Here is a 70,918-nt window from a genome sequence, read left to right on the forward strand (position 1 = left end):
TGGGCTGTGCAGCGCACTGGGCATGGATCAGCCCCTGCTCTGCTGCTCCTTCCCGTCTGCCCCAGGGCCCTTGCAGAGCCCCAGCCATGCTGTTTGCCCCCAGCCTGCCCACGGCCAGCCTGGGGCTGCTGACGGGGGTTTCTGTGCTGCTGAGCATTGGCCTGGCCGTGTTCTTGAGAGAGCCTGGGCAAGGAGCCTGGAGCCCCCAGGGCCTGGCCTGAGGCGTCAGCGCTGCCCCAGCAGTGCCCATGGCCTGTCCCTGCTGCAGCCCCGGCACTGCCACCCCCAGGGCTGTGCCCGGCCCCGAGAGCACTCAGGCCCTGCAGCAACACCAGCGCCACCAGGGCAGCAGGGCAGGGCCACGGCAGCAGCACTGGCAACACCAAGTGCTGCTGCTGCTGCTGCTGGGCACAGCTGCTGGGCCAGCACTGATCTGCCCCAGCTCTGCACACAGACATTGCTGCTGCAGCTCCAGAGAAGGCAATAAAAGGGCATCTCTGCAGAAAACTCTGCTGGGAGATCCTTTAGTTCCTTTGAAGCCACGAAGAGCAGAGCCCCTCACTGACAAAGTCTGTGGCCACAGGGAAGGTGGAGAGAAACAAAATTACCAAAGACACAAACAATGACATTTCTTTGTGGACGATAAGAAAAAAGTAAAGCAAAGGTAAAGAAACTCTAAAATGAAACCAACAAGAAGTATCAAATACAACTTTTATTACGAATGATTTGCAAACACTGGCCAGCAATTTAATGCTTCTGAAATTTTCCAGTCATCAGTGTCCACACTGCAGCCTTGAGCTCCTGGTTCCTCAGGCTGTAGTTGAGGGGGTTCAGGGCTGGAGGCACCACCGAGTACAGAACTGACAGGGCCAGATCCAGGGATGGGGAGGAGATGGAGGGGGGCTTCAGGTGAGCAAATGTGCCAGTGCTGATATACAAGAACACCACAGCCAGGTGAGGGAGGCAGGTGAAAAAGGCTTTGTTCCGTCCCTGCTCAGAGGGGATCCTCAGCACAGCCCTGAAGATCTGCACATAGGAGAAAACAATGAACACAAAACATCCGAGTCCTAAACAAAGACTACCCACAATGAGACCAAGTTCCCTGAGGTACAAGTTTGAGCAGGAGAGCTTGAGGATCTGTGGGATTTCACAGAAGAACTGGCCCAGAACATTGCCATGGCACAGGGGCAGGGAAAATGTATTGGCCGTGTGCATGAGAGCATTGAGAAAGGCACTGGCCCAGGCAGCTGCTGCCATGTGGGCACAAGCTCTGCTGCCCAGGAGGGTCCCGTAGTGCAGGGGTTTGCAGATGGACACGTAGCGGTCGTAGCACATGATGGTCAGGAGGAAATACTCTGCTGAGATGAAAAAGGCAAAAAAAAATAGCTGTGCAGCACATCCAGTGTAGGAGATGTTGCTGGTGTCCCAGAGGGAATTGTGCATGGCTTTGGGGACAGTGGTGCAGATGGAGCCCAGGTCAGCGAGGGCCAGGTTGAGCAGGAAGAAGAACATGGGCGTGTGCAGGTGGTGGCCGCAGGCTACGGCGCTGATGATGAGGCCGTTGCCCAGGAGGGCAGCCAGGGAGATGCCCAGCAAGAGGCAGAAGTGCAGGAGCTGCAGCTGCTGCGTGTCTGCCAATGCCAGCAGGAGGAAGTGCCTGATGGAGCTGCTGTTGGACATTTGCTGGGGCTGCACATGGGCACCTGTTCATGGAGAAAGGACAGTGACAAGTCAGCAGAGGCTGCTTTGAACCAAACCTGGGCCATTCCCTGCAGACTGCCCCAGTGGGACTCACCCAGCCTTGTTCCTGCTCTGGGAAAACCTTCATCCAGGTCCCTGCCTGAGCTCCAGTTGTGCTGGCTGAGTGTGCCAGGAGCAGCCAGGCCTGTTCATGAGGACACCCAGGAGGGCAGCTCAGAGCCTGGCAGGGCACAGCAAGGAGACCCCTGGCTGTGCCCATGATGGGATCTCAGGGAGGGGGCTCAGCTCATTCCCCTTTGCCATGGACTGCTTTGCCCACAGCCCCACAGGTGCCAGGGAAGCTTGGACACCCCATTGCCATGGACAGCCCTGCCTGGCAGGAATGCCAAGGGCAGTGCCTGACTCAGCTGCTGCAGATGCCAGAGCCTCCCTGAGAGCAGCAGATAACAGTGCCAATGTCAGGGCAGGGCAGAAGCAAGAGCAGATGTTGTGGTGCTGTGCCTGAGAGGGCAGGGCAGAGACAGCCGGGCACTCAGGACAGTGTTCCCGTGCCCAGCTGTGCCCGGCACCTCCCACACACCAACAGTGCCCTCCTGCCCCAGCCCTGCTCTCTTCAGCCCCCTCTCCTTCCCTGAGCATCTCCCTGGGCCTGGACATTCCCTCCTGAGAGGAGCCTTGTCCCTGCCAGCGCTCACAGAGCCCATCCCAGCCTGTGTGCCCTGGCTGGGGCCCTACAGAAACCTGCCTGTGTGCAGGGCCCTGGCTGGGGCAGGCTCTGTGTGCAGCTGGGCAAGGGCAGCTCAGGAGAGCCCTGCTGGGCCCTGCAAAGGTGCTGCTGCTGCTGTGCAGGGCTGAGGAGTGGCTGAGGGCCCTTTGGGAGGCTCCCAGCAGAGAGACTGACCACCCAAAGTTACAGTTCTGGAATCTCTGTAAATGTTCAAACATTCCTTTGGTGATCCTGTGTGTCCCTTTCAATTTAGAATGTTCTGGGATTCTGGGATAACAATTCCTGTTCTGCTTCTCTTATCCCCCTGCTGTCTATAATCCAAAGAGAAAAAAACCCCTTGCAACAGTGTTAGAACAGTAAAGTAAAAACCAGACATTAATTGGAAGCTTCCAGGTGTCCCAATGGGGATGGGGCACACTCGGTCCCTGATTTCAACAATTTATTAAGGTTGATTAATTAGGATATTTAACAGGAACATCCAATAGCAGATTCAGTTGCCCTGGTTACAGGGCCATTGTGTTACACACCCCCTGCTCAACCTGTTGGAATAGGTCCAAAGGCTTCTTTGCCAAAAATTTTTGTTATGACTGCTCACATTCTGGTCAATTAAAAAAATGGTTTTGTAGGTTCTCTTCCTGATAATAAGACAGTATTTCAGGAAGGTATTTAGACAGTGAGCTTATTGTTCTAAAATCTAAGAGAAAGGTTAGGAAACGTACTAGAGTTAATTATTATAATTATATAAGTATGTAATATTAGTTTATTATAGTTAATTAGGAATTTAGTAGTGTTAAGTAAGGATTGTAGATTTATAACTATATAATAGTAAGTTACAGAGCTATGAATATATGAAAAATGTGTAAAATGCAAAAATCTTTTCGTCATCACCCCAACTTTCCCATCCTTCTCCAAGAACGAAATTGAAAACACTCTCAGGAAAGCTCCTGATCTTTCCAGCAATCCCAGGCTCACCTTCTTTGGGAAGTGCCCTCCGGAGCAGTGCCCAGGCTGGTCTGGAGCTGGGAGCAGCCCTGCCCCACCCAGCCCCTCTCAGCAGCAGCCCCTGCCCTGCTCAGGGCGGCTCCTTCCCCCCAGAGCTTCTCCCCAGTGCTGGGAGCAGCTGCCAGGGCTGGCTGAGAGCTGTCCCTGGCAGGCAGCAGAGTCCCTGCCCCAGCACAGCGCCCTGGGCTGCAGGACCCTGCTCTGCAGGACAGCCCTGGGCACCCCTGGCTGCAGCCCCGGCTGCTCAGCCCTGCAGCAGAGCCTGGCAACAGGAGCTGCCTTGGGCTGTGCCTGGGCTGGGGCAGCAGGGAAAGCCAGCCCTGCCCTAGGGCCACAGCCCTGCCCTGGAGCAGCCCTGAGAGTCCTCCTGAAAGGTCCTAAAAGCTCTGGGCTGTGCCAGCTCCAGGAGATCCCTGCAGGAACTGCAGCTTCTCTTCCCACAGCCAGGGAATGACTGCATCAAACCTGGGCTGATTTCTGCTCTAGTGAGCCCTGAGTGAGCTCTGCCCTGTGCTCCCAGCCCAGGCTGAGTTTAACCCCTCTGTGCCTCTGTGCTGTGCCCGGGCTGGCTGCAGGCAGTGCCCCAGCCCTGCTGGGCTGTGCACAGGAGCTGCTCCTGCCCAGAGCTGTCTCTCTGCAGCGCTGCCCTTGCCAGGAGCCGCCTCTGTGCCAGCAGCCTCTCTGCAGGTTTTTCAAAGGATTTCAGGTTTTTCTTTTGCCTTGGAGTCTCTGAGAGGTTTGTGCAATCATGGCCCCAATTATCTGCTTTAACGAGTCCCTTGAGAGCTTTGTACTGACACTCAGTGGGGCTCATTAATGCCTTGAGATACTCAAGGTTTTTAAGGTACTTTGGATTTTTCTTTCCACACCGAGTCTCTGAGAGGTTTTGGGTCATCCTGGCCTCCAATTCTCTCCTCCAAGGAGTCCAGAGGAGCCTGTGTTGGGGATGGACCTCAGTGGGACCCATTCATGCCTTGAGATACTTTGGGTTTTGTCGTGGTGAGGGAAACTTGGACACTCAATATGAGTGTTTAGCAAGCTTCGTTTATTGAAGAGAGCATCAGACTTTTATGCACAACAAGCAATAAGCTCATACATATTCTGCAAGCTAAGCAATCTATTGGCTATAATACGATATCAGCTCATCCTCATACCTTAGGGGTTACATCTTTCTTTTCTCATGTCTCTCTCACTGCTTGTTACTGTACTACAGCCATGCTCAAGGACACAGTGTTTTGCAGGTGCAGGGACCCAGATTAGCTGCATCCTCCCGATTCTTGGTCCAGAACGTGGCCCCTGTCACGTAGCCATTCCTCCACACCTTATTCTCTTCCCCTCTGATTTTCCCACACCCTCCCCAGGCCCTGCTCTGGAGTAGCGTTGGCCATGCCACCCTGGACCCTCCTTTCCAAGATGGTGATGGCCGCGCCACTTGGAACCTGTTCTCCTGCTCTTCACCTTCTCTTCCCGGCCCTGATCTCGCCTCTGGCTCCACCTCTGGAGGCTGTGACCACTCCATCACAGGACACGTCTGTTCCAGGGAAGATGGAACCAGAAACCCCACTGCAGAAACCTTCTTTTGTTTACTCCCCCAAAATGGTGATGCCCATAACCCTCCTAGCAGAGCCCCAGACAACTTGCTACAGTGACCCAGCACAAACATCAGGGCTTCCACGCCTTCTCTTGAGAGGATCTCCCACTTCATTGCCTCTGCCGGCACCATAGGGCCCCTCCAAAGCCAGGCCAGTCCATCAAACAGTTTGGGACCTGTGTTTCAGCATCGAGAGCCTCCTTTGAATGCGGCCACTGCCATCCGGACTCCCCAGAGAAACTTTGTGTTCAACCAAATTGTGCCTGTGCCAGTGCCCACCGCCATGGATTGCAGCAGCAGGCACCTCCAGCACGCCATGGCAAACTGCACTCAACAAAGTTTGACACCCAGAGCTCCCAAGCACAGCTGGTGGAGAAGGAGAAATCATCGCCAAGCCTGCTCCAGACAGCAAATTAATGTAACTGCGCAAGTTTTCTGTAGAAACCCTAACACTTCCCTTTTTATTCCCCCTTCCTGGTAAATATATTTTCAGTTGTATTTAGATCATTTTAATTTTAAGCGAGTTCTAGATCATGTTTATATCACAAAAGATATGTTTGTTTGATTAACCTTTTCCAACCCCCCAGTCTTCATTAAAAAGGAGTAGCTTGATTTAATAGTACTAATTTAACTCATGTAAGCTATTAAATACCAGAATTATTATTTCATTTGTTAATGTTAATTTCGTTTTTACAGACTATTATTATCTCTTTTCATTTTAATATATACATAAATGTAAATAGTTCTCAACTAATATTACAAGAAGTTAATATGACACGAACAGTCCTAACTCCCATTACTCATGTTAAGTTTTTAAATCCCTTTATTTTAGTTAATTGGAAAAATCAAGTTTCCAGAATAGACTCTTTATACCCTATTATCCTTTATGCAAGGAACCCCCAGAAAAACAATATCTCATGATAAATGTGTAAGTCTAATTGATGCTTGATTTTTCACTGGTTTAAAAAGTTTTTTTACAAATGATGAGTTTCATTTTGTGTTTTTATAAATTATGTGTTTTACTTTCGTACTTGATGTTGCAAATTACAATTTTTGTTAGCAGAAAAGTAACAGAAGTTTTAATTAGAGTGAAAAGCAAGTGAAAAGAAGGTGTGCGTAAGCTGTTTGATTGTAAGTCAAGAAGTGATAGTATAGAATACTTGAAAGATGTTTAAAGGGAAGAGAAAAAGGGGAAAGAGGAAAAAAGGAAAAAGAGAAAGTAAGAGAGTGAGCAAAAAAGAGAAGGACTAATTTACTAAGAATAAGGGTATTAAGTTGAGAGCAAAGAAATGAAAGAAAAGGCTTTAGTTAAGTGTTACTTTAATTATTACATTAAACTTACTTTCTTACCTATACCTTTTAATCTTCTCATGTATACCCCCTTCATGTTTAGTCTTTTAGTCTTTTCATTAAGATTGTTTATTGTCTCAAGTTTAGCTAAAATTATCAGTTTTATAATTGTTATTGTCATGTTAATAGTGTTTTACTGTTCATTATTATGTCCCTGGGAATGCCTTTATGAGTTGTCATAATCCCTCTGTAAGTTACCCCATAAGTATTAACTAATTTAAGGGCCATAACTTAAATTATTCCCCTGTTTCTAAAAGAAAGGAAAAGGGGGAGGTATGGGGTTCCCCCGCCCCAGGAGGTGGGGATTCTACCCAGACAGAGAGCATCAGGCGAGGGGTGTGATTTAAAGAAGATTCCACCCCTCCATCCTGTGGGCTGTGACCCCGGAAGCCCAGGAAGAAACACTCCACTCCATTTTGTCAAATAAGGAATGGCCCCAGAATGTTCTTCTTTTCCTGTACTCCCATTAGTTCAAATTCTACTGCAATGTCCCCGCCTTAGTTTTTTCCATTGATTTTTTTTCCTTAGTTTTTTCTTTGATCCACCCCTTTGCAGTCCCCTGCTCCTCCTGCTATTAGACCCCAACCCTAAACTCCACCCCTACCCTGTCATGTAAAATCCATGACCCTCCGCCCCTCGTTTCTTGTCTTGGTCCCTGGCACAATAAAGGATCCTGGGTTTTGCTAAACCCAGACCCGTCCTGTTGCCTTCCTGTCCCTGTTGGTCACCAGTGGCTGCCTGAGGTCTGAGACTCCGGGGCCTGGGGGAGTTGTTACACCACAGGCCCCTGGACCCGAATGCCAGCTCTTTGCCATGGGAAACAAAACTCACGGCCCCAGTTTCCTGATGTCAGTTTGCAGGAGGCGCTTGGCACTGCCAGGGCAGCCTGAATTGGAGGTGGTGGCAGGTTGGATCTGGGAGACATCCTTTGCTGTTCGGGATTTCAGGAGGCAGCACCCACTCGGGGTCACAGGCCCCTGGACATGAACACTGGTGGAGGAAAGATCCAATGTTAAAAGCATCACCCAGGCAATGCTCTTTTGACAAGTTCTGCCCTGAGCTTTCCTTAAGAAGATCTGAAACATTCAATGTCACCAGCAAAGGCTCCTGCAATGGCTGCTGGCCAGCAGAGCAGGGCTGTCAGCTGTGAAACAAGTGCTGCCACAAGCAGCAGCTCCCCCAGGGCAGCAAATCAAGAGCTGGGAAGGAGCTGATCTGATGGCCAAACCTCCTTAGCTCCTTCTGAAAGAGCAGGAACAGTTCCTCATTCCAATGTGGTGGAATGCTGGGCAGCACAGCTCCAGGTGAGGACTGGACACAAGTTTGCTTCCACTGAGTGCTGTGATGGTTTCTGCAGGAGCTCTGGGCCCCTGTGCTTGACAGGCACAATGAGGAGAGAAGGAGCCGAGTGCACTGATGTGGAAAAAGGATATGTAAAAAGTTTTTAGAGCCTAATAGAAGGCCCACACAGTATGAATCTGTACATAAATCTTGAGACAAGAAATGCTGACTTAAAAATGCCCTGGAATAGGACAGATACTGTTGAGAGAGAAATGGAGCTAGAAAAAAATTTCAAAAGATGGCCTTGCAAATAAGACTTTGGAAAAATAAAGCTATGAAAGATGCATTGTAGTGGGACCCACAAGGGGTAGTTTGAAATAATTGGCTTTAAGGCATCTACAACATGGTGTGGAAAAAAAGCAGATAGACCAAGAAACACTTAAAAGGTATTATAATTAGGAAATAGTCAGCTTCTGATTGTGATGGTGTGAATTATAACATCTGTATTGTCTCACCCTTCTCATGAGACTGAAAATGGAATAAAAGTTTTTAAAACACCTCTCAGTTGTCCCATTTCTAGGTCCTGAAAAGAGTATTATCCAACACACTGACACACCTTTGCCTCGAGCATAACCCAGCCTGCACCAAACACACTGAAAGTTTTCCCCTTTGGCCCGTGCCTTGAAACATCAGGTCTGGTGTTTGACAGCTCAGGTTGGTTTGGTGTCAAGGAGTTTCCCTCAGAAATACTGGGTTTGTCTTCCTCTGTGCCTTTCCCTCAGCAGCCTTGGGCATGCTCCTATGTGAAGCCATCTGTCTCACACAGTTTGAAACAATTTAAAACAGGATATTGTGCAATAAGTCATCTCCTCTATAGTGTTCCAACAATCCCTTTCCAGCAATATGAAGTTATTACTAATAGATGAAAGTGGAAAAACCCCAACAGTTTATTAACAAACAGAATCCCCCCATGACACGCGTTCCAAGAAGGCGCCGGGTTCTCTCTCGGGAAGAACAGGAGCTGTCACGGAGCAGTTCCAGCAGCTGATGGAAGCTCGGTGGCTCGTGCGGCGTCGGCTTTCTCCCGTGGCAGAGCTCCCTGGAACGGTCAGGGCAGGGGAAGCAGCTGGGCTGGAGCCCCTCGCTGTCTTTCCTCCCTGGCATGGCTCTGCTCACAGACTCTCGGGCTGGGAGCGGGGCCGCTCCGCTTCTGCCGGCACCATGTCCCTGGGCTTGGACAAACAGTTTTCTGCCAGGAGAGCCCTGCACACTGCTCCACAGATCTCCCAGAAAGGCCCAAACCAACTCCAAACACTCTGTCTGCAGCAGCTTTTCACAAAGGGCTGCAGAAATCCAGGACAGCTGCAAGTGAGTGTCGGAAGGCTTTTGTCTTGCTGCTGACAGCAGAATTCTTGATGATCTTATGCAATTTTATTCAGATGTAACATGAGAGCTGAGGTTTTTTGTTAAAATATTTCATGATGAGTAACAAGCCTTGGGAGCATGAGGTACAGGACTTACATGTGAAAGCATGAGCATATCCTCCAAAGTGGCCAGTTTAATTGTCCATTTTATTATTCTTCTATTTACTCCACACTAATAAGGAAAACCAAGCTTTGCTTGGAGGCAAAACAGGCATGGGATACACTACAGTCCCTCGCAGGCTCCCAGGGCTGAGAGTGACAAAGCAGGCAATCTGCTTCATTGTGAACCATTACAGAGCTACATCCCAATCTGGTTTAAGCAGCGTGGTATTATTAAGAGCTCCTTTTCTGCATGAGATACACAAAGGAGATCCCAAAGGATTTTCATGCAAGCATGCAGTAAAGAACTGGTCCTGCTATCCTAATGAAGGATGGCTTTGGCAATTACACTCTTCCCATTCATCTTTTGATGCAGACACTTCAGGTTTTCCCCCACACCCCTGCAGGGCTGGCAGTCACTGTTTCCCATTTCCTGTTCTTCCCTAGAGATGGTGCAGTGGCTGCTTTGAAACAGAAAGCCCTGAGATCTGGACAGCTTGAGGAGCATGAAATGCTAATTAAGTGCTCATATTGGTAATACCCAGGTCTGCACTTCCCAGTCCTCTGAAGCAGCAGCAGGAGGACCATGCATCATTCCTGTTGGTGGATGGTCATGTTTCTGATGTGCAAGAGCAATGGCTTTGAGGAGGGACAAAAATGCCCCTCTTCAAACAGTGGGTGTGCAAGGAGATGTGAAGTTTCACAGCCTTTTCTAGGATATTTCAGAAAGATCTAAGAGAATATTGTGGCATGGAGTAGGTCCCTAATTTTGTCTCCAGAGAAATCCCCAAAGGGCACATTCACTCTGCTGGTGATGGCAACCCCATAAGCTCATGGACCCGTTTTCCCTGCAACATGCCACCCTGCCTGGGCTTTATTAGGCCAGGACTAGACCCAGAGCAAAGCAAACACATGCAGCCAGGTGACACTGTGTAACATCAGAAGCTGGCAACCAAGAGTACAGTTTGCACCGGGGCCAGAAGTGTTTTTCCCTAAGACAAAGCAAATTGAAATGTGAAGTTTAATACTTCAAATGATTATGAAAGGAAACTGCAGAATAATTTCTGGAAGGGCAGCATTGTCAATGATCATGCAGCCCACCAAGAGCTGGAGCTGAATCCAGAATTGCTTCTTCCAGCTGTGCAGGAATTCATTACACTGGCAAGCACTGGTCCATGGGAACAAATGATGCCCTAGCTCTGGGCTGAATGGCAGCCAGGCTGCAGTACAGATTGGAGGAACCCTTGTCACTTGTTATTGGCCTTCCAGTGCACTCATCCTTCAGCAAACAAGGTGCAAACAACACAGCTGGACTGCTGTCCCGGGTAAATATACATACAGGTGACTTTTCTAAAGCAGTGCATCATTTCCCAGTGAAATACATGACCTCTTCTTACCTATGGAATTGTGATTGAAGACACCTGTGAGCCAGATCTGTGGGAGATTGCAAAGGAGCAAAGCTTTGGGATTTGGGCACACTTCTCTTTGTTTCTTTGCTCAGGCCTTTGGTGAGCACAGAACACACCTAGGTAGAAAACCTTTGACTAGACAGAATCTTTTGGATCCATTGTCCCCAAACAGGTCAATGGTGGCCCCATTGTAATGCCAAGTAACAAAGAGCAGCACAAATGACACAAAGAAAACATGGCCAAAGAGGAGAGGAGAGGCCCAATGAGGAAAGGATGTGGTGAGACACTGGCACATTGAGTGAGCTGCACTCCCATAATCTCTAGGCTAGCAGGTCCTGGTATCACGTTCTCCTCTTGGTTTATTTAAGTTTTATTTGTTTATTTACTTTTTTCATCATCAAAAATACATATAGTTAAAAATATGTCAAAAATTTTAAAGATACAATCAAAACACATTAATTCAAAACTACATCTAAAGATCAGAACATATGTACAGCTGTAACTATGAAGCCTAAGGCATCAATCCTATTCTTCAAACACTCTTCATGCAGGCAGCAGCTTCTTCCTGAGCTTGGAGGAAAGAGAGCTCTTCTGGACGGGAGGCGAGGACTTTGTGGGTGAGGGAACATCGGAAGTGTCTGGAGAAAACTTCTTGGTAAGACTGTAACCAGCCAGATCTGCAAAATGGAGACACAAAGTTTAACAGAGGCCACCATGCAAACCTAAAGCATCTGAAGCTCCATATTTCATGGGACACATTTCCTGCAAACTTCTAAACAGCTGCACAGGGAAACATGCTCCTGCTGGCAGACACTTGAGGCAGGCCAGGGCAAAACCCTGAGCCACTTGCCCAGAGCTAGCACAGGCACAGCCTGGCCTCTGGGCTGCCCTGAGACAGCGGGGAGCCCAGAGCCCTGTGCTCTCCAGGAATGGCTCAGCTGCACCTGCACCCTCCTGCTCCTCTGCCTGCCCCACAGCTCAGCAGCCCTGCAGCTCCAGGGGCACTGGCAGCAGCACAGCTCCTTGCAGGGGCACCTGCAGGGCACAGCTGTTCCCTGGCAATGTGCACAGCCTCTCTGCGCTGCCACAAGACCCTTCCTCCCAACAGAGAGTGGCCCAGCTCCCCCCTCACCTCTGTGTGAGGCTGAGCCATGATTCCCTTCACCTTGTCCTCCACCTGGAGCTGCTTCAGGCCCCCCATGCCATGACTAGGAAAAGCAATGGAGAGAGCGGGGGCAGATGCAAAACCTTCCTTTGGATTTCATCTTTCTTGGCACAGCTAAAAAGGCAAATCCGGAGGTGTCCAACTCAGTGCTTCCTCAGCCTTCTGGAGAACATCTCGCCTTCACCAGCCCAGCATTTTGGAGAGGTTTTCCCGCACGTGTGGAGGCTTGCTGGCAGCACATTTCTTCAGCTGGGTGCCCATCACCTTGTAGAGGGCAGAGGCGAGCTTGGTGGCCACGGTGCGGACACTGGCGCTCCGCACGGGCAGCGCCTTGTTCTCCAGGAAGGACCAGAGCACGGGCAGGGCGTCGCGCTGGACGACTGCAGGGCTCCTGGCATGGACCCACTGCACAAGCACTGCCGGGACAGAGACACAGCTCCTTAGCCACAACCTCAATGCAAACAAGGATCTACCTCTGCTTTTGCTTCTGGCAAGCCTCTCTGGCCAAGATCAGCAAAATGGCACACAGAGCCCCTTGATCCAGAAACGGGCAAAGCAGCTGATCATCCTGGAAACAGAACCACCAACCCCTCAGGACTAATTGCTCCAACCAGAGCCTTGTCCCTGTGGCAGACTTTGCACATTTATTAAATTATTTCACAATCTCTTTCTGCATGAACAATGAACGAAATGTCCAACTGTCTTTTATTTCCATTAAGAACTTGTCTAAACCCACACTGAATATTTGGAAATGCACCATAGAGAGGAAATGGAGAGATTTCTAATAAAGGGATGATTCCATTTTTGTAACTTTGATGTCAAGTTCCAAATGTCTAATCTGGCTCTTCCCTGTGCTCAGTGGCACACAGCAAAGGGCAGGATTAGAACACACCTCAAAACTCCAGCCCAGCAGAGATGGCTGCTCCTTGACAGCTGGATTAGAAACATCAGTGACCAGCTGGTGTCTTTGGCAGAATGCTTTTGGGGCTTCCAAGAAACAGCTGTTTCAAACCTCAGGGTGTCTTAGAGAATTACCCAGATCCCATTGCTGTGGCATTTGAGCATCTCCACATTTTATTGCCACTTCCCCTCCCAATGTTAATGGCATTTTTTCTTTTAATGTCCACTGAAATAGGGGCATAGAGAAAGAAAAATGCTACACAGGGGACTGAAATGCAACCAAAACACGAATGTTTTCTCATATTGTCTCTGAAATGTGCTCTCTGCCCATTTTCTGAACTGAACTATATCAAACACAGACAAAAATTTACTACCAACAGGCTTCTTGAATGGCAGATTTGGCTGAGAGACCAAAACCTGATTGGCTCTGGAGACCATTCTTATTTTCTGATCAGACAAAATGTTATCTAGCAGCCATTTAATATTCTGTGGTGGAAGAGACTTCATTTTCTCTATGCTGTTAATCCACCACCAGTCATCAACATTGAAAGAGCTCCTGCAAGTACCCAAAACCAATTCTGCTAAGCAGGAAAGGATTATGGTACCCTTTATGGTACCCATTTTAAAATGAGAATTCATTTGAGTTTAAATGCAATTAAAGACATTGGTGACTACTGAACGTGAGGAACAGCTCTGTTCCTACTAAATCTCAGAGACAACATCTGCTCTTTCTAAAGTACTCCTAATTTATGGTTAATTCCTTTATTTGAAAAAGAGATCAAAAGAACTGCTAAACTAAATTCCCTATTGCTGGAGATCTACTTTATTCAATTGCTCTCTAAAGGGCCTTTGACATTCCCAATCGCCGAACGTGCCCTTTTGAGATTCCTAATGGAGACACAAAGTGTATTAAACCTTGCATTTAAAGATGCTGGCATAATTAGCAGTGGATTTAGCCCCAGGTAAAGCCAGGTGATCAATTCTCCTCTCTACAATATTGAGATTATCCTTTTTCCATTCCTTGGCTATTACTGACATAGCAAGCTCCTCTGAGGAATCAATTATCAGCTGCATTTGTAGCATTTTGGACAGCGCTGGCACAGGCAGACACTGTTTGCACACCCTGAAAGGCTCAGTCCAAGCCACTTGGACAGCACAGGCAGGGAGCCTCAGCACTCTGCTTCTGTCCCTGTGCCCCAGAGGCTGCCTTGCACTAAACCCCTGCCTCTGATGCCTCTGTTGAGTTTTGACCTGAGCTGTGACCCCCAGGCTCTGCACGGTTCAGCCTCAAAACTTTCCAACAGAAAAACAAGAATTTTGTGAGGACAGAACAAACTGATGCCCTGAAAGAGCATTTGCCACCATTTCCCCTCAAAGATCACAGATGTCCCTGAGCTTCCCAGAGAGGAGCCAGCTGGGGTATTTTCAGCCCCTCCCTTTGCTGGAGGTGGTTCTGAGATGCCCCAGTGAGAGCTCAGCCCCCAGGCCGAGCGCTGCCCCCATCTCAGATCTGCCCAGCTCTGCAGCAGCCAGGGAAATCCTGCCAAATCCACCTGCCTGGGCTATTGGGCAGCAGGGACAAGCTCAGCACCTCCTGATGTGGAGGAACTGCTCTGCTGTCTGTTCACAGGCATTCCCTGCAAATACTCCCTGGGCAGAGCTCTTGGCTTAGAAGGGGAGGCCATACCTGTGATACACTCGGTGACATCCAGCAGAGCTTGGCCACTCAAGTGATTCCATTGGTAGCTGAACTCTTTCAGCAGTGACACTTGATCTACAAGGGAAACACATGGTTCTGCTCACTTTTCTCAGGTCATAGGAGAAAGGACAGTGAGGAGGGAAAGGGCAGGGCCAACCCCATTTTATAAAATAAAGTACATTTCTGTGGATTTTTGAATCCTTTTCTTCTTTCCTTCCAGCCTGCTTGGCAGGGTTTAAAATTCCAAAAGAAAAGCTCTCCTTTCACATTTGTAAATCCAAAGTTGTCTGCTGTAGCAGGAGCTATGTTAAAACATTTCACATCAGGGACCTCAAGAGTTCACTCACATGGAAGCAGTGAAAAGGTTTTGCATCCCAGAGCAAAAAGGAAGAAGCCCATACTTGGGTCACAGAAAGGCACTGAGTCAGGCAGTTCCTGAGTTCACAGAACAGCTGGGGAGGAGAAAGTGGAAACTCCTCTTGAAGACCTGCCTCTTCAACACTCCTTTTTCCAGGCATATTTCCCCAGTGAGCATTCTCAGAGCTGACATAAATCTGTGTGGCAGAGGAATTTAGAGCAGCCCTTGCCTATGTAGTTAATTGCTGTGGCCATCTTGCCCCATGCAAAACAACCTGTGGAACAAGGCATCATTGACAGCTGGGTTTATACCTGTTTGTTCTAAAGAAATGAACTTGGTGAATCATAAGTTCCCCTTTGAACATGGAAGACAAAGAATAAAAGTGGAAAATAGGCAGCTGATGCCTCTAATGTAGAGCCTCCCAGGTGGCTGCTCTGCAGAAGCTCTGATGGGCCAGTGTCCCTTCATGCCAACAGCAAAGCTGTTCATTTGGGAAGTCAGACAGGGCCCAAGCACACTCCAAACCCCCTTTGCCTCTGAACTGTAGCAAAGCTGTAGCCCAGGACTTGCTCTTCAGACAAGCGGCACAGAACCAAGGGCTCCTGGGACTGTTGGGAAATGCTGCTGCACATTCCAGCCTGTTGGGGATGGTGCATAAGGACTGCAGCTGCACAGCTTCTGGTGGGTGTCAGCTGGAGTGTTCCACAGACAAGAGCAGCTGTCAAGGCACTCAGCGCTCTCTTGTGCAGGAGAGACAGAGAAGCAGTTGAGGAGAGTCCCTGCCAGGGCTCAGCCTTACCCAAATGAGCAATGGATTCTTCCAGTGCTTTCACAGCTGCCCCACGAACCCTGGGATCCTTTGAGTTCAGGTTCTTTGTTATTCCTTCCACCAAACCAATGATCACTGGGTTCAAGGCATCTTTCAGGACTCCTGTGATTTCAGCCAGCACGTCCAGCGCCCTCTGCTTCACTTTCTTGTGGCTGTCAGATATTCTCAGGATAAAATAATCAAAAATCTGTGAAGAGAACAAGCAACATGAAAGCTGGATTCAAATGTCCTTGTCTGAAGAGTGGCTGTCGCAGTCAGCAATGTCAAAGATGAAAGTGATCCTTTCTGTCAGGTCAGCACTCGCTTGCACAATTTCACTGTTTTCCTGTGGGCCACTCACTGGAATAGTGGCGCAACCTCATGCTGGTTGAAAGATTTTCTTCTGTTTTTAAGAGGTTGGGCTGGGGACAGAGTAGCCCCTATGGTATTTCTCTCCATCTATAAATCATTAAATCAATTCCATTTATTAATGCTAAAGAGTACCTTTGCTTTGAATGGAAGCAGATGTTTACAATGCCTGGTTTTCTATACAGTTGCCTCAAGTACTGAGGACAGTTATGATTTTGCCAAAACCATGGCTGGAGAAGATCTAAGTTTTATTTTGTTTGTCTCAGAGCCAGTGTCTGGAGAAGTGCAGGGCTCTGATCAACTCTTCCAGGATCCAGACCATTTCTCTAAGTAACAGGTGGACTTCTGAAATGGAATGTGCTGTACAGCTCTCATTAGAGCAGGTTCAGTCCCTTGACAGCCACATTATCAGGCACCTTTTCCTGGAAAAAGGGAAAAAGCAGCTACTGGGAGGAGAAGGCAGAGATGAGTCCTTAGCTGTTTCCATCCTTTTCCAAAGAGAAAAAAAGACCCCCCAAGAAGGGTGAGCACTGTCTTTACCAAGAGGAATAGGAACAAGGATGGAAATGAGAAGCCAGAGTTGTGCCTGTGTAAGACAAGATGGAGTATATAGAATTGTTGTTTTTGAAAAACCAAATGGGTTTAAACCAACCCAGCCTGATACTTCTCTTCCCTATGCAAACCCATTTTTGGTCTAGAGAACAATTGCCATGCTTTCAGGGGCTGGATTTCCTTCACTTAACCCAACTGGGAGTAGGAGACAGCAGCAGTTACACCAGCAGAAAATTCTGCCATCATCTGATGAACAGCATCAATAGGCACCTGCCAGGCAAATACAGCTGGACTGAAATAACTTGTCCTGAAGACTGGACCTGAATTACATTTGTCTGGGTAAGAGGGACCAGCGTGTCCCAAACAGCCAGGATGGAGTGCCAAGACACACTGAATTAACTTTGCTGCTACAGGCTTAGGAAAGGAGCTAAAGGAAAGGAGCAGTGAAGATACCCTACGTACTTGGACAATGTTAGTGGAGATGAGCTGGGGTCTGGTTTTGCACAGGTCTTGGAGGAGCTCCACTCCTTCCATCCTTGTCTGAAACCCCTTGGCTTCCAGGAGATGGTAAAGCTTCTGGAGCAGCTCCGTTTCTTCCACAGCTGGAGGTGACATGACCTGGGCTTTTGCACGGTGTAGGAGGTGTCCATCCTACAGAGGGAGATTTCACCCTGGAAAATAAAACCAAATGAGGACCTGTTGGTGATAATTATTGTAGCATGGCATCCCCGTCGTGGAAATAATTAGCATTGACTCCATGATTCCAGAGGGCTGATCAATCACTTTATTACACTATACTATACTATACTATACTATACTATACTATACTATACTATACAGAAACTCATCACCCTTACAGACAGTCAGACACAGACAGACCAGATTAGTCAATTGAATCCAAAACACCATCACCAGTAGCCAATTAAGAAATTACCCTTTAGTAAACAAATCTCTATAACACATTCCACATGTTCACAACAACAGGCGCAGCAAGGGCAGATAAGAATTGTTTCTGATTCTTTTCTCTGATCTTCTCACAGCCTTCCCCAGGACAATGCCTGGGAAAGTTGTGCCTGCTGCTCTCTATGGAGAGAGCTGCAGCCACAGACAATACCTTCAGTTAATTGTGAGCAAAACATCTTGAGCAGCTTTCCTATTATGTGATTTCAAGCTGGAAAGTCATGAGGGTCTGAAGAACAATGTGGACCTCATGACAATGATTACCGGAGACAATCTGCAAGTAACATTCTTGCTGGAGCTCACTGAGGAAAACCAAGGATGAGATGCATCTGATCTATCTTCAGATGGCTGCCAGGGCACACAGGTCACATTGCTTTGTGGAGAAAGAGAGACACTGCTTCCAAGTCTAAATGCTTCCTCATAAGGGACATGTGTGTCTTAGAATAAGGAAACTCATCACTCTGGAGAAGTGCCTCTACACCAGGCATGACAATCTGGAAAAGTAGCTCAGATGCATCTGAACCGATAAACAGGGCTATATTTGAAGGATTCAGAAAATCAGTAAGAGAGATAAAAACGGAAGCCAGACATCCCAGAACTACACTCCACTCACATTTCATTTGCTTCCCTAGAGCCTAGATGCACAGGTTAACAAACCCACTGGGAGCAATTCTCCTGATCAACCTGTCTCTTCCATGAGCACGGGAAGATGCTAGCTGTGCTACTGAGGCATGTGGTCACTTTCCTGCCACTGCTGAGCAGGACAGAGCTAAATTCTGTTATCAGAGGAGAAGAGGTACAAGCAGCTCTGCAACTGCCATGAAAGAGACAGCAAGGAGCAATTCCTGTCTTAAATGCTGATTGCAGCACAGGGGGAAATAAACCAAACATGCTGTCCATCAAGCAAATTACATGAAGGACAGGAATATCAAGACAAAAAGTCCACATTGAGACACCTGTTGACTGAAGTTGTTCAGGAATTGCCTTGCTCCTTACTACTCAAACTTGATACTATTTGAGTGTAAGAAAACCATGATTCAGCCAGGCCAAACCACATGGATGAGAACTGCATCTTTGTGGAATGGCATCTTGCTTCCAGACTGAGATTTCTCATCAAAACACTCATCTGAAAAAGACTCCACTCAGATGAAAACAAAGCCCTGTTTGAATTTACTTGTCCCAAGTCAGGCAGCAGAAACTTGGCCCTCTCCCAGCCTCCACAACACTGCCCTTGCCACTGCACTGCATCGTCTGAGCTGCAACCAATGGGTGTCTTTTTGTCTCTCCATTTTTGTGGAAACCCCTCCAGAGAAGTTGTGTTCAGCACAATGCAGAAGTAGATATTTTTTATCCTAGAGCATTTGTAGGGAAAGGAAACAATCTGTGGCACTGGTCATCTCTGCCAGAAAGTTTTTCCTGAGGAAGAGACATGTAAAGCTTGTCATGTGCTTTGTCTCATCTAACAAAAGTGCTCAGTACCATTTGCTAGAAGACAACGTGGCCTGGGGCTTCTTTGGGCCACCGTTCCTCTCCTTCACCGGCTCCTTGACAGATGGGCCTTCAGCCTTCTGGTTTGCCATCCCCTACAAAGACATAGAGAAACCCCATCAATCTTTGGAGTATAAAATTGGAAATTCCCTGTTGAAAACACAAATTAGAACCAGGATCACTGCTACCAAGGCTTAGGGAAACATTTCCTAACTTACAGATGGAAACAGACCAGAGATTCAGTGATGCCAACTCTTTGTTTTCAGTAGCCCAAGGCAGGTTATGGGTGCTACCAGACTGAGCAGCAATATAAAATCCCAAATTCCTTAGTCTTGAGCATAAATGGGAATAATGCAAACTGGCAGGCAATGAGTGTTTGTGAAGGAAGCAGCAGAACAAACTGGACTCTTTGGGGGTTGGCCCATTGTGTTGGAAGTCGATTTGGTTCAACACTCATTCTCCCTGTGCCTGCACAAAGGCAGGCTCCCTTCTATAATGTTGATAGAAAAATAAAATCCCCCCCCCCCCCCAAGCAAACAAAGGATTTTCCACTGGATGCTGCTGAATTCACACCAAGCTTCTTCCAGCTCCACAGGGCTTGACAGCAGGGCAGTATTCCCAAAAGACAGACAGTCATTGTAGTAACTAGGATTGACTTGAACATCTTTTGTGTATTTGCAAATTTTCTTGGTGCTACTACTTCCAGTGTCCTTTGCAAAGACTCTGTTATGTTCAGGAGCACAATTCTCACTTAATTCCTTTACAGGGGCAGAGTAGGGAGAGCATGGTGGAGGCTTACGCTTAAATGTAAACCCATTTTCTCCTCTTTCCCTTTCCTCTTTGTGACCGATATTGAAAATATTCAAACCTCACTTTTTCCCTAATAATATCAATTCCTTTGTGATCTGCAGATGAACAGGCTGAGGATTAACAGCTCATTCCCAGGAGCAAAATGATTCAGCAGAAAAGGAATGAGCTAAAGACAGATTGGGTATGTTTGATCTCATATTAGCAGTGGCAATACTTGCACAAAGGAGACATTTCTCCTGCCAAGCACTTACTTTCTTCTTGATTCTTGTCAGAATATCTTCCAGGTCACGGGTGGAAAGAGATTGTTCCAAAAGCTTTTTAAATTGTTGATGATTGAGCAACATCTTCACCATCTCCTGTCCATAATGCCTAAGGAAGGAAGGAAGGACAGAAGAAAGGAAGGAAGGAGGCAAAAAGGAAGGCAGGAAGGCATGAAGGAAGAAAGGAAACAAAAGAAAAGTGAACAAACACAGGAAGAGTGTTAACAGAAAAGGCTGATACCTTAAACTCATCAGGTGCAATCCTTGCACAAGAAGGCATTACCTGCTCAGCAAAGAGGGAGATTTACCTCACTTGACACTGCACAGTGCTGTCAGCTGAACACAAGAGGCAAGAGGAGAATGTGGGGCAACAGAAAAATACCATTTCACTCTGAAACTGTGGGTGTGCTTCTGTGGCATCAAAGGATCTCAGGGAACAAGCAAAACACATCTGCTTTGTTGTCAGAGCCTATTAGCAGTGTCTTGCTGCCATTGCACAATATTTTGCCTTTCTTTAACTGGCAGGGAAGCCAGAACAAAACACCTCATGCATCCTATTGATTATTCTATACTATGTGTTTGCACAGGGGCAGCTAGTTGCTCTAGTGTTCTTGGCAGCTATTCATGGGAATTTCATCATCAAAGGAAGGGGATTTTGGTGGTTTGGGTTGATTTTGCCACAGTTTTCTTCAAGAAGAAATGTGGAGTTCACTGAGCCACAGATAACAGCATTCTAGAAATCTGCAGAACAGGTTTAGAAAGACTGAATATGTTGGCTGAAGACCTCTGAAATATTTCTAGGAAAGTCTGAAGTTAATGAGAAATGGATGTTTGGGATCCTTCAGTGATGAACATTAGCCAACACTTTGGCTTTGTGTTGTGCACCTAAGGCCAAACAAAACTGTTGGACTGGCTGATCTGAGCTCTTTTGATCTCAGTAAAGAATCCTTCAAGCCACAGGAAAAAGTTGGCAATGCTCCTTTTTGCTGGTCAACCTCAGGTTTCCCAGTACAGCCATTTGCCCAGGCAACACAGAGCAGTGGTCACAGTGCCAAGGCTGACAGAGCTCAAGAAGTGTTTGGACAATGCTCTCAAGCACATGGAGTGACTCTTGGGGTCACTGCACATGGCCAGGGGATGGACTCCATGACCCTGATGGGTCCCTTCCAACTCAGCATATTCCATGATTCACACCATGAGGTAACTTCATATTCCCTTTAGTTTCCACTCTTTTGTGGTTTCACCTTTATAGCCAGACACAAAACAGTTTTGCTGTTTTAGGAGGTGAAATGAAGATCATTACCTTGTGTCCTTGTGACAGTCCTGAGCAAGCTTCCCTGCCACGTGTGCCAGCCTCTCAGCCCTGGCTGTGCCTGCGAGCTTGGTGGCTCCAATTCTCTGCATCAGGGACAGGAGGAGTTCGGCCGCACGCTTCCGCACCGGGGCGTGGCGGCTGCTGGGGAGGAGAGAGCAAACCCTGGGCCACAGGGACCAGGAGCAGCAGCAGCACAGGCCTTGGCCAGAGCCTGCTCCCTGCCCGTGCTGGGGGAAGGAGCCTGGGCTCTCCCTGCACCTTCAGACACCTGCAGAAGGTTCTGTCCTCAGGTAAACACAAAGTTAGCATGGTACACAAGGCCTGCCTGCACGGAAGAGGGAGGAATTCAGTCTCCCTGCACTGTCTGATACTCAATTCTTTCTCAGTTTTTATTCTGAGAAAGATTAAAGAAATAGGTGACATATGAATAATTTAGAAATTAAGGACAATTGATGCTGACCCATCAGAGGGCACCCAGTACACAGAGCTGCAGCAGGATTGAGGCTCTTTCCACCCATTTATCCCCAAATCTGCAGAACTTTGGAAAACAACAAATGCAGGGAAAACACATTGTGGGCCATGAAGTTGCAGAATATCCAGCAATGCAGCCTGTTTCTTCTGTGAGGCTTGGCAATGGATCCATCTGAATGTTTTTCCCTATTCCAAAGCTGGGGAAAGGGTGGCAGGCAGTTTAGCCAGGTTGTCCTGTTCTAGAGAGTGTCTCTTGGGAACTATCAGGCCCAGCACCAACATTTAAGGCAGCATTTGCTTCAACTGTCCCATGGCACTCAGCCTGTGAAGGTGCCTTTAGAGTGATTCATCATCTCAAGGCTAACATGAAACATCAGTTTGAATAGAAAGTAGAGCTCTAAGGCCAGGACAGTCATACAAGACTCCTTTGGCAGGAGCTGCCCCTGCTGTGCAGGCTGTGCCACACCCAGCAGATTGTCCCCCATGTGCTCCATGCCCCAGCAAGGACCCTCCTCATTTCTCAAGTTAATGGCATCATGAAGATAGGTGGTTTTCCCCAGGGCCTCTGTGGTTAGTGCTGTGAAATACCAAACACTGCCCACAGCTGCAATTGCAATTGTCCCTCTTCCCACAAAAGCACAAGGCTCTATCCTTGGCCCTTGCAGGCACTTTCCCTTCCCCACCAGTCACCATATCTAGGAAAATCTGACAGACTGGGAGAACTCCAGGAAGCAGCAGGAAGCTGAGTCAGAGGAGCTTTAGTTTGGATATCAGGAAAAAGGGTTTTTCACCCAGAGGGTGGCTGGGCACTGGAACAGGCTCCCCAGGGCAGTGGTCACAGTGGTGACAGGGTTGAAGAAGCATTTGGACAACAATCTCAGGCACTTGGTGTGACCCTTGGGCTGTTCTGTGCAAGGCCAGGAGCTGGACTTGATGGTCCTGATGGGCCCCTTCCGACTCCCCATATTCTACAGTTCTGTGATTCTGAGAACTAATAGGCTGCAGGAGGGCAGAAATAGGTGACAAGAGGAAAGAAGTGAGGGTGGTCGGAGAATCAAGTCACTGAGTCCACAGAAGATGCAGGATACAGGACCCTTCCCTCCCACCATTCCCATTCTCTGTCTCATCCCTTCTCCCTCCCACACACACGAAGGTGAAGAACATCACTAAAAGAAGAAGAACCTACTTGACTCCCATGTCCATGAGAGCAGCCATTGCTCGTGCAGGAGTCACATTCTCCACCATGATCCCCAGGGTCTGACTGGCTGCTTTCTGCACAAATTCTGGCGAGTTGGACACCATCTGGAGAAGGACCCGAGCAACCTCATCCACCTCAGAGTCCATGTCCTTCTTCAAGGTCACAAAGAGCTCTCCCAGAGTGACAATGGCAGAGTAGGACACCTTGGAACGGAGATTGGTCACCTGGGGAAGTCATGAGGGGAAGTATAAGAATCACCTTGAAAAGAAAACCAGTTGCCTTCAACAGAAGTCCCAGGAAATGACAACACATCTCACTGTGTCCAGAGGAACATACAAGTACAAGAAGAGCAGGAGAGCACAAGCACAGAAAGGCACTTACTCTGGCACCAATTTCTGGCCTCAGACCTGCTTACTGCAGGCATAAAAAAAAAATTTCACCAAAGTGTTCTACTTAACCCTTCTAAAATGTCCACAGCTTTGATTTTAGGCCCTTTTACTAGAAAATTAAAGCAAGAGCTGCTTTCAAATCATAAAGGCACAAGTCATAAAGATAAAAGACTCAGGTGCTCCTGTTCAAAAAAGCAACACCAGCAGCTGAAGCACTCAGATAGGAAACAGAAAACACAGGCTCTGGTCTACAGAATAATTTGCAGTGTCAAATTACGGCTTAGGCAGAGATTGGGACTCTGGAAAATAATGTTATTAGTGTCTCAGTTTCTGCCTTTGCACATTGCATTATAAAGGCACCACAATCAAAGATGAGTGTCAGATACCCGACCTACGAGTAAATACAGCTGCATGTGCCCACAGATCCTACAGATAGCTGACAGACATTAGAAATATCAGGTCTAAAACCAGAAATGAAGGCAGACCTTGAGCACACATGGAGATGAGCAAGCACATACCTACTCTACACACTGTGTATGAAGTATGGGGGACAATTCAGAACAATGTTCTCACCTCGCTGGTAAGTGCCAAGCAAATGTCACGAAGTCTACAAAGCAGGACCTCTGAATGGGACCCAGCCAGGTGTTTGATGGTGAAGAGTCCCTTCTCCTTCAGCTCCCTGAAAGGCAGAAGATTGATTTTTCTCTCCACCAAGGCAGCACCCTCTGAAATGACCAGGCTGGCAGCTCAGTTGAACAATGGGAGGTGCTTTTCAAGGAGTGCTTATTGAAATCGTGGAACGCGTTGCCCCAGGATGCTGTGGCTGTCAAAAGCATTCACAAACCCAAGAGGCAAAGAGAGGGGTTTTAGAGTGGCCGTTTAAGAAGACAGCCTTTCTGAAATCTCTGGCACATGAGGCTCCTCTGTCACTGCTTCCTGGAAGCTGTGAGACCGGGCCATGCTGCTGTTTCTTGTCACCTCCCTGTACCTGTCCCTGAGGCACAGTGCCACCGGGCTGTTATTGGGGCATTTTCCTTCTTTGTCAGCCCCAGCAGGCATTCAGCAGGGAGAGTCTGCACTGCCACTCTGGAGCTGAGTTTCCACTCTACAATCTCAGCCTCTCTGTCACCCCCTCCACTCCACCTCACACATTCCCCAAAAAAGCAGCAGGATGACCCAGGAGATTCCACCCCTGGGCAAACTCTGGGCAAACTCTGGCTTTTCCCAAAACCCCCTACCTAAAACAACCCCCACAACAGCAACAAGTTATTTAAAAGGTGCAAACAACTCTGTCTCTGAGCACTTGCTTTTTGCAAGCCCTCAGCTACAGGAAGGTCTGTGAGGCATCAGGGCTGCAGCCCAGGGCTGGTGACCGATCCCACAGGCACCCCTGAGTGCCATCCAGACCCCCCACACCTGCAGAAGCTCTCTGCACCTCACAGGGCACCAAAGAGAAATGGGGAAGAGAAAGCAGAAGTGAAAGGGCAAAACAAAGGTGATTCCACAAGGAGATGCATCATGGCAGATTTTTCATGCTTATCCCGGTGTGAATGGAGTCCTTACCCCTGTGTGAATGAAGCATCCACCAGGGAGTGATAAAAAAAGACATCAAAAAGAAAACCAGTATCAGCTAAAATTTGTAGGGTTATCACCTCTGGGCCTCCTTCTGCCTGTGTATAATTTTGGGACACATTGGGAGTATTGGCAAAACATCTCAGGTCCATATGAAGCAGTGAGAGGTAAAAAGTTGAATTCCAAAAGTGCAAGATTCCTAGAGGGTTTTCTTTCTTTTTCCTTCTCTTCTGCCATGAGCCCTTCAGGAGTAATGGCAGGCTGAGGGACTTGAAAGCACAACTCAGTCCATTTCTCAGAAAAAGGAACTCCCTGGAGCTGCTTCTGGGACTCCCATGCAGGAGGTCACAGGGAGACCCTGTCACCTGCCATTGCTGTCAGCAGTGGGAGCAGAGAGGAATCTTACTCAGTCCCACTGGGCCAGTGGCCCAAGGCACCCAAATCTCTACACTCAAAACTGCTGCCATCCTGCTTCTGCCTTCAGCCAGCAAATCATCTCCTTCCAGAGCTTTCTCTCTTCCCTCAAGGTTTCCTTTGCAGCTCCATGGAGCAGCAGGCAAAGCGAGGAAACAGCACGGACCTGAGGCAGCTGCAGCACTGCTGCAGAGCAAGGCCAAGAAAAGGCTGCTCCCCAATCTTCATCCTCTCCCTGCTCTGCAGGGGTTTCACCAGTGCCCTTTGGCCCTCTGGGCTCTCGGGGCTCCGAGGCACGAGCAAGACACGCTTCTGACCGACCTTAACGCCGAGAGGGACACAGAGGGAACGGGGCCTTTCTTACCAGTCATCGCTGCCCAGCAAGGAGAGCGCCTCCTGCAAGGACTGCTGTGGGTCTGAAGAGGCTCTGTCCTTCTGCCCACGCCCACGGAGCGGCTCCTCTCGGCGCTTGGCACCAGGGGCCGTCTGCGAGGTCACTGTGAGGAGAGGGTCGGCCATGGGCACTGCAGCCCCGGGCAAGGCCCCGCCATGGAGCGGCCTCAGCCCCATCTCCCAGCCAGGGCTCCGTGTGCTACAAACTGGCACTGGCTCAGAGGCCTCCCTGCTGTCTGGCTCCTGGGGCTCCTTGCTTGCTCCCAGCCTCCCCCAGCTGGGCCCAGCTCCGGGCTGAAGCTGACAATTGCCCCCGCAGCGCCAGCTCCCAAGTGCCACAGGTGCCCAGATGGTGAGTGAACAACTGATCGTGGTGGTTCTCATACGAGCACAGTGAGCACAGCCTGGCAGACTGCCCTGCAGCTCATCCCTGCAGTCCCAGCTGCCTCCTGGCACCAGTGCTGTAGTTTGGACGATCAGGATGGGCAAAAGCCAGAGATTAGGCCTTTACCACTACTTTATTCAGCTCAACTTTCCAATGGATCTCTAAGAACCAACTGCTCCAGTACTTCCAAGCTGGAGTCACTCAAAAGTAGATTTGCTGTTCACTCTCAGGACAGACTATGGAGCCAAGATCCCAGCAGTGCTGGCTGAGGCAGGAGGCAGTTTGTGCTCCTTGTGCAAGGACAAACTCGTGTGGAAAAAGCTGCCACGGAGCAGGCTTACCTGAGGAGCTGTGCAGGAAGCTGCCATCCCCATGGATGATGGGTGTATTGGGCAGTAAGGGAACGTTGTCCTGCTTCCTCACGACCTCCTTCTTCAAGGCACCACCAGGGTGTGTTCTCTGCACTCTAGAAGCTGTGCCATCAACAGGTGGTAGGCTAAAGGCTGCAGGGACCAAAGAGGAGCTTGTAAGGGGAGAATGCTGGACAGGGCGATGATGGAAAGGGCCAGAAAACTTGCTGGAGCTGCGTAACATCTCTTTGTTATCCCAAAGAACTTCAAGTATAACAATGAAATACCACTTTATACCAAGTATAACACTAACATGGGACAATGAGCACAGAGTCCTAGAAGATTTTGGGTTGGAAGGCACCTTTAAGCACTATCTAGTCCAACTCCTGTGAGCAGGGACATCTTCATCCTGATCAGGTTCCTCAGAGCCCCATGTAAGATGGCCTTGAACACCTTCAAGGATGGACCAACAACAGCTTCTCTGGGAAAACCCTTCCAGCTTTTCATTCCCTTCATTATAAAAAAAATTCTCCCTTATGTCTAATCTAAATCTACCCTATTCTAGCGTAAAGCCAAACTGCAGTGATGCTTTCCCTAAGAAACAATGAAACCCAGCATTGCTTTGCCTTTGTTCTCCTGTTGCAGAGGCTGGCAGGGGCAGTTGCCAAAGGAAAGTGCAGATAACCTTGGGTGCTGGCCTCGGGCTGAGTGCTGCCTCCTCAGGGCCCCGCTGCCGCCCTCGGGCAGTGCTCACAGCCCTGCAGGCAGAGCCCCTCAGCCGGGATTCAGTCGGGAACGCTGCTGCCTCCTGGGGCTACAGCAGAAGCCCTGGCTGGGGCTTCAGCACAGCTCTACAGCACCAGCTCCTCAGCAGGCAGTGGCAGGAGAAGGATCTCTGGTGTCTTCATTACAAGGAGCGGCATTTTGTTTCTTCCAGGCTGCACCCCGGTTGAAAAGCATTCTTTTGGACTCCCCTTCCCTGGAGGCTGCTCTCCAGGAGAGAGTCTAAGCCCCAGTGTACTTTGCAAGACAGAGTTTTCTACTCTAAAAGACTTTAGAGGTCAAGGGAGGAAGCTGATATTCTGTTACTGACTCAGTGAGGTCATGGGCAAGACACTTCATGCCTCTGTATTTTCCTTTGAGAAACAGAATTCAATCCCAAGCAAGCTTCCACTCAGATGCAAGCAGAACAGCTCCCCAGTCTGATTGCAACGCTGTGCAAAGGGCAAGCAAGTGGTCAAAAAGGACCACCACAAGTGTAGCCACCACTTACTTGCTTCAGCTGCATCCCCAGGCTCGACTGTCTCAGGAATAGGCTGCAAGGATGTTTTCCTTTGTCTCCTATTCTTCATCTCTCTCTTGAAAAGCTCTGCGTCCTTCTGCTCCAAGTTCTTTTGAGCCAACATGCACAAAGCAGCACGGATCTGGGTGCAATGGAAATACATCATAGGCTGCAAGCAGAGACACACAAACCACACACAACATCTCATCAGGAGCACAGAGTCCACACAGTGCCATAGGCTTCAATGCAGCTCCAGCCACATTCCAATAGTTTCAGAGGAACATCTCCTGTCCTCACCTTGGCAATTACACACAGTGAGGGGGAACATTTCAGTGCCACAACCTTCCACTGCTGCAAATGCAACCTATGTCAGGAAGCCCTGCTTGAAGCATCAAAGTCATAGGAGTGCTCCAAGACACAGGAAGAGCTGACATGGCCAGTGAGCAGGCAGTTCAGTTCCTACAGGCCATGGCAGGAGAATAAAAACCATGTGCAATACCCAGCAAGGAGGGCTAATGAGCTGTTGCTTAACACTCATGGCCAGGAATTGCAGCTGTTTCTCACTTCCTGGCTTCTGAAGGACTCAGTTCTGAAGGGCTCTGAAGGACTTGGTCTCTCAGACCAGGAGACCAAAAGGAGAATTCATGTGAAAACAAGTTGCAGAAACACTGATGATAATGAGCAGAAAACTTGAGAATGAGAGGGCTGTGAGATACAGCCACAAAGGTAACCAGGAAAAATCAACCTCTCCCATTTTCTTTTGCAGCCTTGCTTACACCCAACATTAGAATCTTTGCTTCTTTGCTTCCAAGGGTGCACTTTGCCCACGTGCACTGATGTGTAGCTTGCTCTGTCATTCAGAACTTCTCTAAAACAGCCTTTGCACATAAAGAATGCTTCTGGCATGACCTTAGCACCATCTCCAAACCAGGGACCTTGGCACCACTGGAAATAGCCAAGCAATGGTTCTGTAGCTGTCCAATATATTCCCAAGGGAATCCCCATCCCCCAAGAGTGGCAGATGATGATTTTCAGTGACATTTTGGGCCAAGCACCAAACAGCCACTGGAAAGGAAGTCTGCTCATCCCTGTCCTTATCCCTTACCTTTCCAAAGCCGTCCCTCAGCTCTCTGTCCCTCGTTAGACCAGGACTGGTGGGATGATCTGTCTCCTTGGCCTGGCTCAGTGGGCGGCCTGGGAATGGAAGCAAGCTTTGTGTCAATCTCTGGCAGACTTCAAGCCCCCAAAAATGCAATGCTGGGCAACAGGCAAGACAGGTTCCAGAGTGCAGAGCTCTCAAGACACAGAGATTGTGACTGAGAGCAGCAAGGTACAATGCCTGGACCCTCTCCCAAGGGAAGGGCTACTGGCAGCAGACACGACATGGCTCTGTTGGCCAGCAGACTGAAACCTGCTGCATGGTGAAGGCCTCAGCCCCTGCAGGCTGGAGAGCCTCTGTGTCTGACAGAGAAGGGCAGAGACAGAGATTGCTCTTGACAGAGATTCTTTTCTGCCATTTTTCACGCTGATTTTAGTAAACATCATCTTTCCAGTTCCTGAAAGAAGCCCCAGGTTCTAATACCTGGATGCACTTAGATCAACATTGTCTTCTTTTTGTTGGAATATTTTAGAAGACATTCAAAGAAAATCTGAGCATTGCAGGAATATTACCCAAATGTGAACTGTGTTCTTGACACTAGATATTTCATTTTCCCCAAGGATTTTCATTCTAAACTGTATGAGCTTGGGCCACTTTTAGACCAGCCTGACTAAAGGCTGATTTTCTGTCACAGACATCTTTTATGAAAAAGCCTTTCCTTAGGATTTTTCCTCCTGAGAAGCTGAGAGGCCTCAGGAACAAAATGTAAACAATGGTTATCTGCTGCTGTGGAATGCAACAGGTGGATCTGTGATTGGTCCATGTTGGTTGTTTCTAATTAATGGCCAATCACAGTCAGCTGGCTCGGACACAGAGGAAATCCTTCTGAGGAAATCCTTTCTTCTATTCTTTTAGTATAGTTTTAATGTAATATATATCATGAAATAATAAAACAAGCCTTCTGAAATATGAAGTCAAATCCTCGTCTCTTCCCTCAACCTGAGTCCCCTGTGAACACTGTCATAATTTTCTAGTTGCAATTCTATACAACAGCTTCACAGAGGATAAATTAAGTGGCAACGCAGTAGAAAAAAAGCATTGTCTTAAATCAGGACTTTTTGCCCCTGCAGAATGGTCAGCATAACAAAAAAAAAGGAGACTTAGATAGCAGCTCTTTAAAAGGAGGGCCTTGGAAGGTAAAAGCATTTGGGATATTGGCAGGGAAACTACAGATCCCAAGGTCACCTCCTTGGGACCACTGCTGTCAGTCAGGCCAGCAAAATGGACACACAAAATATAACAGAGGCGACAATGCAATCTAAAGCATCTGAAGCTCCATATTTCATGGGACACATTTCCTGCAAACTTCTAAACAGCTGCACAGGGAAACATTCTCCTGCTGGCAGACACTTGAGGCAGGCCAGGGCAAAACCCTGAGCCACTTGCCCAGAGCTAGCACAGGCACAGCCTGGCCTCTGGGCTGCCCTGGGACAGCAGGGAGCCCGGAGCCCTGTGCTCTCCAGGAATGGCTCAGCTGCACCTGCACCCTCCTGCTCCTCTGCCTGCCCCACAGCTCAGCAGCCCTGCAGCTCCAGGGGCACTGGCAGCAGCACAGCTCCTTGCAGGGGCACACGCAGGGCACAGCTGTTCCCTGGCAATGTGCACAGCCTCTCTGCGCTGCCACAGGACCCTTCCTGCTGCCAGCAAGCAGCCCAGCGCCCCCCTCCCCTCTGTCCTTGTCCTCCCTGGCAATGCCCCTGGGGCCTGTGCGGCTCCGCGGCCTCTGCCGGGGCTCCTGGGCCCAGGCCCCTGAGCCACCCCAGAGCCCCAACCTCCATTCCCAATGCCGGGCTCCGGCACAGGAGGCTCCAAGCCCAACAGGTCAGCCAGTTCCCTTGGGAACAGAGCCATCCCAGCTCCTATCTTGCACCAAGAGCTCTTTCCCTTCTTCCTCTGGGTGTGTGCTGTAGGCTCAGAAGAAGCTGACATTCAGGTACAAGAGAAGAAGTGAGTTAATTGAACTCATGCCTTTACAATCAATCCATCTAATGGGTGAGGAATTCAAAGCATATTTTAGTTACTGAAAAGATTGCTTGTTTTTTTTATTTTTCATGAAATGAGCATCAGTTTAATTTCTCTGAACAATATGGAGCTGGCAAGCCAAGAGAGAAGGGCTCTACTAGTTCATGTGGTGCCCATTGCCTCCCCACTACTACAGGACCCCTTTCCTTCCAAACAGTTGGAAATTCACAGTGCTCTCTAGAATCTGACACTGGCAAGGAAGTAATTGTTTTCAAAAGTAATTTTCAAGGCCTTTGTTTCTGTGTGTCCCACTGAATTCCAGGTCAGGTTTTGCATTTTTGGGATTTTATATTACTCTTTACAACAAAAGAAGTGCTGGGACACAAACAATGGCACCACGTTTTAGATGCAAAAGAAGCTTTGCTTTCTCCATTAGATGTGCCCAGTATTCTGTGAGCCTGGCTTTGTAGGGAACAAAGTGCTCATCCCAAAGTTCCATTTTTGCTCTACTTACTTGTTCCAGGGGTTTATTATCCCCTGCTGTCTTTTCAGCAGAGACACTCAAACACAACATAAACATGACCTGCCTCAAAACATTTCTGATCTTGGCTAATACTGTCAACTCAAAATATTCCTAATGGAAATAGCAGAGGGTAGGTCATTTTGAAATACTCTCCAACAGAGCAGTTAGAATTAAGAGAACTAGTTCTTTACATGGCTGCACAGAGAATAAAATCCTATGGCAGCCAAGGAGGATGAGTGTCTTAAACCTGTATTCCTTCACCCTGTAGAATGCTGTGGTCAGTAATAAAAGTGAGACAGGTAAGGTTTAATGAGATAGGAAATTTCTAGTTCAGAATTGATCCAGCAAAAATGTCACCTTACTTACTGAGTATTAAGCATTTCAGCTGCATATCATCAAGTAAAGAGTCATTCCAAAGGGGCCACAGCCAGGATTTGGCAGAATTAACCCTGATCCCCAAAGGAACCAGGGGATCTGATCCCTTTTTCTGCATCAGCAGAATTATTTCTCCAAGTCTCATCTCTCCTATCATTACACACCCAGAGATGACACAGGAACAACAACAGTGTCATTGGGGCTTTCAACTTGAAAGCATTGCCTGACCCAGATGCACCAGGGACTGCATTTTGTCTGGCATAATTCCACTTGTCAGGGATCAGGCAAGGCAGGGACAGGGACAAGGCAGAAGGCATCTCCTGCCCCAGCCTCAGCCTGCAACACTGACACAGGCAGAGAGAGCCAGGGAAGAGATTTGTCACTGTGAACCTGCCATGGGTGGCTGTGGGCTTGTGCTGTCACAGCATGACAAACTCACACCCTGCATAGGCTGCATCCATTTGGAAGCCACCTTCTCCTTCATTGGAAAATTCAACAGGACTTTCTATCATAGGAAGTTTCCAGATTTCTGCCAGTACAAAACCAGGCAATGTCCATGAATCCTCTTCAGATCTCAAAGGGTTCGGCTCAGAAACTGCCCCAAGGAAAGGTTTTCTTCTTCAAAAGCAGGAGGAAGGAGTGGGAACATCTCTCATTTCATGATAAATGCCTTCTTTACCCTAATTGTGACACTAGAAAGGCTGCAGGAGATAAAAGGCATGTGCAGGATGGAAAGGAATGTTTCCTTGCCCTGCACTGCATCTCCAGGGCCCCAAGGCACCACTCCAGCTCCTGCCACTCAACACTTCAAACTGGAGGAATTTTCACTGCACCACTGGAGCACAGTCCCAGGGACTGGGCTCTGGGAGAGTCCACTGAGCCCATCAAGGAATTGAAATGAATTTAAAGAAATTTTTAAAACAATGGGTTTTAACCAAGCTTTCCAAATATCACCTCTGAGTCAAGACTACAATGGTCATTTTAGGACAGACATGCCCTGTACCCACCTGCATGTTCAAAGTTCTCTTTGTTTATGCTGCTGGGTCTTGGCCTGGAGAAAATGGAGGACAAAAGAACATGTGAGGAGGTAGAAAGAGAAGGGAGGGAATGTGGGTACCATGAAAGGAGGCAAACCTTCTTAGCATGGTCACTCTGATGAAGGAGGAAATGCAACCCATAAACCAACAGGATGCAGAGCTGATTCATTGTCCTTAAGCTTTCAGATGCTGAAGTCACACAGAGTTGACCACGTTCTGTGTGAAACAATAGCCAAGTCCAGCAGAGGACCCATCAGGAGGTGCTTTGAAGCCCTGCCTCCTCTTCCCCCACCACCACCTCTGCTCTTGGGACATTGCTGTTGCCTTTGACATTGTGCTGGATCATCATAGATGGGCATAATGGTGAATACACAGATGTTTGCCTAAATACATGGGACACCTGACTGGGCAAAATAACCACACGAGATGGGAAGAGAGAGCTGAACAGCACACTGCAGCAGCAGACACCTTGGCTCACCTCATCTCCTGGGACTCCTGGAATTCCAGCTGGGGAGAGCTTGGCAGAGACCCTGCAGCATTGCCCACAGGGGGACTCACTTCCCTGCGTATGGGGGGGATCAAAGGTGGTGCCAGTGACCCCTTCTTCATATCCCCACCACTGGAATACAGCAAGGAAGCCTGGAAAGAGTAGAACACAGTGCTCAGATCAAGCATCCAGCCTTGCCCCCATTCATGCTTCAAGACATTTAGCCATGCATTTAACTGGGACCTGGCAGGAAAAGCCAAACTGATGAAGCAGCTTGGCCCAGGATGAGGAAGGGTGACCTAGGAAAGGAAGGTGGTGAGGGTCAGCCCATGTCACACATTTGCCACCTCTCCCCTTCTGCTCAGGTTTCTCCAAGTGTGGCTGCATTCCCAGCTGGCATTCACATGTTTGACATCAAGATGTTCTGAGGTGCCCCTGCCTCCACTGGCCTTTTGGATGGCATGGCAGTGGCTTTAGATCACTGTTCTCTCCCTGCCCCTGAGGTGTCTCACAGACAGTGCTCATCTCCAGCCACGTCCCCACAAAGCCATTCTGCAGGATGCCAAAACCTGCTTTTCTCAAGCCCCACATTTCTCCTGCTGCTGCCCTTCCCTCCTGCACTTCCCCAGCAGCCTTGGAGCCCAGATGCTGCTGAGCTCTCGGGATGCTGGCTGCTCTCCAGCTCCCACACATCCATCATCTCCGGCTCCCTGGCACTGAGGAAGTTCAGCAGAGCTCCCTGCCCTGCTGCTCTCTGCAAGCTCTCTGCCTGCCCACATTGCTCCAGGGCCCCCATGCCATGGCCAGGAATGGGGCTGGGGGCAGCAGGGGCAGGTGCACACCCTTCCTTCATATCCCATCATTTCTGGCCAGCTAAAGAGCCAAACCAGGACCTGTTCAAACTTCAGTGAGAGGGTCAGTTCCTGTCAGGGATACACTGGGCCCTTTCTCTGCAAGGCTGAAATCAACTACCAGAGTCCTTGATTGCACATTCTGTCTACCAAAGCTGTTGTTCATCTGCCTCCTGCTGCACCCCATGGCAAACCCAAAACAACTGCAGGTCCTGGCCCTGCTGCAAAGGCAATTGTGGGGCTGGGCTGTGGGCTGCTCTCCCCATGGCCACCTCCCATCCCTTCCCTCTGCACAAAGCCATGCCAGAGCACACAGCTGCCCAGAAGCTGATGAAGTCCTGAAATAGCAGCAGGGACAACTGTGCAGAGGGCATGGCTGTACAAGTCAAAAGCTGAGACAACCTGGAACTGCCTTTGCAGGACTGCCTGTTCCAGCAAACACCTTTTTCCATCCTAAACAGACACAGCTGACAGAAACCACCACCAAGACACAGAGACGGTTCAAAGAAACCCATTGTTTACTAAATCTAGGAGAACAGCCTGTCCAGAGTGGACAACTTTAGCTGCTCTGACTGCTTGTTGGTGTTTTCTCAGCCATAAGACAGAGGAAGAACCACGGCAGAGCCCAGAAACCATTGTAAGACCTCTCCTGTTATTGATCCACACTGAGGACATGAAGGCTGCACTACACACCCATTGCAGAGACAGCCTGAAGCACAGTGTCCAGCTGAGCTCTTCTTTGGCTCACCTGCTTCCCTGGGCACAGCACAGCACAGGAAAAGCTCTCCAAGCTCTGCCTCCAGCACATAAACTGAAAATCTACCACACAGGACTTAGTTTGGTCTCCTTACCTTAGAACTTTTTCCTTCTGAACTCTGCTCCTGGTATTCTCTACTGTCATTATCATAGCCAGTGCCAGCTTCCTTGTTCTCTCCTTCCACGCTGTCCATTTTATTATTGTTAGAAGAAGGAGAGCTGATCTGGATGGGGGGCAATGGCTTTGAGGGAAGGAGCCAAGGCCGGAAAGACTTGGAGAAAATGGACCTAGTCACACCTGCAAAGAGGAGGAATTCTCACTGCACCACCAGAGAACACTCCCAGGGACTGGGCTCTGGAAGAGCCCACTGAGCTCTGGGAGAGCCCACTGAGCCCATCAAAGAATTGAAATGAATTTAAAGAATTTTTTAAAAGAATAGGATTTATCCAAGCTTTCCAAATGTCACCTCTGAGTCAAGACTACAATGCTCATTTTAGGACAGACATGCCCTGTACCTACCTGCAAGTTCAGAGTTCTTCTCTTTATTTATGCTGCTGGGTCTTGGCCTGGAGAAAATGGAGGACAAAAGAACATGTGAGGAGGTAGAAAGAGAAGGGAGGGAATGGGTGTACCATGAAAGGAGGCAAACCTTCTTAGCATGGTCACTCTGATGAAGGAGGAAATGCAACCCATAAACCAACAGGATGCAAAGCTAATTCACTGTCCTTAAGCTTTCCGTTTCTGGAGTCACAGAGAGCTGGCCAAGCTCTGGATGAAATAATGGCCAAGTCCAGCAGAGGACCCATCAGGAGGTGCTTTGAAGCCCTCCTCTTCTTCCCCACCACCAGCAGTCATTCTTCAACCTGCATCAGAACTCCCCAGTTCTGCTGTCTCTCCTTTTGCAGCCAAGTGGCTCCTACAGCCTCTCTGAAGCAGCCAGGGCTGCTGAGCTGAGACATGAGTCCGTATGGAGGGCAGCTACTTTTGTACAGCTGCCAAAGCTTGACTTGGCCTGCCCGTGCCTTACCCTGGTGACAGCCTCGTGCTACATGGGATCAGAGCACTGCTGTCTCCTGAGAATGATATTACACCTGCTGGCTCTTTCAAGAACAAAGAGGCTGTTTCTGACTCAGCTGCTAGGGGAGGACATTCAGATTGCACTTTAAAAGCCCCACCGAAGATTTTCAATTGGAATGATACTTCTGTATCTCCTTCCTTATTGTTATCACTCAGATTAGCCTGACAGCTACTTTTTCTCTTGCATATCCAAGCCAATATCTTTCCATCAGGTACAGTCCTAGAACTTTTCTCTACCACCTTGCCCTCTTTGATCTTAAACCCAGATCAAAAAAATAAACATCGATTGGATTATACATTTATACCCCAAAACATATCCGGAACCTCATTTCACAGCGGAGGCCCAGGCACAGTGAAGTTACACCTGATGTTTACAGAAGCAGCACCTGAATTTGCAGACACCTCTCCACTAGCCAATATTTGCCCACAGATAATCTCATGGGTGCAGAAGTTGACAGTCAAGGATCACAGCATTCAAACATCTGCAGGATCCAGACCCATGCAATTCAGTTCCCAAATGACACCACAAACATTGCAGAGGGAATCAATAGCCAAGTCCAGCAGAGGACCCATCAGGAGGTTCTTTGAAGCCCTGCCTCCTCTTCCCCACCACCACCTCTGCTCTTGGGGCATTGCTGTTGCCTTTGACATTGTGCTGGATCATCATAGATGGGCATAATCGCGAATACACAGAGGTTTGCCTAAATACATGGGACACCTGACTGGGCAAAATAACCCACACAAGATGGGAAGCGAGAGCTGAACAGCACGCTGGAGTAACAGACACCTTGGCTCACCTCATCTCCTGGGACTCCTGGAATTCCAGCTGGGGAGAGCTTGGCAGAGACCCTGCAGTGCTGCCCACAGGGGGACTCACTGCCTTGCGTATGGGGGGAATCAAAGGTGGTGCCAGTGACCCCTTCTTCGTATCCCCACCACTGGAATACAGCAAGGAAGCCTGGAAAGAGTAGAATACATTGCTCAGATCAAGCATCCAGCCTTGCTCCCATTTATGCCTCAAGACATTTAGATGGGACCTGGCAGGAAAAGTCAAACTTGTGAAGCAGTTTGGCCCAGGATGGGGAAAGGTGACCTAGGAAAGGAAGGTGGTGAGGGTCAGCCCATGTCACACATTTGCCACCTCTCCCCTTCTGCTCAGGTTTCTCCAAGTGTGGCTGCATTCCCAGCTGGCATTCACATGTTTGACATCAAGATGTTCTGAGGTGCCCCTGCCTCCACTGGCCTTTTGGATGGCATGGCAGTGGCTTTAGATCACTGTTCTCTCCCTGCCCCTGAGGTGTCTCACAGCCACTGCTGATCTCCAGCCAAGTCCCCACAAAGCCATTCTGCAGGATGCCAAAACCTGCTTTTCTCAAGCCCCTCATTTCTCCTGCTGCTGCCCTTCCCTCCTGCACTTCCCCAGCAGCCTTGGAGCCCAGATGCTGCTGAGCTCTCGGGATGCTGGCTGCTCTCCAGCTCCCACACATCCATCATCTCAGGCTCCCGGGCACTGAGGAAGTTCAGCAGAGCTCCCTGCCCTGCTGCTCTCTGCAAGCTCTCTGCCTGCCCACATTGCTCCAGGGCCCCCATGCCATGGCCAGGAATGGGGCTGGGGGCAGCAGGGGCAGGTGCACACCCTTCCTTCATATCCCATCATTTCTGGCCAGCTAAAGAGCCAAACCAGGACCTGTTCAAACTTCAGTGAGGGGGTCAGTTCCTGTCAGGGAAAAAGTCTCAGAGCTCTGCCCACAGCACATCACCTGAACATTTACCACACTGCACTTACTTTGGTCTCCTTACCTTACATCCTTTTCCCTCTGAAATCAGCTCCTGTTTTTTTACCCTGGACTCATCCCAGCTGGTGCCATTTTTCCCATTCTCCTGCTCTCTGCTGCATGTTGGGCCTGGCTTGGTAGAAGGAGAGCTCTTCTGGATGGGAGGCAATGGCTTGGAAGGAAGGAGCATGGAGGGACTTGCCAGGGAAAACCTCTTGGCAAGAGGGTAACCAGTCAGGCCTGCAAAGTGGAGACACAAAATAGAACAGAGGCCACCATGCAAACCTAAAGCATCAGAAGCTCCGTATTTCATGGGACACATTTCCTGCAAACTTCTAAACAGCTGCACAGGGAAACATGCTCCTGCTGGCAGACACTTGAGGCAGGCCAGGGCAAAACCCTGAGCCACCTGCCCAGAGCTAGCACAGGCACAGCCTGGCCTCTGGGCTGCCCTGAGACACCAGGGAGCCCAGAGCCCTGTGCTCTCCAGGAATGGCTCAGCTGCACCTGCACCCTCCTGCTCCTCTGCCTGCCCCACAGCTCAGCAGCCCTGCAGCTCCAGGGGCACTGGCAGCAGCACAGCTCCTTGCAGGGGCACATGCAGGGCACAGCTGTTCCCTGGCAATGTGCACGGCCTCTCTGGGCTGACACAAGACCCTTCCTCCCAACAGAGAGTGGCCCAGCTCCCCCCTCACCTCGGTGTGAGGCTCAGCCATACTCACAAGGGAAGAAGTGAGTTAGGTGAACTCCCACCTTTATCATCAGCAAATCTAATGGGTGTGGCACTCGAGGGGAATAATTTCTAATTATTGAGAAAATTTATTTGGTTTTATTTCTCATGGAACTGGCCTGCATTTAATTTTTCTGAAGAGTATTGAGTTAGCAAGTCTGAAGGTAAAGGTGGAAAGCTCCAATGATAAGAGGGGAAAAAAGAAAAAAAGATTCTTTCTTAAGGCTGGCCTGTGAATCCACTGGAAAAACCCACACTAGCTGTGACTGCTAGTTCTGCAAACCACAAAAACCTTCCCACAAGCAGGCAGGCCTTATTGGGGTTTCTAGTGCACCGTAATACCATCCTCAGGGTTGGGCCCAACTAGCAAGCAGAGGAAGAACAGGAAATTTATCTGTCATGAGACCTAACGTTGATGGCATTGATGGCAAAGAAAGCAACGGGACTTGCATCTCATGACCATGTCCAATCTGTGGTCAGCTGTGGCCACAGTCCCTGTCCTGGCTGACAGTATGAGTGATTTGGCCACTGTCAAAAAGGAGAAAGCAGAGTAAACTAATGACAGAATGTTGTGATGCCTCAGGGCATCCTTGCAGGATCATCTGTAGCTGTCAGCCACCTACTCTGACACAGAGACAGCACTGACCACCACAGACCAGTTTTCTCTGAAATCTGGTGGGATTTGTTTTCCATTTGGCTTCAGCCTTTCAGCTTCTTTCTATCCTCACCTTTTCCTTCAGGGGTCTTTCCTTTTCCAGTGAAATCCATGTTTGAACCCGTGCCTCTGCCTGGCAGAAGTGCCTGGGTTGGAATTTGGGAACGCTCTCAGAGCAGTCAGCGCCGGGAGCTTGGGCCCAGCCTTTGAACAAGGCCGGGTGACTCCAATCACCAGCGCTCGGCACAGAGAGGCAGAGCCGGACGCGTCTGCTGCCGCTGGGGCCGTGCCAAGCACAACCTGCACCAGCCCAGCCTGGGGCTGCCCCTTTGTGACACGCTCACCATGGTTCTCTCGTTTCCATGGCTGCAAAACCCCACCCCGACTCCATCCCCTTCCATTCCCCTCCCAAGGGCAGCCAGCCCTAAGCCCAGCCAGGCCAGGCCTGAGGCTTTCACACTGTCTAGGATATAGACCCTTTCCAAAGCTACTTTTCAAGGCCTTTATTTCTGTAATTCCCACTCAGTTCTGGGTTGCAGCTTGTTGGTGTGGGATTTTGTTTATTTGTCTTCACATCAAACCAAGTGCTGGGACACAAACAATGGCACCAGGAGGTGGAAGTTAAAGAAGCTTTGCACTTCCCAGTAGATGACCCCGTAATTCAGCTGGCCAATAGCTGTAGGGAACAAATTGACCATCCAAACGTTCCACTTTTGCTCTGCTTCATTGTTCCATGGCTTTATTCCCTGCTTTCTTTATTGCAGAGACACCCAAGCCCAACATAGACATGATCTGCTTCAAAATATTTCTGATCTTGGCGGTTCCTGACAATTCCAAATTTCTTAGCAGTAATATCACAATAGGCAGGTCATTCTGAAATACACTCCAACAGAAAAGATAAAACTAATCATGCTTGATTTGGCAGAACTAAGCCTGAGCCATGGGACCTGTGGGTCTGATCCCCTTTTCTGCATCTGCAAAATCATTTCTTCAAGTCTTATCTCTCCTATCTATTCAAAGAAGCTTTGCTCTCTGCATTAGATGCCCCCAGTATTCAGTGGGCTGATATGATCAGTGTATCTGTAGGATGTAAATTTGCCATGAAAAGTTCTCCTTTGTTGCTCAAGGGTTTTTTTTCCTGCTTTCTTTCCTGCAGACAGACCCAAAACCAACATTACAACACCTGCCTCAAAGCAATTCTCATTTGGACTGTCCCTGAAAATTCAAACCTACGCTCAGAGCGTTTCCCTGTCCCCAGGGACAGGCTCCAAGGCTGGGCTCTCACCTGCACGGAATGAAGAAGAGCTGCTGCCCTTGCCAGCGGCTGCGGGGTCTCGCCATCAGCGCTTTGAATGCAGCTTTTGCACACACTCTGCCTCTCTGAGCCCAGCAGCATTCCCGGGCATCAGCAGAGCTGCTGCAGGCCAACATCCTCCAGGCACAGCTGCAGCAAGGAGATTGCAACAAGGCCTGGCTGCAGGAGTCTCCAGCCTGCAGCAGCCCTTCCCCTGTGGTGGAATGATCGTGCGCTGCCATGGGGGGGCAAAGGGGCTGAGGGGCTCTTTGCAGATGAGGGTCTCCTCCATGTGCTGCTGCTCGCTGGGCTGATACAGCTGCTGCTGCCCTCCCCCACAGCTGTACCAGGAGCCTGCCTGGGAAAATAACACTGCCAGTGCCAGTGCCAGTGCCAGTGCCAGCCACCCATCCCTGCCATGGCCCTGCCCACAGGGCGTCCTGCCCACCACACTGCTCCAGTCAGGTGATGTCAGACACCATCAAAACACATTCAAACAATGCATTTTCCACACTCTGGCAAAATCATGGCCATACAGGCCACATGCTGGAGGCAGACTGCTGTTGGCAGAATGGGGGAAGCCCCAGCAGCTGCTCTCCCCAGGCTGGATGGCCATGGCAGCAGAGGCAAGTCTCTCACTGTTCCCACTGCTGTGGGACCCAGTGCTTTGGACATGTTCCCACTGAACTCAGGCTGCTGCTACAGCAGCACCATGCCTTCACACATTTGATAACAAAGAGTTGGAATGGCACACAGGATTCCCCATGAGCTACAAAAAAAAAAAAAAAGAGGAGCACATGAAGGAGATCCTCATCTGCAAAGAGCCCCTCACCCCCTTTTCTCCCCCATGGCAGCGCAAGTGAGGAGGCAAGTGAGTTAGAATAGTTTGCTCCTTTTTAATACAAGCATACCTGGATTTAGGCAGGGACACTGGGCTAATCATTCTGGGGCCTGGTTTGTAAGCTTTGTTGTTGCAGTGTGATGCCATTTCCTGTTTCAGCTCCCAGGTGTGGCAATACCTTCTCCCTTCCCCTCCCCCTTGCCTCCTTGCTAAGTGCTGTCAGTCGATCTTAACATTCCAGCAAGGCCGTCCTCTGGTTGGTGCAGTTCAAAAGATGCCCCTCAGCCCTGGGTCATTGGCTCGTCCAAGTGTCATTGTCCCCTGAGCCTTCCCCCCCTCCCACCTGGTTGGTGGCTCACCTACCCCTTCCCCTCCCCCTTTCCCCAGGCTTAAAAAGAGACGGGACCATGCGGTCGGGATTCTGTGGAGCTGTTACCAAGATTCAGACATCTGTGACCCTGGAATAAAACTCTGGATTAAAACCTCTGCAGAATCCATCTCCTTTTCCTCTTCACCTAGCCTGGAGCCTTTCCATCAGAGGTAAACTGAGTTTTACCATGCCTGGACTTGTTCCGAGTGCCTGACTGCAACTTGCAGCCAGCCAAAGGTGTCTCTGAGGTGAAACACCACAGCTGCCACCTTTGGCTCAGCAGCCAGGCTCAGACGAGCCCAGGCATTACCACCTGGTAATATTGGGATAATATTCCAATACTTTGTCTCTAGCAATTCCCACCAGTCTGCAAGCATGTTTCAGCAGAAAGGGGTAGAGAAGACTTTACAGCACATGCAGGAGCAAGTCTGAGCAGGAACTCAAAGTACAAGACAAATACTCCCAAATCGGCCACCCATGGGGAAAGGAAGAAGAAAAGCAGATGAAACAAGTGCCATTGTGGCTGAATTGCCTGCATTTATCCCATGGTCAGACCTTTCTGTACAAAAGCACCTCAATTCAAACACACAGCTTAAGATCAAGGAATTCAAGTGTTTCGAGAGCATTTAAAGCCTGATTCCTATTACTTTCAAGGAAAGGTAGATGCTAAATTCCTTAAAAACACAAATGTGGGTCTATTTGGGAGTGCATCCTTCAAAAGCAGGAATGGAAGTTTAGAATTGCAGAACTGTTTCCACTGGAAAAGACCTTCAAGATCATAGAGTCCTCCCAGTAACCTGAGAACACTAACACTGCCAAGGTCACCACCAAAGCATATCCCAGGAAATGTCGTGGGATGGGACATCCTTCTTGTCTCCTTTGTCTCCCCAGGAGCCCCTAGGAAAGAGAAATGCCCACACAGGCTTTATCTGATTCCTTCCCAGCCAGCCCTTCCCTCACTCCTGGGTCTCATTTGCTCCACAGGCTTCACCAGCTCGCTCAGCTCAGAGGAGCTGTCAGAGGAGAAAATGCTGCCTGGTGTGGGGCTGTCTGATCCCTGTCTCATCTTGATTCCATCTGCCCCGCTCCCACCCCCATCAAAGAGACCGAAGGATCCCCCCAACCCCACGGTTCTGCACCAGATCCCGGGCACGTTCCCTCCTGCGCTCCTTGGTGGCCCCGCGGAGGCTCCAGAGCCCTCCCTGTGTGTGGTATGGAATATTAATCCCAATATTTCCAGGTGGGACGTGCCTGGCCTCGTCTGGCCTCGCTGCTGGACCAAAGGCAGCAGCTGTGGTGTTTCACCTCAGAGATACCTTTGGCCGGCTGGATGCTGCAGCTGGGCACTTGGAACAAATCCAGGCATAGTAGGAACTCAGTTTACCTCTGGTGGAAAAGGTTCAGGTGTTGGTGAAGAGAAAGGAGAGGATTCTATCGTAGAGTTTTAATCCAGAGTTTTATTCCAGGATGGTAGACCTCTGAATCTTGTAACAGCTCCCAATAGAATCCAGACCGCATGGTCTCGTGTCCTTTTAAGCCCCAGGGACAGGGGGAGGGGAAGGGACAGGTGAGGGCCAACCAGGTGGGAGGAGGGGAAGGCTCAAGGGATAAAGACGCTTGGACAGGCCAATGAGCCCAGACCTGAGGGGCATCTTTTGAACTTCTGCCAACCGCACGACGCCCTTGCTGGAATGTTAAGATTGATGGGCAGCTCTTAGCAGGAGGGCAAAGGGGAAAGGAAAGGTTGGCACACCTGGGGGTTTGGGATAGGTGAAACAGGAAATGGCAACACACTGCAACAGTGCGGGACAGCTGCTGCAGCACTGCCGCGCCTGTGTGCGAGCAGTGCCCAAGGAGCAGCTGCGCCAGTTCAGAGTCTGAAACGGAATCCTCAGGGCACACAAATGACAACTGGCATTTCAGGGCTGGCAGGAGAAGCTAAATCCATCTGCTCCCTGCCCTTTCTAGCCATGGCCACGCTGATGCAATTGGAAGAATTGCCCCTGCCCAGGAAGATCTCAGGTGCAAGAAAGGAGCAAAACCAGGTGTTTCTGAGGTGCTAGCTTCCATTGCCGCAGGTTTTCCTTCCAAGTTCTAAGGGATTTGGACTATTTTTACCATTTCATATTTTCTGTGAGTCCCTGTGAGCGAGTAAGCACCACAAACCCTCTCCCTCAAAGCCTTGAGATACTGCCAAAGCAGAGCTTGTTCATGCTCTTTTCTCCTGGTGATTTTATAATCCCGTGCAGACCCTGATATCAAAGCCGTGCTGTAGAGAAAAGATTGACCTTGGCATCCTGGGGCACTTTCTGGGTGGGTGTTTGAATCTGCTTTTCCAGGCCTCGGGCTGAGCAGGGTGAGGCCGAGGCCTGGGCCCCTCCAGCCGGCGCCGGGAGCCCCTGGGGCAGCAGCAAGGGGCGGCCCTGAGGGGCGGCACAGGGGGCATTTCCCCCGAGCGGGCGGGCGGGCGGGCGGCGGGGAAAGGCGCCCTGGGCACAAGGGCAGGCACAAGGGCCCCGGCTCTCTGCAGTGCGGGCGGCCCAGCGCCAATCGCTGCTCCCGGAGCCGCTGCCAGGGCCGGGTCTCCTCCCCGCCGCTGACCCTGCACCTGCAGCGCTGCCTCCGCCTCTGCCGGGCTCCCCGGCACGGACGGCAAGGACGTGGACACGCTGCAGCAGGGGCCCAGCAGGGACACCCAGATGGTGCCGGGGCTGCAGCTCCTCTCCTGCAAGGAAAGGCTGACACAGCTCGGCTTCTTCAGCCTGGGAAAGAGATTTAGACTTGATCGAGCTGTGGCCTTCCAGTACCTGAGGGCAACCCACAAGAAAGTTGGACAGGGACTTTGTATGAGGGCAGGCAAGGACAGGACAAGGGAGAATGGACTCAAATGGAGAGAGTCGGTTTAGGTAAGGGATTCCAAAAAAATACTCTCCTGGAACAGGTTGCTCAGAGATGGTGTGCGTGTCCCATCCCTGACAGTGTTCAAGGCCAGGCTGCATGGAGCTCTAGAGAAGTCGGTCTAGTGCAAGGGGTCCCCAGCCCACAGCAGGGGGGTTGCAGCCATGGGATTTTTCAGATCGCTTCCAAACCAAACCATGCCACAACTCCATGATTCTGGGATTCTTCCCCTCCTCATCCTCGGGCAGAAAAAGAAACTTGGCCCCAAGTTCCACACTGCAGACCATGTCTTTTGGCAGCCTGCAACTGTGTCAACAGAGGATGAAAAGAGATGACGTTACTGACACAATTTCCCTTTTCTACTTGAAAATTAAATGCTCTGCTCCTGTCCACTCTGGCAAAATTGTCAGAAGAGGAAATTCTTCCCCATGAAATGCTTCGTCTCACACAAAGAAGAAAGAAGCCACAAGCCAACACTCTTCTTTACTGCTACATTGTTTTATTTGGTTACTTCTCTAATAGGAATTACTTTGGGGTGTGATTTGTTTGTTTCTCTCTCTCCTTCCTTGGGGCACGTGGCGGCTCCTCCGTTGGATTTGTGGGGGCAACGGAGGAACGGCCACAAGCTCCGGAGGCTCTGCAGCAGCAGCAGCGGCAGCATTAGCAGCGCTTCTCTCGATTGATTTTCCGCTCGACTTTTCACTCGCTCCCCAGCCCCTTCTCCCTCTCACACTCACTCTACTCCCATCCCGTGCCATCCCATCCCATCCCATGCCGTCCGTGTTCCGCCTCTCCCAGCCCGGATGATGCCGCGTCCCGCAAGGCCGCCCCGTGCCCGCCCCTGCCCAGCCCGCTGTTGTTCCGCCTCAGCCGGGGTCTCTCTGTCCTGGCTGTGGCGCTGCTGGAAGAGCCGCTCGCTCTGGTGCTGGCGGAGCAGCACGGTTTTTTGGCTGCACCTGGTGAGGGCCCTGGCCCCCAACGAAGCCCCTGCCGTGGCTCTGCCCACAGCCGCTCCACTGCCGCCCGGCTCCCGCCCCATGGCCAACAGCGTGGCCGGCAGCTTCCCTGCTCCGAGCTCCGCCGTTCGCCAGCTCGGCCGCCGGCCCTGAGCCGCCGTAGCCCGGGGCGGCTCGGCAAGCAGCAGCGCGCCGGGCGGGCGGGTGCCCGGGGCAGAAGAGCGGGAGCACGGTGCCACCCGCACAGGCGGAGAGGCCTCCCCTAGAGCAGCTCTACCGGGAGAGCCTGCTGCTGGGCAGCGGCGGCTGTGGCAGCGTTTACTCCGGAACCCAGCTCACCGATGGCGCCCCGGTAAGAGACGGGGCCAGGTCAGAGGGTGGCGGCCAGCAAGCGAGTGTCCCAGGAGTGCATCTCGGAGTGGGCATGGCTGGTGAGTGAGCGGGGCCAGCGGGCAGAGCCAGCGGGGCGTGCCAGGCGGGGCTGAGGCAAGGCCCGGCAGGGCGGCAGCTGGAACGCTGTGAGGGGAGCGAGCATGGAGTGAGCGGGGGCCGCGCAGCGCCCCAGGCCAGGCCATGGCAAGCTGCGGTGGGGCCGGGCAGGGGCTGCCCTAGGCATGGTGCAGCATCGGCCCCACTGGTGGTATTGCGGTCCCCCCTCAGCGCAAGGGCGCCTTTGTGCCCCTGGAGCTGGCGCTGCTGTGGATGGTGTCACGGCCTGGCTTCCGCAGCGTCATGCAACTCCTGGACTCGTTCGAGGTGCCCGAGGGCTTCGTGCTGGTCACGGAGCATCCGCAGCGCTGTCAGGACCTCTGGTACTTCCTGCACGAGTGGCGGTTCCTGACGGAGCCCGTGGCACGGGGGCTGTTCCACCAGGTGCTGGAGGCCGTGCAGCACTGCAGCAGCCTCAGTGTCCTGCACAGCCACATCAAGGCCGAGAACGTCCTCGTCAACCTGGCCATGGGCGAGGCGAAGCTCATCAACTTCGGGTGCGGCACGATCCTCCAGGACACGTTCTACACCCGGATGTCAGGTGAGCCCGAAGCTGGCACCCAGACAGGCAGCAGAGGTTCCCCTTTTGGCTGGCAGAGGGGCAAGAGGGAGGGAAGGAAGGAGGGGGAATCCTTCTTCAGCCAGCTGCAGCCAAGTTGCTTTTTGGCAGGGCAGGGGCTGGCTGTTGTGCAACGGGAGCTGGCTGGGAGGGAGGGAGCAGCATGGGCCTGATGAGCTGCACCCATGTCCCATAGGAACACTGGAGTACAGCCCACCAGAGTGGATCCTCTTTGGCTGCTACCATTGTGAGATGCAAAGCTGTGTTTCGTGTCAGGTACAAACAGGCGACGTGTGTATTTGTGAATGCAAAATGCGTGGACCCCAGCAATGGGAGAGCTGTGAATTCTAATAATAACTGAGGAAAATAAAGCATGGAAAAAGGCCTTTGAACCTATCTTTTGTTTGCAATTAACCCTGGTTGATTTAGGAGCATTGGAATTAAGGTGTTTAGGATGTTGCTTTTTGCTTGCATTTAATCCATAAAAAAGCTCTGCAATAATAACCTTTTGAAGTATAATTTTAGAATATTACTTGTATCCTTGAAACTATAGCTTTGGAATATATATATAGGAAATATGCTTATCTCACACCTTATTGAAGCAGAGAAAAACAGTTTGAGAAAGGAAGATGACCATCACCTCAAGGATTTATGGTTTCGACCAAAGGGAAGCTGGACATCACTGTTGTTAGATTTATAGTCTCTGCAATTAAAAGGTGGACCCACATCTGGGGAGCTGGACTCCACCAGATGGAATTCGTCTTTCTTCTTTTGGAAACTGGACCGCCACCATCTGGGGATACTCCTTTGAAAATACATCCTGAGAAATTCAAATCACAATACTGTATAGAATTGTGATGTAATAATTTGGAATAAAAATTGCTGATGAGTAAAAAAATTGGAAATAGAAACTGCTGAAAAAGCTGATGAGTGTAATGAGTTAATGTCTTAGTTTGTTCATCAAGTTGCTAAAAAGACTCTAAGAGGGGGAAAAGCCAGTAATAGAGAAAACCGCAAGGATAGATGTAACCAACTAATATGTTGAAAGATGAATATAACGGGCTAATATATTGCAAAATAACTGTCATAAGGCTTAAACCACAAACTGTCAGAAGCTAATATGTTGAAAGGCTAACTAGACAAATGTGTAACTATATGTAGCTGTGTGCCTATATATGGTAAAGGCTATTGTAAGACCTCGAGGAAAAGGACCGGAGCCTTCGTCCAGATGACCACCAGAAGGCAGAATAAGACCCCCTAGCAACTCTCGGTGCAGACGCAGAGAATGCCAGAAGGACACCCAACAACAACAGATAAAAAGGAGGACTGAACTGCCGAGTGGCGTGGGCCGATGGTGGAGCGGTGACTCCCGGGTGGGTGCAAGCCTTTTGTTGGCTTCACTCAGTGCTCTAATTTGCCTATTATTGCTTGCTCTATCAATTAATAAATTACATTTTATTTGGACTCACTTGTCGGTGGTTGGTTCCTCACCACAACTTGTAACAATGAGTACCCCTATAAATACCTGTAACCCTCAATTATCGGTGTGCAGTTGGAGGGAAAACTTCCCCCATGGTAGCCAGCGCTGTATTGCTCATACTTTACCATATTAAATAATAAATTGATTGCTGCTTGAATATTGGCCTAGTCAAGGTTCTTATTCATAACAAAACTTTGTTCCTTTAGCCTGGCTGCAGAGACCCCCAGGGCCTTTTCTGCACCCAGTCCCAGCCCCCAGCACTTGCTGAAGGCGCTCCCTGCAAATGTCCTGGAGCTGCCAGGGCCCTGTCCTTGCTGTCACCTGCTGGGGCTGGCCATGGACAGAGCTCCTGGACTTGCATTTCCAGCTGCTGGGCAGCCAAAGCCGAGGGATCTGCAGCTGCCTGCAATAGGAGCCTCTCTCCAGGGGAAATCTCCCCTCCTGTGCCAGCCCATGGCAATGCTGAATATTCCTCCATTTTTTAGATCTTTTTAAATATTTACCTCAAATAGAAGAAGAAAGGCTCTAGAATAGACACCAAATGTTTAAAAAACATTAATAATTCTCGTTTTTTCTGTTTCTCCAGTCTCCATACTTTCTCTCTACTATCCTTCATTTTCCTAGGAATTTCTCAGCACCTCTGTCTCCTTTTTCTATCCAACACGCCTTTAAACTTTAAACAGCAGCATTTGAAGTCTCCCTGTTGTTATGTTTGCTCAATTATCCCTTCATAAAAAAACCCCAAACAATATTTCAGATAGCAGCAATTTTAATTGAATAGTTTAAAAGATATATACTGACAATTAATTTGATTAAAAATAAGGGATAATTTGGTTCCAATAATAGCGCATAAGCAAAAGATAACCGCGGGGTGCGGAGCGCAGGGCTCTTGGACCCTTGCCACCTCACCTACGAGCTTGCCAAGTGAAGATCCCCCCCTTATATGCCATGTGTCAATGCCATCTCCTCCCATTTCTGATTCATCACACTTCTACCTCCGCCCTCACCACCACCTTTACCGCGCATGCTCCACCACTCGTTTTGGTGGTCGCACAAGTCTTTGGGGGTCGTCACTGATGAAGGCTCTACTCTTCCTCTTTGTCCTTTAATTCACCTTTGGGTTACACATGCGCACCAAGCCAGTACAATGTAAGCCAAAACTAACATATTACTACATTTTACATCAAAGCAATAAATCTCTTATAGTGGGCATTTTCCTGGGACCCAACCAGATTTTCCCTTCTTTCTGTTAATTTTTAGTAACTGTTATCTCTTGCTTTTCCTCCTGTCCTTGAACATCGGCAGGGAAGGGGGGTGGAGCCCCTCCTCTCCCTTTCTTTCTTGACATTATAACTTTTAACTGTTTTATTATTCCCAAATATTAATTACTGTATCAATATTGATTACTGTTTCAATTTTATCAGCATGAATCATACCTATTTACCACACAGTCCTGGTGTAACATGTGTTTTGGGTTTGGATGTCCCAGGACATGCACTCCTGAAGATTCCAAATTACTTTGTGCTGTTCCTGCTGTCTCCTGGAATGATTTCACCCCAGCCATAGCTGGAACAGTTAATGTAAAAACATTTATTATCCATTTACCACTGTCACTCTGCTCTTGGCACGATTCTTTCTTCATCCTTATGGATGGAGAAAATGTGCTCTCTCCAAGGGATAGGAGGGAATAAAAACTGCTCTGGAACTCCAGCCAGAATGTACCTATGAGGAGGAAAAAATGCCTTCAATATGTTTTTTATCTTTCTAATCTTAGCCAGGCCTGGTGTCTTCTCCCAACCAGTCATTTCAGTCCATGAAGACATAACAGTGGAATATTGACCTCATTTTCTTTACTGTTGAATATGTTGATATTTTTATTTATCCTTACAAGGTAAAAATTAATTAAATTATTTCTGTGGAGAAAATGAGGCACAGGACAAGACTGGGATTCATCTGCATAATTTGGGGTGTCTGTTATTTATTCATCTTGATTTAATTATCATCAATTAAAGACAATCTAATCAACAAACTGAATAGAGTTTAGAGTGTGAATCACCTGACAAAGTGCACGTCTGGTTTAGGGTGAAATAAATCACAGAATGGGTTGGGTTGGAAAAACCCTTCAAGATCATCCAGTTCTCTACAGCCTGAGTGTGATCCAGCTGCCTTGGCACTGAATTTATTGAAACTTTAGTCAACCAATCTGTGCATTTACATATTGCTGGTCAACAGGACAGGGAGCCAAGAGGAGCCCCATTCCCTACTACAGCCCATTGGACACTTTGGGACACCTAAAATAGCTCCAGGAACCAAAGACCAGGCCAAAGTGGTGACTCCACACATCACTTCTGCAGCCGGGGCAGAGGGACCTGGGAGATCCCCCAAATCATGGAATTGCAGAATTGCAAAGGTTGGAAAAGGGCTCCAAGTTCATCCAGTCCAGCTGTCAACACCATTAAACCCTGTCCTCATCCACACCCCCTCTGAACACTTCCAGGGATGGTGACTCCACCACTACTCTGGGAAGCCTGTTCCAATGCCTGATAATGTAAATTAAAATTCCCAGATTTTAGTGCCTGGAATAATTTTCCCAAGGTTAATTCTGATACCTAAAGATACTGAAATCACATCATCCAGCACTGGGGGTCACGAGCTGTTCACTGTGCCCTGGGATACTTGATGGGGCTCTGGTAAGAGAGGAAAACAGCTGGAAAAGGAATTGTCCAGCCCTTGGTCACTCATTACAGTAATGGCTTGAGGAAGACCTTAAAAAGGAGAAAATGAGGCTCAGGGGAGACCTTATTGCTCTCTACAGCCACTGAAAGGAGGTGAGTGAGGTCAGGGTTGGTTTCTTCTCCCAGGAAAGAATTGCACATGGAGAAAGGGCCTCAAGCTGTGACACAGCAGGTCCAGGTTGGATCTTATGAAAGATTTCTTCACTGAAAGGATGGTTAAGCATTGGAATGGACTGCCCAGGGAAATGGTGGAGATATCATCCCTCAAGTGCTCAAAAATGAGTAGGAATTGCACTTGGGTTGGTGGATATGGTGGGATTCATTCAAAAATTGGACCAAATGATCTTGAAGGTCTTTTCCAACCTGAAGGGTTCCATGAAAGCAGAACTGCTGCAAAGCCTCCAGCTCCCTGGCAGGCTGTGGCTCTGTGTGTGGCTGTCTGGGCTGCGAGCACAAGGTGTTGGATGTCTGTTTATTTGTATTATTTATTAAGCAAATTATTTCTGTGCCCAGCATCTGGAAACACGCCATAAATAAAACACAGCAGAGTCTTAAATTTTGCTGCTATTCACAGGCAAATGTCCCTCAGCCCTCCTTGCAATGCCACAATAAACCTCTGTAAATAACATGCCCAGCTTGCTGTCAGTGCCAAAAGACATTGCAGAGCAAATCCAGCCTCCTGCCATCTTCTGGAGGAGAATTGGCAGGAGTCACGGACACCAAAAATGCAGCTGTGCACCTCCAGGAGAAACTGCCTAATGAGGAGAGTGGAGCACAGGAAGAGCAGATCCTCTCACATTTGGGGATTGCCACATGACCTCTAAAGACAATTCTATCTCCAGCTGTCGTCCAAATGGCTTTGAACAAAGCTCCAAGAGGGAATATTTTAGGTAGGGGCGTTTCCCTAAGGAACTAAAATCTGTCATGACATGCAGCACAAAATATAAATCCACACACACTGGATCAGACTGCATTCCAGGTTCAGCCTAAAGTCCAGACTCTTCCACTCTGCACCAGCATTGAATATGTTCTTATGGAGAGACGGCTCTTATTGAATTAAGGTGCCAAGGAGATCATCTACCAAAGTCAAACCCAGGGATTTTATTTAACAATAAATGTTAGGTAGAGAAATTGAAGCAGATTGGAAACAGGAGAGTGAGAAGGAAAGAGAGGGAAAAGTGAGGGTGGGGTGGATTGGGGAAGAGATCAAACAGTGGAGAGTACAAGACTTGTCTCCAGCAATGTCCCATCGGTCCCTCCTCGCCCTGTGCTTCTCTGCACTGGGGTCCCAGTGGTTCTTGTGGAGGTGAGGACCCCAGGCCATCCATCCAGGGTTTACACCTTTCTCCACTCTATTTTAAGGGCATCCAGGGAGGCACTTTCCTAGTTGCCCTGTGAAAGGAGAATGGGTTTGCCTTCATTTACCTGCAATGCTGAGGCCCAAGGAGCATTTCTCAGCTCCCAAACCCCCCTCCCTGGGGGCAGGGTGGGGATGCACCCCCACAATGCAGCCCAGGCCTAAAGTCAGCTTCTGTGGAGTGCACGAGGCAGCGCTGTCACCCTTCCTCAGCCGGCTCTGCCTGACCAGGCTGCCTTGCTGTTGGCTTGGGGCTGAGGGGCTGGGGCCGGCAGCAGGACCTACCTTTGGCAAGTGTTTGCCTTGGCCACCACCCACCCATCCATGGCTGTGTGCCCGGGGTTGGTCTGTCCCTGCTGCCGGCGGCTCTGGGACCGGCCGCTGCCCCCGGGAGCTGGGCGTGCTCAGGGGAGCCGGCGTCTCTGGGCATCGTCCTGGTGCGGGCCCCGGGCTCACTGCTCTGGCTGCCCCCTGAGGCAGCTGAAGGAGAAAAGGCGGCGCAGCGCCCGCCGGGCCGTCCTGGCCATGGAGCGCCGTGGCCGCGGGGCCGGGGGCTGCGGGGCGGCTGAGCTGCCAGCGGGGCGGGCAGGAACGCTGCGTGCCAGGGGCTGGGCAGGCTCCGGGCAAGCTCCTGCCGGCGGCTCCTGCCCGCAGGGCTTTGCCTGGGCAGGGGCGGCCTGGGCACGGCCGGCCTCCATGCCTGCTGCTTCTGCCTCCTCCGCAGGGTCAGCAGGCAGGGCACAACCCACAGACACATTCGGGTCTTTGAGCAAAGCCCTGCGGAGAGGCTCGCCGTGCCCCTGGTCGCTGAGGTCACTGTCTGGAGACGTAGGCACTGGCTCTAACTCTCGGTCTCGCGGTGGGAGTGACAATGGGCTCTCTACCTCTCTGGCCCTCTCTCTTGCCACTTCTTGCTCCCCCTTCTCCAGGAGCTCGTTCAGCAGAGTTTCCAGGCACGGCGAGTCCTCAGAGTCAGAGCCCAAGTCTGCAAACAGCTCAGGAGACACAAGCTCTGAGCAGTTTTGTGTCTCTGCTGTGACATCTCTGGTCACACAGCAAGAGCTGAGTGGCACCAAGGGGTCTGCAGCTGGTTCCAGGGTGGCACCTGATGGATCCCTGAGGTTGTAGCTGGACGTCATGGGGCTTTCTTCATTGCTCATGGAGGAGGAGATGTCTCCAAAGAGCTCTGAATGCATTTTCTCTTCCTCCAGCTTCTCCAGCCCCTCTCTCTTTTTGCTCGGAAGTTGTAGCAAATCCTCAGGCCCCATGCACAGCTGCTTGTGAAGTGCAGCATGCTTGGCTGGCCGGCCAGTTGCCCTTTGCTCACAGGGGTCTCCAGAGAAAGGAGAAGCTGAGAAGCCTGAGCTTTCCTCAGGCTCTGATGTGAGGAAGAGTTTGCTGTGGCCCTCGTCCCAGGGATCTCCAGCCAGGGCAGAAGCTTCTGCCTCTACCTCATTCTCCTTCAAGAACAGGGCAAGCCACAAACTCTGCAGGTCGCTGTCCCAGTGTCCTGCAGCCTGTGCTTCTGGGAGCTCTTCCTCCTCTCGCTTTTCCTCCAGCCCCTTGACAGGAGTGTCCCAGGGCTGTGAGTTTCCAGAGACAGAGCTCTGCTCTGCCAACTGGGCAGAGGAAGGGAGCTCAGAGCACTTTGCTGCCTCTTCTGCGGAGCCTTTGGTTGAGCTGGAAGCACTGGGCAGCTCCTGGGGCTCTGCATCCACCTCTTGGTGGGCGCTTGACTGTTTGTGACTGCAGGTGGACATGATGGACTTGTCTTCTGACAGGTGTGGGCTGAGGCCTCCAAAAAGGTCTTTGTGGATGTGGCCACCATGCCCTTCCTGCACCTCAATGCCCTCCTCTTTCCCAGAGCGCCCCAGGTGCTTCCAGGCCGGCCGGGCCCCAGTGCGGAGTGGCGCGCCACGTGCAGGTGTCACGGGGGGCAGGCGGTGGCCCTGCCTTGCCCCTGACCCCTGCCAGAGCCCTTCCGTTCTGCTCCCCAGGGAAGGCGTTCCCTGGGCTCTGCCTGCAGCCAGAGTGCCCCATGGAGAAGGTGGCACACGCTCTGGCTGGCCCCGGGCCATGGGGCACACAGCACGGGCTGTGCCTCTGGGAGAGGATCCAGAGGCGGCTGCTGCAGGTGCTGCTGGCAGAGGGGGCAGCTTGGCACTGCTAGTGGACACGCTGGACATTTGACCACTGAGCTGGCCTGGAGGTGCCAGTGTCACCTTAGGGCCGTGGAGAGGTGGCAAGTCCAACACGGACAATCTCTGTGGCCCTGTGACACGGCTGTGGGGCACTGAGCGCCTGCCCTCCTGGCTGCCCCTGCGTGTGCAGGACCAGGTGGGGCTCCATGACCGGATGGGTTTGGGTAACAGAGTGGGCCCAGGGATGGGCGTGATGGTCGTCCAGGTGACCTGAGGTGCCGCCTGTGGCTGCCTGTGGGTCACCTGTGGGAAGCAGGAGGAGGCACAGGATGGAGCTGGCTGTGTGGGCACAGTGTCCCTCATCAAGCCCAGGCCTGGCCCCAAGGCAGGTGCTGGCCACAGCAGCCAGGCCGGGCCGGGTTCCCAGCTGGGCTCGCTGCCTCTGGGCATTGCTGTGCCTGGGCCATCCCAGTGCTGTCCCCTCCGCAGAGCATGGCCTGGTGCCAGGCCTGGCTGTCTCTGTCCCAGGGCTTCCCCCAGGTCCCACTGCAGGCTCTCCCTCCATCCCTGTCCCTCACCTGTCGCCACTGGTACAGCAGTGGCTGCCCCTCACGGGGCTGGCCGTGGGCATTCACCTCCTCCTTCTTCCACATTGTGGTGAACACTGGCCACAACTGCCCGGGTGAGCTGCTGCCTCCAGAGAAGCTGCTGCCTCCTCAGAGAGCTGCTCTCCTGGGAGTGGCTGCTGCAGGGATTGGCAGCCCCAAGGCCCATGACATGCACCCGGGTCACAATGGCCTCTGGGCCCGATGTCACCGCAGGTCACAAAGGCCTGGTGGGCATGGCCGCCCTTTCTCCCAGAGGCCTGGTGGTTTCCATGCTGATGCCCCTGGGCACAAAGGCCTTTTTAATGCCTTTGCCCCTCAACTTTGCCTGCTCTTGTTCCTCTCTCAATGTTCTGCAGCTCTCTCTTGTCCCACCTTGTGTTCCTCCCCTAAACATCCCCAAGGAAGCCCTGAGCCAAAGTGCCAAAGGGCTTTTCCCACCCAGCCCACCCTGGGTCCCAGCCCTCGGCCCTGACCTCCTGTAGAAAGACCATCAGGAAGGCAAAAGCTCCATTTGAACTTAATCTGGAGGGTACTATAGAAAGGAAAGGAAATCTGGATGGTACTATAGAAAGGAAAGACTATAGAAAGTGTGTTTTTTAAAAAATATTAATAACGAAGGAGGGCCAAGGAAAATGCCCATTCTTTATTTCATAGGGTGGGTGGGGAAGGGTGGAATTATGGTCAGGCATATGCCAGGGGCATCCTGGTATTCTGTGTCAGCCATAGTGTGGCCAGCAGGACCAGGGCTCTGACTGTCCCTCTGTGCTGGGCAGTGGTGAGGTCACACCTCATATCCTGTGCTCAGCTTTGAGTCTCTTTACCCTGCGCCTACATTTAATAAACATTACCATCTCCTTGAGTGGTAAGAATCTCTTGTGTCTTTGTCATAACTATATGGCCTATTGCAGATTAGAGGTAAGGTTACAATTAATTGATAGGTTTTCTCATTTATGGGTCAGAAATAGTGAAATTATGTAACATTACATGTGCTGAGTTCATTGTAGGTGGTTTACATGTTTGATGGATATAATTTGGTTTATCTTCTGACAGGGTATACAGGATGATTATAAGCAGTGAACACAATAAAGCCAAAACTAACAAAACTACAGTTGGATGCAACATTAAATTCAAAATTCCAGTTGCTCTGGGTGGCCATCCAAAAATAGTCTCCCACCAACAATGCTCTCTATCTTTCTTCCCTCTTTCCAGGACATGGTGCATCTTCTCTGCCTGACAATGGGTGGTAATGCGGGTTCTTGGACTCAGATCATCATATTGCAACAGTTTCTTGCCAATGCCAGATTCACTCCAGGCAATGAAACTTGACACAGTGTGCAGTTGGATTGTAGCAATTGCTGAGTTGTGAGGGAGCTGCATCCCATCATTTTGCTAAAACTACAGATATCGCTATTAGAGCGATCAGATGTCTCTCAGGTGGTGTTTTCTGTAAACATAGAATCACACCAAGTTCTCATACAGATACATCCATTTCCAGCATATGCAAGTACAGTCACTGGGGTTTCAACAGAATATTGACGTTTTCTTAAGAGTCAAGGCAAATCTCTTAGTTGTTAATAGTATTATTTTCACAAATAAATCCTTGCTGTTCCTGTCCGTCAGGCATCAACATCCACAGCTGGCCATTTGCTCCCATTTGGGGCTCACACTTGTATGTTCTAACAGATAGAGGACAGTTCCATTGGGATTTAATCAGCACTATAATTGGGTATAAGGCATAGAGTATTGTTAAAAGAAAAGCTGTGACTTTACCATCAATGGGATAATAAGTGTCATTAACAAGATGCCACCAAGATTGGAAACACTTTCAAAGAGAGTGTGATAATCCCAAATTACCTTTTGTTTATCAGTGGTCAAGGTGCCCTCATTGCCTTTCCTTTTAATTGCTATTACAGCAGATTGCAACCACATCTGAGGAAAACATGTGGTGCATGGTGTAGAATTTAACTAAAGTTCTATTTATTATGATTTATGCTAATCAATTGGCATAAATAAAGTGAGGCTCTTTAGCATGTGGGTCAAGCTGTGTCGATGTGTATTTTGGGTTCTCCTTTGAGAACAATGAGCAATCCAGGACATCATGTAAAAAGTCAGCAACAGGGAATTTATTGAACAATAAATGGGCAGTAGACAGATAGAAAGGGATAGGAAACAGGAGAGTGAGAAGGAAAAAGGGGGAAGATGGAGGACGGGGTGGGGAAGGAAAGAGTAGGGGTGCACGGGTGTGGGGAAGATCAGGACTGGGGTGGGAAAGAGACCAAACAGAGTACAAGACTCTTGGCTCCAGCAGTGTCCCATCTGTCCTTGGTGACCCTGGGCTTCTCTGCAATGGGGTCCCGCTGGTTCTTGTGGAGGTGGGGAAACAAGGTCATTCACCTGGGGTTAACATCTTTCTCTGGTCCATGCTGTGAGTATCCAGGGAACTGTTTTCCTCTTTGCCATGTGAAGAGAGAATGGGTTTCATTTACCTGCAATGCTGAGGCCCAAGGAGCATTTCTAAGCTCCTAAACCCCCCTCCCTGGGGGCAGGATGGGGCTGCACCCCCATAGTGTCACTTAGCAGGTGGGTTGTACTGTGCTTGTTAGTCCACACAGGTGCTCAGAGGGGTTTTTCTTGGCTGCAGCATGAGGTGGGGGTTTTAAAAAAGGCCTCTGGGGAGCAGGGTGACCTGGAGTGGGCAAACAGGGGTGTATCACGGCAGTTTTTTGGGCAAACAGGGGCCTGGCACGGCTCTGAGGGCGTGGCAGGGCAGTTTGTGGGCAAACAGGGGCGTGGCACGGCTTTGAGGGTGTGGCACAGCAGTTTGTGGGCAAACAGGGGCCTGGCACGGCTCTGATGGCGTGGCACAGCAGTTTGTGGGCAAACAGGGGCCTGGCACGGCTTTGAGGGCGTGGCACAGCAGTTTGTGGGCACACAGGGGCCTGGCACGGCTCTGAGGGTGTGGCATGGTATTTGCGCAGCAGTTCACACCGGCAGGGTTGCAGGTTTCCAGGAGTCCCCTGTTCAAAAGGTTTGCTGTGTGTTGCTGTTGGTGTTTTTGTTGTTCCAGGGTTTCTGTTAGTAATGGTCCTCACATGATCAAAACCCCTAGTTAGTGCAAATCTGTGTAACCAAATGGAACCCTCCAAAAAGGATGTGTCTGCACAGACTCATTCCTGTGCGGAGTGTTTGAGCTTCTCTGTGGTTTCAGGGAGGTTGAGGACAGAACTTGCCTGAGGTGTGAATAGGTGGATGATCTTCTCACATTGGTGGCTGACCGTAGAGAGGAAGTTGAAAGAATAAGGAGTATCAGGGAAAGTGAAAGGGAAATAGATCAGTGGATTGCCCTTCCATCCTTGAGGGAGGCCCACCAAGGGTCAGAGGACTCCTCTGCCTTCCACTGTCAGGCAATAGAAGAACGCTTGGTAGATGAAGGGGACTGGAACTGGGTCCCTGCTTGAGGAAAGAGGCCCTTAATAATTATAGTATTAACAAAAAACTCCTTTTATCAATAAGTATTTATAAAAACTCCTCCCAACCCCCATTCCCTAGCCAGGTCCACTTCAGAATAGGTACGAGCCCCTGGATCTGGAGCATCAGCCAAATTATTTAGAAGAAAAGTATCTGCCCATTGAGCATCCCAATTATGATTGATCTGTGAGAGGGATTGCCACCTCTAACATCCAAAAGGAAAGAAGGGCAATCATGGTGGGTGACTCCCTTCTGAGGGGAACAGAAGGCCCCATATGTCGACCAGACCCACCCCACAGAGAGGTCTGCTGCCTCCCTGGGGCCTGGATATGGGATATTACTGAGAGACTGCCTGGGGTGATTCAGCCCTCTGATTATTACCCACTGCTGATATTCCAGGCTGGCGGTGATGAGATTGAAAAGAGGAATGTCAGGACAATTAAAAGGGAGTTTAGGGTGCTGAGACAAGTGGTTGATAGGGAGGGACATAGGTAGTCTTTTCCTCAGGCCCTTTGGTGGCTGAGAAAAACGGTGAAAGGAATAGGAGAGCTCACATTATTAACAAGTGGCTCAATGGTTGGTGTCATCAGCAGAATTTTGGATTCATTGATCATGGGGCAACTTTTCCAGCACCTGCTCTACTGGAACCAGATGGGATCCATCTCTCTGTTAAGGGCAGAAGATTTTTTGCTCATGAACTGGCAGAACTTCTTGAGAGGGCTTTAAATTAGGTTTGAAGGGGGAAGGGGATGCATCTGGCAGTCTGGAAGCAGGCCCAAGGGTGGCAAGCCTGAGTTAGGGTGAAATCAGCAGCCCAGCTGAGGTGCATGTATACCAGTGCACACAGCATGGGTAACAAACAAGAAGAGCTGGAGGCCATGGTGCAGCAGCAAAGCTGTGATGTAATTGGCATCAGGGAAACGTGGTGGGATGACTCACATGGCTGTAGCGCTGCACTGGATGGCTACAAGCTCTTCAGGAGAGACAGGAAAGGGAGAAGAGGTGGAAGGGTGGCCCTTTATATTAGGGAGGCTTTGGACACCATAGGTATTGAAACTAATGATGATGAAGTTGAATGCCTGTGGGTGAGAATTAGGGGGAAGGCCAACACGGCTGACATGCTACTGGGAGTCTGTTATTGTCCACCCAACCAGGAAGAAGAGATGGACAACTTATTCTATAAACAGCTAGAGAAAGTTTCTGGATCATCAGCTCTTGTTCTTGTTGGTGATTTCAACCTGCCAGACATTTGTTGGGAAATCAATACAGCTGAAAAGAGGCAGTCCAAAAAATTTTTAGAGTTTGTTGAGGACAACTTTTTGTTGCAGCTGATGGGTAAGCCCACCACAGAAGGGACTGTGTTAGATCTGTTGTTTGCAACAGATGGGATGTAGAGATGGGCTGGTGGGAGATGTGGTGGTGGGAGACTGCTTGGGGGATAGTGATCATGAAATCATAGAGTTCTCAATATTCGGTGAAGTCAGGAGGAACATCAATAAGGCTTTTACATTGGACTTCTGGAGGGCAGACTTTGGCCTGTTTAGGAGACTTATTCAGAGAGTTCCTTAAAAACAAAGGAGTTCAGGAAGGGTGGGCATGCCTCAAAACAGTGATCTTGAGGACACAGGAACAGACTCTCCTTGTGTGCTGAAAGACAAGTCGATGAGGCAAATGCCCAGCCTGGATGGGCAAGGAGGTTTTGGAGGAACTTAAGAATAAAAAGAGGATGTATCATCTTTGGAAGGAGGGTCAGGTCTCTCAGGAAGTATTTAAGGGGGTGGCTAGAGCATGTAGGAAAAAAAAAATAGGGAGGCCAAACTCAGTTAGAACTTAAAATGGCAACTTTTGTAAATGTCTTAAGTTGAAAGACGTAGCTGGGGTTGTATTCAATTCCTATCTGTAAGAGGTGAGGCAGTTATCTTCTGTTAATTGGGCAGTTTTTCTTTATCTTTCCCTCAACCAATCCTCCCTCTGGGGAGACATCTTCTGTTAATGGGCCATTGAGTGTCACTGCATGACTGATAACAATTACATCATCACATTGTGAGATGCTCCACCCAGAGGGAGGAGCCAAGCATTCCTACCTGGATATAATCTGAGATTTTGGGACACCAGTACAGCCTTTTCCCCACTGGATTCCCAGAGGAGCAGCTTTCAGCCGCACTGGATGCCCAGAGGAGCAGCTTTCTTCCCCACTGGATTCCCAGAGGAAGATCAGGCCCATCTACACTACCACTGGACCTTCAGAGGAAAACTACACCCTTCTACAGGATCCCTGCTCCAACAGAGCCATACCTGTCACTTCAGGAGCACTGCAGCTGCCATTCAATGGGACTGCTACCAACACCTGACCAACAGGTATTCTGACTCTGTCAGTAGGGGGTTTTTTGTTTGTACTCCTACATTTGTATTTTTAGTTTTCCTAGTAAAGAACTCTTATTCATATTCCAGTATCTTTGACTAAGAGCCTCTTAATTTCAAAATTATAATAATTCAGAGGCAGCGAGTTTGCATTTTCCATTTCAAGGGAGGCTCCTGCCTTTCTTAGTGGACACCTGTCTTTTCAAACCAAGACATTAACCCTTAGAGGGAAATTGAAAATATATACTCCACACTCATTTTAGAAGTATCCTAAGCCAAAAGGCTGAGAAATGGCTCACTGATTCCCAAGTGCTAAAGTATGAACCCATCTTAATAGATAATGGTTTAGAGCTAATTCTGAGTAACCAACTCAACCCTGCCCAGTTTTTGTATGGAGAACCAGATGAGGATCTAATACATAATTGCCTAGAGGTTATAAACTATCAAACTAAAGAAAGGATCTAACAGATCAAGCACTCCAAGGTGGAAAACAATTGTACATTGATGGATCTTCACGGGTAATAAAGGGGCACAGGGTGTCAGGGTACGCTATAGTGCATGAAGGGTTGGTGGCCACAGAAAAGGGAAAGTTACCTTCCAACTGGTCAGCCCAAGGTGTGAGTTGTATGCCCTAAAGCGAACTCTGGAAATATTGGCACAGAAAAGGGGAAAAATATATACAGACTGAAAATATGCTTTTGCAAAAGTTCATTTCTTTGGAAAAAATTTAGGAAGAGAGGGGGCTATAAAATTCAAAGGGAAAGGGACTGAGTAATGAAAAACTTATTTTAGAAGAGTTAGAAACCTTGCAATTACCAGAGGAAGTAGCAGCAGTATATGTTAAAGGACATCAAAAAAGGATAACTCAGGAGGCACATGGGAGCAATTCAGCCAATTTAGAATCTAAAAATGCAACTGAATCAGAGACAGGAAAACTAATAATATTAGTATTAGCCCCCATGAGAGAAATGCATAATGTCCCCATATTCAGTGGGACAAAAAAAGGAAGAACTCCTTAAAATAGGAGCCGAGAAAGATAACGAAAAAATGTGGAGACTAGCAGATGGGAGGCAAATGTTGAATAAACCCCTTGCCAAGAAAATGCTAGAAGGTGTACATGGAACAACACATTGGGGTACACAAGTGCTAAGTGATCAATTTCTAAGGAATTGGGGATGCAAAGGAATTTTTGGGATAGCTAACCAGGTGACTGAATGGTGTGTGATATATCAACAACTGAATAAGAAAATCATGAGGAAAACACCCAGAGGAGGGCAAGAACTGGCCTTATGGCCCTTTCAGAACATCCCAGTAGACTTTACTGAGCTTGCCCAGGTACAATGGTGGAAGTTTTTGCCAGTGATAGCAGATCACGTGACTCATTGGTAGAGGTGGTACCCACGGTGAAAAACAATGCAGGTGTTGTGAGTAAAACACCTCTAGAATCAATCATTCCCCAATATGGGATGGAAAACAGGATTGATTCAGACTGGGGAACTCATTCACATCGAAGATATTGCAGAAAGTTGTTCAAGCCTTGGAAATGAAATGGGAATTACACACTCCATGGCATCCACAGAGTTCTGAAATTTTGGTGTCACAGAAGAAGAACAAGAACCAGTGACACGGGCTGAAGAGGCTTCTCCATATAACCAACTGCCCCCAGAGGAAACGCGCTACGCTCTTTTCACTGACGGTTCCTGTCGCATCGTAGGGATGAACAGGAAGTGGAAAGCAGCCGTATGGAGCCCCACATGACAGGTTGCAGAGGCCACTGAAGGTGAAGGTGGATCAAGCCAACTTGCTGAACTCAAAGCCGTTCAGCTGGCCCTGGACATTGCAGAAAGAGAGAAATGGCCAAAGCTCTACCTCTACACTGATTCATGGATTGTAGCCAATGCTCTGTGGGGATGGCTGGAGAGGTGGAATGAGTCCAACTGGCAGCATAGAGGAAAACCAATTTGGGCTGCTGAAGAGTGGAAAGACATTGCTACCAGGGTAGGGAGGCTACCTGTGAATGTCCGCCATGTAGATGCTCATGTCTCCAAGAGTTGGGCTAATGAGGAACACCAAAACAACAAACATGTAGATCAGGTAGCAAAAATAGAGGTGTCGAAGATAGACTTAGATTGACAACAGAAGGGAGAGTTATTCCTAGCTCGATGGGCCCATGATGCCTCAGGCCATCAGGGCAGAGATGCCACCTATAAGTGGGCACGAGACCGAGGGGTGGATTTAAGCATGGACAGTATTTCTCAGGTCATCCATGACTGTGAGACGTGTGCTGCCATCAAGCAGGCCAAGCGAGTGAAGCCCCTATGGTATGGTGGGCGGGGGTCCAAGTACAAGTATGGGGAGGCCTGGCAGATTGACTCCATCACACTGCCCCAGACACGCCAGGGCAAGCGCCACGCCAGGGGAAGCCACCACTGGATGGTTGGAAACCTACCCTGTGTTTCATGATACTGCTCAGAACACCATCCTGGGCCTGGAAAAGCAAATCCTGTGGAGACATGGCACCCCTGAAAGAATTGAGTCAGACAATGGGACTCATTTCAAGAACAGCCTCATCAACACCTGGGCTAGGGAACATGGCATTGAGTGGGTGTACCATATCCCCTACCATGCACCAGCCGCAGGCAAAGTGGAGAGGTACAATGGACTACTAAAAACCCAGCTGAAAGCTTTGGGTGGGGGATCTTTCAAAAATTGGGAGCAGCATTTAGCAAAGGCCACCTGGTTAGTTAACACCTGAGGTTCCACCAACCAAGCAGGTCCTGCCCAGTCTGAGTCCCTGAATATAACAGATGGAGATAAAGTCCCAGTGGTGCATGTCAGAGGTTTGTTAGGGAAGACTGTGTGGGTCAATTCTGCCTCGAGTACAGACAAACCCATTTGTGGGGTTGTCTTTACTCAGGGACCAGGTTGCACATGGTGGATAATGCAAAGAGATGGAACAACACAATGTGTACCTCAGGGAGATCTGATTGTGGGGTGAGAATGATATGCAATATCACTGTTTGTTGGATGTTACTGCCATTGCCTGTACATTACACCATGCAGACATGAGACAGAAGGAAATGTGTAAGTGTTGAAGGTCTGGGCAAGTGGGAGATGGAGAAGGAAACGTGCAAGTGTCGAAGGTCTGAGCAAGTGAAAGATGAAGCTTTGAGTGAGTAAGGTGAAAGGGGTGAAATCCTGCAGCTCTGTAGTATAGGGCCTGGATTCAGTGGTCCAGTGTGGGGATGTGATGAGGGCATGATGGGTATTGCTTGTAATTTTTGGGGGAACAGATGGAAATTTTGTGTGAATAAATGCATGATGTGTTGTAGTATGTTGATGATATGGGGATAAGGGGTGGAATGTCCTAGGGTGACGTTATGATGCTTGTATCCCCATTCATGTGTTCTGTTTATGCTGGATATTATGTTCTGTGCCTCTAAGACTGGCTCTGAAGAGTGAAAGTTTTGTTTTGGTTTTCTTATCAGCCTGGCGGGACACAGAGATGGGCAGTACATAGTGCTGCTTTTGCTTTTTGCCTTTCCTTTTTGCGTTGCTCTCTCACTCTTGCTTCTGCTTCACTTCTGCTTGATCTTGCTTCTGCTCATTAGCTAGTTTAGCTAAACAGTCCAAATTTCTTCCTGGACGGTTTCTCCTTTCCTTTTTGAACCATCTTGAACCTGCTCCGGACTGGGACTTGGGAACACCGAGTGTTTGCACCTTGTGGCCTGCAGCAGCTGCCCCAGCGCCAAAGGGACTGAGTGACCACCCCCAAGAGAGAGTTTCTGAATTTGCCATCTATTTTTCAGAGTGGTCAAAGAGTGGTGTCATCCGGTATTGTTCATTCTGTGTGCTGGGGGTGCTGTGCCTGTTAAATAAACAGGTTCTTTCCACTTCTCTCGGAGGAATACTTCCCAAATGGGTTGGGGGGAGGGGCCATGTGGGTTTGCTTTCTGGAGGGGCCCTCCTTTGGAGATTCTCTTCCAAATTTGCCCTAAACCAGGACACCCCAATATGGAATGGCAAACAGGATAGATTCAGACCGGGGAACTCATTTCACATCAAAGATATTGCAGAAAGTTGTTCAGGCCCTGGCAGTAAAATTGGAATTACACACCCAGTGGCAACCATAGAGTTCTGGTCAGGTTGAGAGAATGAATCAAACTCTTAAAAGAGCTCTAGTTAAGCTAATGATTGAAACCCAATTGCCATGGATAAAATGTCTCCCTTTGGCCTTATTAAGAATTAGAACCCAACCCCAGTCAGATCTGGGGGTGTCACCCTATGAAATGATGTTTGGCTTTCCCTTCCTGACCTCACCCCAGAAGGCTGCCACCTATGAGGAAGGGGAAGCCAATGCCAAGAAATAAGTGATGTCTATAGCACAAACCTTAGGAGGGCTAAGAGATAAAGGGGCAATTCCTCAAACTACCACCCTGGATTTCAGAATCCATAATATTAATCCTGGGGAATTGGGTGATGATTAAGCCATGGAGAGATCAGCCTCTAACTCCTCAGTGGGAAGGTCCCTTTCAGGCACTGCTCACCACCGAATCGGCCGTGTGAGCTGCAGAGCGGGGATGGACTCATGGCAACAGAGTCAAAGGCCCAGGAGAAGAACCCAAAGAGTGGACTGTAACATCCAGGCTGGGTGAAACAAGATTGACTCTCAAACAGAGACTGAGAGACAACCAGAAAAACAACAAGATGCCCAAAAAGTAGAGTCTAGCTTCCACCAGCCAGCTTGAGAACTGTCTTCCTGTTTTCATGGGTGAGAATTACCAGCATCTGTTGAGGAGAAGTACACAAGGGACTGTAAAAGGCAATGGGACAGCTTCTTTAAGAAAATAAGACAAAGGAAGGAAGGCAAGACCGGGTTGGCCCCTTTGTTTGCTACCAAGAAGCCTCCATAGCCCTGCTGTGGGTAGCAACCCCGTAGGCATGGTAAGGTAGGGACAAAAGGCCATACCAGACCTCTGTAATTCCTCAGTTGTCTTTTAATTCAACAGGGACTGGAGGGCAGGACCGAGTTGGCCTCTGTACTCACCCCTAAGATGCACCAACTATGGGTAGCAGCCACATAGGCACGGTAGATGGGAGTCAAAGCCACACTGGACCTCTGGGATGCCCTTTTGTCCATTCCTAATGAGTGTGTCTAAGGAAAACCTGAGATTTTTTTCTCCTGTTCCCACTGTCCTTGCCCACATCAACAGATGCTGGTATGACTCATTCAAGAAAAAGGAAAATTTTTTACTTAACTGTTTGAGCAAAATGACTTATAGAAAAAGAAAAAGGGGGTTTTTTATAGATGACTAATCCTATGGTTGACTCTCACAATTAAGGGCTGGATATTAAATACATGTTAAGAGAAGTTTTGTAGCTGTATGGTTATCCTTCCCCTCTCCCTTGCATTGCTATCACAGGATGGCCTCAGTAGTTGGGGCATTTGGGAGGGTTGGCTTGTGACTATGGCAGCACCTGACTGTGGTGATATTCACAGGGGTTCTTGGATGAGGGAAGAGATGAGAATGTTGACTCCATGTTTCAGAAGGTTTATTTATTATTTTATTATATATATTACATTAAAACTATACTAAAAGAATAGAAGAAAAGGTTTCATCAGAAGGCTAGCTAAGCTAAGAATAGAATGGAATGATAACAAAAGCTTCTCTCTCTGACAGAGAGTCCAAGCCAGCTGACCATGATTGGCCATTGATTGGAAACAACTCTCTGACACCAATCACAGATGCACCTGTTGCATTCCACAGCAGCAGATAACCATTGTTTACATTTTGTTCCTGAGGCCTCTCAGCTTCTCAGGAGGAAAAATCCTAAAGAAAGGATTTTTCATGAAAAGATGTCTGTGACACCTGACCTCCAATCAAGGTGTGAGACAGTGATCTCCACCACTGGACAGTGAAGAAGGAGTCGATTGACAAGACTTTGGGAGGGGCCAGAGGTATAAAAGACAGAACATCCATTTTGTAGATGAGCACATCCTGACTGAATCCTTTGCTCCCAGCACTGTGTTATTTTCTTTATTCAGTCTTCTGTTGTATTTTGATAAGCTCTTAATATTTTAAAGTTTTGAAAGTGAAAATTGTTTCTCACATGAGGTTGGGGAATGTGGGGCAAGGTTGTCCACACTGGGTCAACTCTCAAGATAAAACTTGTCTGACGTGGTGAGACCTCCATAGGAGCGGCCCTACATCAATATAAATCACAGAAAGCTGCAATCAGCTCTTCTCTAAAGAGAACAGTAATAAAATACACTCTTTAAAATAGGATTACTTATTGCTTAGAAGCTCACTGAAATATTTCTTCACAACTGTAGAAGGAAATCTGCCTAATAAACGCTCCAGAGCCGAGGGAAATCAAGGCAGAGCCATGGTGTGTCAGGACTTGCTTGACCCTAATGAGCCCCGTGGTGCATTTGGAGCTGAGCCCTGGGAACCTCAGGGCCTAAGAGGAGATTGCACAAATTTTTCCAGGAGTCAAAGTCAGAGGAAAAACTCAGAGCATCTCAGAGCATGAATGGGTCCCTCTGGGGTCAATCCCCAACACAGGCTCCTCATGGACTCCTTGGGGGGGGGGGAGAATTGGAGGCCAGAATTGGAAAAAACACCTCTCAGAGATTCAGAGTGGAAAGGAACATCCAGAGTACCTTAAAAACCTTGAGTATCTGAAAGCATTACTGAGCCCCACTGAGTGTCAGTACAAAGCTCTCAAGGGACTCATTAAAGCAGATAATTGAGACCATGATTGCACAAACCTCTCACAGAGTCTGTATCAAAAGGGCAACACCAAATACCTTAAAATAACTGAAGTACCCTGAAGCATTAATGAGCCCATGAGTGTCATAACTGATAAAGGCTCTCAAGGGACTAATTAAAGTAGATAATTGGGGGCTGCAACTGCACAATCCTTCTCATAGAGTCTGTATCAAAAGGGAAACACCAAGTACCCTTAAATAACTGAAGTACCCTGAAGCATTAATGAGCCCCACTGAGTGTTGTTACTGACAAAGCCTCTCCAGGGACTAATTACAGCAGATAATTGGAGGCCATGATTGCACAAACCTCTCAGAGACTCCAAGGCAGAAGCCAAAGCCAAAGTCCTTTGAAAAACCTGCAGTCCCTGCAGGGAGCATTCAGGAGCCCCCAGGGCCATTGCTGAGCAAGGCTCCCCAGGGACTCCTTGCAGCAGATCCTTGAGGCCACTGGGATGTGGGCTAGGGGGGGATGCTGAGGGCAGCACAAGGGGCTGACAGTGCCCAGCCTGGCTGGGGCTGTGCCAGGAGGCCCCAGGGCCTCAGCACAAGGTGTCTCCTCCCAGCCCTTGCTGGCACAGACCCTGCTGTGCCCCAGGGCACCAAGACTTGGCTTCTCTTTGTCCCCACCTGTCATCACTGCCTGCAGTTCTCTGCTCTGCCTGGGGCCTGGGGACACTTGCTCAGTCGTGTTTCTCAGTGGGACCCATTAAAAGTCCAAGAAAGTTTGGAGTTGGATTCTGCCTTGGAGTTCTGGAGAGGTTTCTTCAGCTCCCTCTCAGGGCCTGATGCTCAGGGCCTGAGCACAAAGCCCCAGAGGCTGATTAAAGTCCTTGTGCTGTGTCTGTGCTGCTGAGCTGGGCTGGGCTCCTGGCCCAGAGGCAGCTCCTGCTCACCAAGAAGAGCTTCAAAAGCACATTTCTCTGGATGAGCAGCTCTTCTGCCAGCCCAGCAGGGCTGGGGCACTGCCTGCAGCCAGCGCGGGCACAGCCCAGAGGCACAGAGAGCTTCAATCAGTCAGGGCTGGGAAGGGGCTGAGAAGTGCCTGGGGCACAATCACTGCCAGCCCTTGGCACAGGAACCTCTGGCTGCAGGACAATGCAGCTGCAGCTCCTGGAGCCATCTCCTCAAGCTGGAACATGCCAATGCCTGCAGAGCCTGTGAGTACATTCTCTGCTTGTCTCTTGTGCAGAGCAGCCAGGGGTGCCCAGGGCTGTCCTGCAGAGCAGGGTCCTGCAGCCCAGGGCGCTGTGCTGGGGCAGGGACTCTGCTGCCTGCCAGGGACAGCTCTCAGCCAGCCCTGGCAGCTGCTCCCAGCGCTGGGGGACAAGATCTGGGTGGGAGGAGACAGCTGGTGAGGCTTGGGAGTGTTCTCCTTGTGTGGGGAGGATGCTGCATTGTTCAGGACTGCTCCCAGCATGGCATTTACCTGCAGAACATTTCCAAGTAGATTATACAGGGAGCACAGCAAGGCAGGGGCTGCATAAAAGGGAAAATCTGCTTTTTATTCTACTACTCTGGGTTGCCTAGATAGTAAATTGCACACAGATATTCATCTCTCAATTCAGGCTGAGGAAAAAAACCACATTTTTTTCTCAGATCTGAATAAAGCAGGCAGAGACAGAAATCAGAACAGAGCCCCTTTAGAGGCAGCATCAGTGTCGCTTTTCCAGCCTCCTCAGGGTTGCTCTGACGTTGCCATCAGAGCCTGCAGAGCCAGAGCTGCTCCTGGGCAGTGCCTGAGCTGGGAGGGCTCTGCAGGGCAGAGCTGAGCCCCCAGGGCTGGGCTGGGCTCTGGCAGCACTGGCAGGGCCCAGCCCTGGGCACAGGGAAGCAGCTGCTGGCAGGGACAGCTCCAGGCAGCAGAGCCCTGGGCAGGCAGTGGGGGGAAAGTGCCCCCAGCCTGTGCTGGGATATTTCAAGTCCTCTCCACACCCAAATATTCCATGATTACTTTTCTTACAGATCCCCATGTCAAGGCATCACAGCAAATGTCCAACAGCAGCTGCATCAGGCACTTCCTGCTGCTGGCATTGGCAGACACGCGGCAGCTGCAGCTCCTGCACTTCTGCCTCTTGCTGGGCATCTCCCTGGCTGCCCTCCTGGGCAACGGCCTCATCATCAGCGCCGTAGCCTGCGGCCACCACCTGCACACGCCCATGTTCTTCTTCCTGCTCAACCTGGCCCTCACTGACCTGGGCTCCATCTGCACCACTGTCCCCAAAGCCATGCACAATTCCCTCTGGGACACCAGGAACATCTACACTGGATGTGCTGCACAGCTCTTTTTCTTTGTGTTCTTCCTCTCAGCAGAGTTTTATCTCCTGACCATCATGTGCTACGACCGCTACGTGTCCATCTGCAAACCCCTGCACTACGGGACCCTCCTGGGCAGCAGAGCTTGTGCCCACATGGCAGCAGCTGCCTGGGCCAGTGCCTTTCTCTATTCACTGCTGCTCACAGCCAATACATTTTCCCTGCCCCTGTGCCATGGCAATGCCCTGGACCAGTTCTTCTGTGAAATCCCCCAGATCCTCAAGCTCTCCTGCTCAGACACATACCTGAGGGAACTTGGGCTTGTTGCTTTTAGTGCTTTTCTTTTTTTGGGTTATTTTGTGTTCATTGTTTTCTCCTATGTGCAGATCTTCAGGGCCGTGCTGAGGATTCCCTCTGAGCAGGGACGGCACAAAGCCTTTTCCACCTGCCTCCCTCACCTGGCTGTGATCTCCCTGTTCATCAGCACTGCCACATTTGCTCACCTGAAGCCCTCCTCCATTTCCTCCCCATCCCTGGATCTGGCCCTGTCAGTTCTGTACTCGGTGGTGCCTCCAGCCCTGAACCCCCTTATCTACAGCCTGAGGAACCAGGAGCTCAAGGATGCCCTGAGGAAAATGATGACTCTGTCTTTTCAGTAACAATAAACTCTCTTTTCTGCTTCAGAACCTTCCGAATGTAATTCTTTACCATCTCTCGGCCATTTTTCCCTATTTTTCCATTTTTTCATTGGGACTTTTTTTAAATATTTTTCCAGTGTTATAATGTTTTTTATAAAATTCTGTAATACTACACTGAGCATTTCTACATGAACATCTACTTTTTTTTTGAAACACAAAGACTTTCAGGAGTCTTGTTCCATGTTCATTTCAATAAAATCCAGTGTCTGCCCTGCCTTGTGTGTCCAAGGCATTTCCTCAGCCCTTCTCTGGCTCTGCAGGGGCAGTGCCTGTGAGCAGAGGATGAGGGAAGGGGCTCCCAGCACAGCAGCACGGCCAGGGACAATGGCCCTGCCTCTTTGCACATCTGCTCCCCCCAGCTCCACACTCCCCTCCCCAGCCCTGCTGTGGGTGCAAGGCCAGAGTGCTCTGGCAGCTTGGTCCCTGTCCTGCTGCGTGTCCCTGCTGTGACCTCAGGCAGGGACAGGCCAGGGGCACTGCTGGGACACAGCTGGGCTCCAGCACAGCAGCTCCATCAGCAAAGGGCAT

At 49.6% G+C, this 70,918-nt stretch overlaps 1 protein-coding gene across 1 annotated transcript; it reads right to left on the reverse strand.

Moving 5' to 3' along the window:
- Positions 1 to 11,929: 11,929 nt before the first annotated feature.
- On the reverse strand, positions 11,930 to 40,451 carry LOC143692702 (TOG array regulator of axonemal microtubules protein 2-like). The gene is made up of 17 exons (XM_077172946.1): positions 40,396 to 40,451; positions 35,393 to 35,439; positions 34,968 to 35,170; positions 33,337 to 33,397; positions 28,828 to 28,916; positions 27,714 to 27,891; positions 26,432 to 26,593; positions 25,677 to 25,809; positions 23,900 to 24,005; positions 22,926 to 23,161; positions 21,257 to 21,409; positions 19,945 to 20,062; positions 18,875 to 18,978; positions 16,627 to 16,630; positions 15,506 to 15,722; positions 14,337 to 14,423; positions 11,930 to 12,129 (listed from the first exon to the last, which is right to left on the reverse strand). Exons 1-17 carry the CDS (start codon positions 40,449 to 40,451, stop codon positions 11,930 to 11,932), a joined length of 2,154 nt encoding a protein of 717 aa, XP_077029061.1.
- Positions 40,452 to 70,918: the final 30,467 nt, after the last annotated feature.

The sequence above is a fragment of the Agelaius phoeniceus genome (assembly GCF_051311805.1).
Source record: "Agelaius phoeniceus isolate bAgePho1 chromosome W unlocalized genomic scaffold, bAgePho1.hap1 SUPER_W_unloc_2, whole genome shotgun sequence".
NCBI lineage: Eukaryota > Metazoa > Chordata > Aves > Passeriformes > Icteridae > Agelaius > Agelaius phoeniceus.

Excerpts from the sequence above, each read along its gene's own strand:
- LOC143692702 (XM_077172946.1), bottom strand. The coding sequence starts at position 40,451 with ATGGCGAGACCCCGCAGCCGCTGGCAAGGGCAGCAGCTCTTCTTCATT. Across the intron at positions 18,979-19,944 it reads TGACAAGAATCAAGAAGAAA|GGGATGGCAAACCAGAAGGC; the intron begins GTAAGTGCTTGG and ends ATGTCTTTGTAG. Across the intron at positions 14,424-15,505 it reads AGAATCCATTGCTCATTTGG|ATCAAGTGTCACTGCTGAAA; the intron begins GTAAGGCTGAGC and ends TTTCCCTTGTAG.